The sequence below is a fragment of the Arachis hypogaea genome, chromosome 15, assembly GCF_003086295.3.
Source record: "Arachis hypogaea cultivar Tifrunner chromosome 15, arahy.Tifrunner.gnm2.J5K5, whole genome shotgun sequence".
NCBI lineage: Eukaryota > Viridiplantae > Streptophyta > Magnoliopsida > Fabales > Fabaceae > Arachis > Arachis hypogaea.
In genome coordinates, this window is record NC_092050.1 from 159,031,023 (window position 1) to 159,103,111 (window position 72,089).

General features: G+C 31.9%; 7 protein-coding genes across 19 annotated transcripts in view; 3 read left to right on the plus strand and 4 right to left on the minus strand.

Moving 5' to 3' along the window:
- Positions 1-2,201: 2,201 nt before the first annotated feature.
- LOC112751894 (PH, RCC1 and FYVE domains-containing protein 1) lies at positions 2,202-10,174 on the plus strand. Its single transcript, XM_025801193.3, has 9 exons — positions 2,202-2,781; positions 3,452-3,538; positions 4,201-4,290; positions 4,429-4,515; positions 4,615-4,734; positions 5,231-7,330; positions 7,725-7,871; positions 8,491-9,002; positions 9,571-10,174. Exons 1-9 carry the CDS (start codon positions 2,734-2,736, stop codon positions 9,728-9,730), a joined length of 3,351 nt encoding a protein of 1,116 aa, XP_025656978.1. The 5' UTR covers positions 2,202-2,733; the 3' UTR covers positions 9,731-10,174.
- A 2,646-nt stretch (positions 10,175-12,820) lies between these two features.
- Positions 12,821-17,877, plus strand: LOC112751895 (uncharacterized). The gene is made up of 8 exons (XM_072218163.1): positions 12,821-13,472; positions 13,619-13,731; positions 14,034-14,145; positions 14,256-14,276; positions 14,413-14,510; positions 15,378-15,531; positions 15,634-15,690; positions 16,097-17,877. Exons 1-5 carry the CDS (start codon positions 13,372-13,374, stop codon positions 14,492-14,494), a joined length of 429 nt encoding a protein of 142 aa, XP_072074264.1. The 5' UTR covers positions 12,821-13,371; the 3' UTR covers positions 14,495-14,510; positions 15,378-15,531; positions 15,634-15,690; positions 16,097-17,877.
- Positions 17,878-23,503: 5,626 nt separating this feature from the next.
- LOC112749440 (receptor-like protein EIX2) lies at positions 23,504-25,812 on the minus strand. The gene is made up of 2 exons (XM_025797689.1): positions 25,437-25,812; positions 23,504-25,374 (listed from the first exon to the last, which is right to left on the minus strand). Exons 1-2 carry the CDS (start codon positions 25,810-25,812, stop codon positions 23,504-23,506), a joined length of 2,247 nt encoding a protein of 748 aa, XP_025653474.1.
- Positions 25,813-25,900: 88 nt separating this feature from the next.
- Positions 25,901-29,982, minus strand: LOC112749442 (receptor-like protein EIX2). Its single transcript, XM_072218127.1, has 2 exons — positions 26,435-29,982; positions 25,901-26,296 (listed from the first exon to the last, which is right to left on the minus strand). Exon 1 carries the CDS (start codon positions 29,696-29,698, stop codon positions 27,371-27,373), a length of 2,328 nt encoding a protein of 775 aa, XP_072074228.1. The 5' UTR covers positions 29,699-29,982; the 3' UTR covers positions 25,901-26,296; positions 26,435-27,370.
- LOC112749441 (receptor-like protein EIX2) lies at positions 26,450-27,334 on the minus strand. The gene has a single exon (XM_025797690.1). The coding sequence runs from the start codon at positions 27,332-27,334 to the stop codon at positions 26,450-26,452; it is 885 nt and encodes a 294-aa protein (XP_025653475.1).
- Positions 29,983-51,435: 21,453 nt separating the features above from the next.
- LOC112751896 (U-box domain-containing protein 28) lies at positions 51,436-53,255 on the plus strand. Its single transcript, XM_025801194.3, has one exon. The coding sequence runs from the start codon at positions 51,815-51,817 to the stop codon at positions 53,066-53,068; it is 1,254 nt and encodes a 417-aa protein (XP_025656979.1). The 5' UTR covers positions 51,436-51,814; the 3' UTR covers positions 53,069-53,255.
- Positions 53,256-69,582: 16,327 nt separating this feature from the next.
- Positions 69,583-72,089, minus strand: part of LOC112751897 (GPN-loop GTPase QQT2) — a 4,125-nt gene continuing 1,618 nt past the window's right edge. For 5 of the 13 annotated variants that reach the window (XM_025801199.3, XM_025801196.3, XM_025801198.3 and 2 more), the window contains 7 exons: positions 71,993-72,049; positions 71,696-71,781; positions 71,298-71,446; positions 71,024-71,156; positions 70,688-70,914; positions 70,128-70,418; positions 69,583-69,808 (listed from right to left, as the gene is read on the minus strand). In XM_025801199.3, coding sequence (XP_025656984.1) covers positions 69,698-69,808; positions 70,128-70,418; positions 70,688-70,914; positions 71,024-71,156; positions 71,298-71,333 — 798 coding nt within the window. In that variant the 5' untranslated portion in view covers positions 71,334-71,446; positions 71,696-71,781; positions 71,993-72,049 and the 3' untranslated portion in view covers positions 69,583-69,697. Of the gene's footprint in view, positions 69,809-70,127; positions 70,419-70,687; positions 70,915-71,023; positions 71,157-71,297; positions 71,447-71,695; positions 71,828-71,980; positions 72,050-72,089 lie in introns of all 13 variants that reach the window. The other 8 variants (XM_072218135.1, XM_072218131.1, XM_072218132.1 and 5 more) reach the window with 3 other exon arrangements.

Genomic DNA, 72,089 nt, shown 5'->3' on the forward strand with positions numbered 1-72,089 from the left:
GAGAGAAAAGAAAGATTAGGATTTAGGATTTTTAATATATATATATATATATATATATATATATATATATATATATATATAACAAGAGTATTTTAGTTATTTTTTATAATAAAGATATTGTAATTATTTTTATAAAAAATATTAATTTAGATCGGTTTAAAGAATAGTTCATTGATTTTTTGGTCAAATTAATTAAATTGATCTAATTTTAACAAAAATAATATGATTTAATCAATTATATTTATTAAATTTTAATTATTAAAAAATATTTAAAAAAAGACGTTTTAAGTGTCTTTTTCTAAATGGTTCTAGACAAAAATAATGAAAAATGGTTTTTGTATAAGCTAAGGTTGGTTTAATTGATGATTCACATGTCTATATAAAACTAAAAGTTTCTCCAATTTATTATTATAATTTATATCATTGAATACAAAACTAATTAATTAATTTAAATAACTACTTATGTCTATATCTAATAACTAGCTAGAGGCCTTAGACTACTATTAACCAAGTATGTACTTATCACAAATGTATATTAGGAGGAGAATAATTTTTTTTCTTTGCATTAACTATTATAAAGGTTGTTTTAGTGCTTCTGTTTCAATTTTAATGTCTTATTATATTATATTACGGTTGGGTATTCAACTGGATTTCAAAAATATTTTTTCAGTCCAAATGCATTTTTTTTTGAAAAATATTGTTGGGGGATGAGATACTATAATCAAATTAATTATATTCTGTTAAATTCAGTTTGGATAATATTTACTCCCCAATAAATTAATTAAAAATACATTATAAATAATTGAGTGAAGCATCTATCCGATGGTATTTTATTTTAATTTTTATATTTGAAAATTTGACCATTGAAGTTCTTTGTAAATACTAAATACCATCTTCATCCGTTTTGAAAATTCTAACTGATTGAGAAACATGAAACTAATATTATTATCTTAAAATTAATAATATATATTATATAATTATCTACTGAAATTTCAAATTCACATTAACAATAAATTAAAATCAAAGACTCATTCAATATTTTAAATTTAAGAGGATGCACCGACTATTAATAATTATTTAACTTTTAATTTTTTAACATAATGTATAATTCTGAAAAGCTTTATTATTTTATATAGTATTTAGTTTAACATTTAGGCCCAGTTTGGGTAACCAACTTAATTAAACTCTTTTTGATAAAATAACTTAAACAATAAATGACTTTGTTAAAAGTAACTTATAAATAAGTTATTTTGTGTTTGGATTTTTAACTCTAAAAGTACTTATTTTATAGAAATGTGATGAAAAGTAGAAATATTATGAGAGAAGTCATTTTTTTTAACTTTTTTATAAACTCCTAAATAGCTTCTTAAAAGTTGCAATTTGATATTAAAAATTGCACCAAACATTAATACTACTACTTTTCATAAGTCAAAAATTAAAAAAAATTACTTCTAAAGTTTATTAGTCACTAACTATTAAAACATTTTAAAAAGTAGTAGCTGTTAAATGGGAAAAAGGAAAATTCAAGTAAAAAGAAAAATACTAGACAAAAGTTTCTGTCATAATATATAAAAGAGAGAGATTACACTTTTTTCAATAAGGAAAATCAAATGATACATGATAACATCTATAATCTATAAGAATTTCTATTTTCTTATTATTTCTTTATGTCAACAAAGGATGTAAAGAAATATCAATAATTTTACCTGCCCTGTCCCCCTTCATCAGATTACGAAAACATCCTCGTTTCTTCTACGTGCTTCCCTACATTACATAAAAATTATTAAAAAAAAAAAACCTCAAAATTATTAAACTACTTTTCTTTAATTATTAACTATTATCAAGTGAGAATTTTAAATAAAAAAAATCAGGTGTTGTGCTTTGAACATGTCTTCACATCTGTTTCCAACATAGGTCTCACCTCTCAGGTAAGTTTATTTTTACTTTTTCATGTTAACAAGTTATTATTTTTTCTGTAGAATATTATAAATATTGTTTTCTTTGAATTTACTAGTAAACTTTTAAAAAAGTATTTTCATTTTTAAAATGGTTAAAGTTTTTTGTTAAATAATAATGTAACAAATTAAGCAACATTTATAAAACAAAATTAATATTTTTTCATAGAGAGCAAAATAAAAGAGACTTGCATTTTTTTTTCAAAACAAAAACTTAATTAAATTATTTATTTTATATTTATATTTAATTTTCTTTTTCTTTCTTCGTCTTTGACTAGTTGTACTTTTTCACAGACTCCGTTTTTCTCTTTCTCAAGTCTCAAGTGTTTTTTTTTTTAATTTTCTCTTTCTCTCTCCTCTGCCGGAACCTGCATTTATCGCCGGAACTTTTCCTCGGAAACCGTCCTTCCGCTTCGAACCACCGCTACCCTTTTGAGAGACCGTTTCTTCCGCCTCGGAAAGCTCTGTTTTTTCCACAGTTCTGTGAGTTAAAGAAGAAGCTTTGTATGTGTGTTTGACTTGGAATCTTCTAATGGAGTTTCATGGAATAAGGGTAGATCAATGAAGTAGCTTTGCATTCTAAGCGAAAACAAGAAGTGGTGATTTGGTTTTCTGTTTTCGAAAGTGAGAGATGTTTTGGTTTTTGATGGTGTGAAAGGTGAATGGTGGTTGTGGAGGAGAGAGAAGAAGAAGAGGTTGGAGTTGTTGTTGATGATGAACGGAGCTCCGGCGAGCGATCGGAGAGGGTGGTGGCGCTTCGGTGAATCTCTCACATGGAATGGCAGATCTTGCTAGCATAGGGAATGCCGACCGTGACATCGACCAGGTTCCTTTATCTCTCTCTATGTTAGAGGGTTACCACTTACAAGTTTTGTGTGAAAGTTGCAATTTTTTCCATCAAATTTGATGCTTTCTTTCAGTGTTTTGTTGTAATGTGGAAGATAGTTGAAGGGTTTTTTGTTCCCCCTTTTCATTTTTGAGCTGGCTAAGAATGTATTTATGATTATTATGTATGTATATTTTCATTTGAGGTACATGAGAAGTTTGAGGGAGATAATAGTATGAGGGGAAGATATAGCCACTGAATTTTGTTCATTTTTGAGAATTGTAGAGATATTGGCATGCTTGTTTGTGTTTGAATGGGTGCAGAAGGATATGAGTTATGGGTAGTAACTTGGGTATTGAATTATTGGCTGCTAAGTCTTTAGATGTCTTCTAATGGCATATTGTAATGATTAAATGTTGATAGTTCATTTGCAAGCTTGATTTTGAACCTTACATCATGTTGTCTAATATCAAGAAAGAAGTGAGATATGATCCTAACTGAAACTGAATCAGTGTTGCATATTACTCTATTTCTTATGAAATCTGCCAGCATTTGTGATATAGCATGATTTAAATTACACTTCTTCGCCGTTAGCTGAATTTCTTCTATTTATTTTGTTCTCTCTGCTTGATCTTTCTTGTAGTTTATGATGTTACCTTTTATTCTGCAGGCATTGGTTGCTTTGAAAAGGGGTTCTCAATTACTTAAATATGGTCGTAAGGGAAAGCCCAAGTTTTGTCCATTTAGACTTTCCAATGTAAGCTGAATGAAAGCTTCTCCAAGATGAACTTCCTGCTTTTACAATACTCAAGTAGTTAACTGATTATATGCTCAATTCTTAGCATGAAAGATAGTTGCTTCTGCAATCTTGTTGATCTTTGATTACCTATATAGGACGAAAAAGACTCTTAAGTTGTATTTGCTTTTTCGATATTTTATATTTCCTTCTTAGGATAAATTACAATATATTACTCACATGATTCCAAATGCAATTGGAGTTGGAGTTTTTTAAGTAGATTCTCGTCTGGAAAGGTGTTGAGATTAATTTGTTTCAATTTCACCATAGGTAGTAAGTGTTGACTCCTAATGATTTTCATCCCCATTCTCTGTATCATTTTACTACATAGTTAGATTATTATAGCTAGATGTATTTTAACTTACTACTACACAGTATGTAAATTCACTTTGAAGCTAATATTAGTACTTTACCAAGTTGGCATAGGTATTTCTCTGGGTTCGTGACTGCCTTTTTAGTTGTAGGTTTTAGGTCTTCTTTTAGTATTGTTATTACCAGCCATGTCGGACATATACTTCCATGGTTGTAAACTATAAACTTGAACATTCACGTAGGGTAAACTTGAATTTTGACTTTTATTCAAGTTACTTCTATCCGTGCTCAATAACTCATGAAAACTGCAGGATGAATCAACTTTAATCTGGATTTCTAGTAGTGAAGAAAGACGTCTGAAGCTGTCTTCTGTCTCAAGAATTATTCCTGGGCAAAGAACTGTGAGATTTCGTAACTTATATTTGACAGTATACTTGGCTGTAACATCCTTTTTTGACGAACAAAGTGAATTCAGTAAATTGTTCCATGAACTTAATCTTTTATGTTCTGTGTTAACATTTCCTTAATATTTTTGGCAGGCTGTTTTTCAACGTTACCTGCGTCCTGTGAAGGACTATTTATCTTTTTCACTAATTTATAATAACGGAAAGCGGTCCCTTGATTTGGTTAGTGTTGAATTATGTGATTCCATATCATCATTTTTCTTTTACTTTCTGTATTCCTTTTGTTATAAAAATACATTATTTCTTTCGTTTGCTTTTCAGATTTGCAAAGATAAAGTTGAGGCAGAGGCGTGGATTGCTGGTCTTAAAGCACTGATAACTTCTGGTCGAGGTGGTCGATCCAAAATTGATGGATGGAGTGATGGTGGCCTCAATTTTGATGTAAGACATTCTAGTTATTTCATTTTAGTTGTTTGTGTTTATTGTACTACATATCTATGTATCTTTGATCTAGGAAACATAGTCACGGATACATGGTTTATTGCATTATTTTCTAAGTGCAAGTTTTGGATACATCTAGATAGAGACAGCTTATTCCTATCTACTTCATTATAAGATGATTGTTATTTTCTCTAAGGAAAGACAGTCTTTACTCTTTATTTTCTGTATTTGTAGCTCTTTGCCTGAAAGGATTTATAGTGCAGTTCTTTCAGAAACATACTGGCACTTTATACTCAGCCTATTCTCTAAAATGGTTTCGGAGTAATAAATTGTGGAGAATATCCTAATTTAAGCTTTTTATGTTATGAAGATGTGATGTTGGTAACAATACGAATTGATTACTATACTTCCTCTGATACCATTATGCTGCATGTAGCTTCCCCTGATGAAATACATAGTAAGTTGCTGATAATTCTTTTCAATCAATTACTTTCAGGATAGTAGAGATCTGACATCAAATAGTGCAAGTGAAAGTTCAGCGAGTACTTCCCTAGACATCAGTTCTCCTGACATTCCTGTGAGTCTTCTGAACACTTCACCAAAGACATTCCGACCTGACAATACCCTGAATTCTGAGAAATCACATGCACCATCAGACCCAATAAATATGCAAGTAAAAGGATCTAGTTCAGATACTTTTCGTGTTAGTGTTTCAAGTGCTCCTAGCACATCCAGTCATGGATCTGCACCAGATGACTATGAAGCTCTAGGGGATGTATACATATGGGGTGAGGTTATCTGTGAAAACGTTGTGAAAGTTGGTGCTGATAAAAGTATCAATTATTTCAGCCCGAGAGCAGATGTGCTTCTACCAAGACCACTTGAATCCAATGTAGTTTTAGATGTGCATCATATAGCATGTGGCGTTAGACATGCTTCTCTAGTCACCAGACAAGGTGAAGTTTTTACATGGGGAGAAGAATCAGGAGGACGCCTTGGCCATGGTGTTGGGAAGAACGTGGTTCAACCTCGCCTTGTCGAAGCGTTAGCTTCTACAACCATTGATTTTGTTGCCTGTGGAGAGTTCCATTCTTGTGCTGTAACAATGGCCGGGGAACTATATACATGGGGTGATGGTACTCATAATGCTGGGCTTCTTGGTCATGGCACTGATGTTAGTCATTGGATACCAAAGAGGATTGCTGGTCCATTAGAGGGACTTCAAGTTGCTTTCGTCGCTTGTGGTCCATGGCACACGGCCTTGATAACTTCTACTGGGCAACTCTTTACGTTTGGTGATGGAACATTCGGTGTGTTGGGCCATGGAGACAGGGAAAATGTTTCATATCCTAGAGAAGTAGACTCCTTATCAGGGTTGAGGACCATAGCTGTTGCATGTGGAGTGTGGCATACTGCAGCAGTTGTAGAGGTTATTGTGACACAATCCAGTTCGAGTATATCATCTGGTAAATTGTTTACTTGGGGTGATGGAGACAAAAATCGCCTCGGACATGGGGATAAGGAGGCACGACTTAAACCAACTTGTGTTTCTGCGCTTATCGACTACAATTTTCATAAAATTGCATGCGGGCACAGTTTGACTGTGGGTCTGACAACATCTGGACGTGTTTTTACGATGGGAAGCACTGTTTATGGTCAGCTTGGGAATCCCCAGTCTGATGGGAAGCTTCCATGCTTGGTCGAAGACAAGATTTCCGTGGAATCGATTGATGAAATTGCATGTGGTGCATATCATGTTGCCGTTTTAACATCAAAAAATGAAGTTTTTACTTGGGGGAAGGGTGCAAATGGGAGATTGGGTCATGGAGATGTCGAAGATCGAAAAATACCTACTTTGGTTGAAGCATTGAAGGATAGACATGTGAAATATATTGCATGTGGTTCAAACTACTCCGCTGCCATATGCCTTCATAAGTGGGTATCCGGTGCCGAGCAGTCTCAATGCTCGGCTTGTAGACAGGCATTTGGGTTCACTAGAAAGAGGCACAATTGTTATAATTGTGGACTTGTACATTGCCATTCATGCAGCTCACGGAAAGCATTAAGGGCGGCCTTGGCTCCAAATCCCGGCAAGCCTTATCGAGTTTGTGATTCTTGTTTTGCAAAACTGAACAAGGTTGCAGAAGCTAGCAACAGTAACCGGAGAAATACTCTGCCTCGTCTGTCAGGTGAAAACAAAGACAGGTTGGAAAAATCAGACCTGAAATTGTCAAAAGCACTGGTTCCTTCCAATATGGATTTGATAAAGCAGCTAGATAGTAAGGCAGCCAAACAAGGGAAGAAAGCAGATACGTTCTCGCTTGTTCGCACCTCACAAGCACCTTCATTGCTACAGTTGAAAGATGTTGTCTTGGCAACTGCTGTTGATCTGAAGCGTACAGCTCCTAGACCGGTGGTTGCACCTTCTGGAGTAAGTTCCAGGTCTGTGTCACCTTTCTCTAGAAGACCAAGCCCCCCTCGATCGGCTACACCTATTCCAACAACATCGGGACTTTCCTTCTCCAAGAGCATTGCTGATAGTTTGAAGAAAACAAATGAACTTTTAAATCAGGAAGTGCAAAAGTTACGTTCTCAGGTACATTTTCTTCACCCCATTCTCTCGTCTGTATGGAGTTTATATATATATATATATATATATGGAACTCCAAAATAAAAATCCTGTCTTAGTGCTTTTCCCACTTTTCCCATTAGTTAGGGACAGTAGGATCTGGAAAAAAAGGGGGAAAGGGAGAAGAAACCCTGAAAGAAAAGCAACATCCAAAATGTCCTACTTTAAGTTTAGACCAGATTCAACCATATTCCTCTATTTTTAATTACTTCCCTGCCATTCTATGTCTGACAAATGAACCTTGTGAAACACAAGATCACTTTGCTGAAATTTCCAGAAAAGTTAGTATAACATGTTTATGGATATATCGTATTTATTACATATTATGGTATCAAGCAAAGTCTAATATAGGTATCATTAGGTTGAAAGCCTGAAACAGAGATGTGAATTGCAAGAATTAGAGCTTCAGCGGTCAAACAAAAAGACTCAAGATGCTATGGCAATGGCTGCTGAGGAATCTGCTAAATGTAAAGCTGCAAAAGAAGTTATAAAGTCACTTACGGCACAGGTTATTTTCTGGTTCATTTTCTTTCTCTTGAAGCCGGATGAGTTCAAAAGGGTTTACTTTCATTCGATGCTTTATTCTCAGATTTTATTTCAGTTTCTCCTCATTTTCATGTATGTCGAGTTAGTTCGTGAGGATGATGGTTCTCATTCGCAATCTTCTTGCATGCTATTAAAGCATTGGATCAATTTATTCATTTTGGCTTTATTTCTTTTATTAGTTTCGCTGATATCTAAAATTATAGAAAATGTTGGTGTGGTACTTATTGTGGAAAACATGTGTAATCATGCCTTAGGTGGTTTAGGCGCATGTTTCGAGAAGTCGAAACCTCAGTAAGGAGAAAAGATGAGATGAATTTTAGTCCAATTGAACATAAAGAAAGAACTAATAAAACTACAGGTTAAACTAGAGGTTCAAATCTTAATAGTTTGAATGTAAACACGGTTTGCGACGAGGCATACATTGGCTAATCAATACAGGACATGCCACCTAGTATGGCAAAGTTTAGTTTTACCCTTGTCTTTTTGTGGTTAATTTCTCTATATTTTTCTTACTGCTTTCTTATTATACCAATAATATTGCTGTGCTATGCTTCCACTGATGGACATTCACATTGATTCAGCTCAAAGGTTTTGCTGAGAAGCTCCCACCTGGAGCTTACGATGCCGAGAACATCAAACCGGCTTACCTACCAAACAGTATTGAGCCAAATGGTATCCACCTTCCAGATTCAAATGGTGGGCACCACTCGAGGGCCGAATCAATCAGTGGCTCTAGTTTGGCCTCTACAGCATTCGAATCCTCTCTGCTCAATAGAACTGTGGGGAACTTTCCAGGAACCTATGGATCTACTCTGGACCAGCAAAACCGAGCCAGTGTGACGTCCAATGGTTCAGACAACTATCCAGATGCTAGATTGTCAAATGGTGGCGGCAGCATGTCTGATACTGTTGACGGGAGGGATTCGGGGAATTTCCATGATGACGAGAGTGGTTTAAGATCAAGGAATGCAGGACTGTCTACTAATAGCAATCAGATTGAGGCAGAATGGATTGAACAGTATGAACCTGGTGTCTATATAACACTTGTTGCGCTGCGCGACGGAACAAGAGATTTGAAGCGAGTTCGTTTCAGGTAACAAAAATAATTTCCACATTAACTGATTACATGTGCCCAGTTATAGTTCTATATTTGGTTGCAGCTAGGGTTTACAAACTATAATATATGGACTTGAACCATGATCTTTAGGGCAATTGCTTTTAATGCTATATCTTTAGGTGTCTCTTGTTGGATTTATCTTAAACTAGTCTAATATCTTTGGTCCTATATGAAGTATTTGGTCAAAGAAAACTACTCTTACCAACATTTTTAATTCTCCCAGTTTCCATTACTAACATTCATCTTTCATGTTCATGTCATTTGGAGTTGGTTTTTACTTTTTACCATAAAAAAAAAAAAAACCGGTGTTCCTTCTGAAAACCATCTACACTCACATTTTCAACATCTCTTTCCTAACTTCTTTTTTTTATGGAACTTCTAAAAATTATTTTTTAGGTGAGTACTATATTGTTACTTTTAAAACACTAAAATAAATATAATACACATCCTAGGTGTTTGCATCTCCTTGATTATTATCAGTGCTGTTTTAATTCATCATATTCTATATGTAATCGATGTGGCGGTGAATTAAATTGACTTTCAGCCGGAGAAGATTCGGAGAGCATCAAGCAGAGACTTGGTGGTCAGAGAACCGGGACAAGGTATACGAAAGGTACAATGTTCGTAGCGCAGACAAGTCTTCCAACCAACCGGGGGCGCCACATAGGACAGAAGGTGCTGGTTCTCTTGTTTCCCAATCATAGGAGAAGTAGATATGGAAGCAAAGTCCTGCATTAACTCTAGGATTGGAAATGAGTCGAGCTGTTCGACATGAGCTCATGGCTTGGCTAGCATTAGGCGCGACTCAGCCCGTGTACTAAATGAACTACGCTTAGGCTTTTTGAAAAGCTTGTTTAGCTAAACAGCTTGGGTCGTAGACCTCAAAAAAAGCCTATAAAGTCCAATAGGCTAGCTCGTTTAAGGTATATGTATAATATATTGGTATTATAATCATATTATGATATTATACAATTTTTTTTTATCCTTCTAAATGTCTGTCTTTAGCATCTTTTTACTGTTATATTTGTTTAGTGTTTAGGTTTTGGTTAATTGGCCAGTTTTAATTTTAGTTTGTGATTACTGAATGCAAATATTCTTAGTAGGATTACATTAATTTTGTTACATTAATTTAGTTTATGTTATGACTAGATTTGTGACTGATTTGGATATCACTGTATTTTAAGATATGATATTACGAATTATTTGGACAAAGTAAATAAAGATTTATGCGAAAATCTAAAGCATATAAAACTAAGTATATTTAGATAGCGTGATTTAAAAAATAATTGATTTTAAACTATATAAAATTAAGTGTGTAGTGCAAATAAGCACGATAAAGTAAATATAAAATTATGTTAAAATAAAGGTTTAATTACACTATTGGTTTTTATAGTTTTACCACATTTTAAATTAGGTTTTTATATTTTTTTCTTTCAATTAGGTCCCTACATTACTTTAATTTTGTAATTAAGTCCTTCCTAGTATAAAAAAATATTAGAGTTAATTGAGTATTTTTTCATAAATTGAAGGTATTTATAATTAAAATTTTAATTAAATTTTTGACTGCATGTGTTTTGATAAAAATATTATATTAATTTTAATATTTTTAACATTAAAAGGACGTAATTACAAAATTAAAAGTAGTGTAAGGACCTAATTAAAAGGAAAAAAAGTATAGGGACTTAATTAAAAATTTGGTGAAACTATAGGAACCAATAGAGTAATTAAACCTAAAATAAAAAAAACCTAAAATAAAATTGTCACTTGACCTCTAAGTTTGATAATAAATAGCTAGAGTAATGTAAGTTAGGAGCTGATATGTGCAGGACTAGTTAGTCGTGCTGATAATTATATTAGATGACACCTCAGCAAATTGGTTATTAGTTTGTTAGAAGGGTGTTGATTTAGTGCAGCTAAAGTGTAGTGTAGGTGCTGTATATATATGTATTTGCAACTCACCTGTAAAGTGTGATTCATCATTTTATGCAATCAGGTATTTTACAATTGTGCCTTTTTCTCTGTTTTCTCTCACAGAAAGTGCAGCTACTCATACTATGGTTGAAAATAAAATTATATAAAACTAGATAAGTGAACTTAAGGTAATACAAACTATTTAAGTGTACTGTAATACATTCAAGATAGTGTATTATCCAATGAACGTACCATGTAAGTATTCTATACATAATCGTTTCTTAATACCGATAGTGTACTATACAATGAGTATATTATAGATAATTTAGACAGAGTAAATAAAAATTCGTAGGAAGATTAGTTATACTTACATTCAATAATCTTTCTAAGGAATGTTCCTTTTTTCAATGTCTTAATTAATTTATTAACTTTCAACTTGAATATTCTACATAAGATGTGTGGCCTATCTTCTTCATGGAATTCTTGGGGTGTTATCTCTCTTTTTATCTCATTCCATTTTAGATTACATATCATAGTGACAAAGTAATTTGGATATCCAGCATATTTACATATTGTAAAAGCATCTTTATAATTATTGAACATGTATCTTGGACCACTGATAAAGCTCTTTAGGAGAATAATTCTTTAACTAGTGTTAATGACATTAGTTTCACCATGAACCGTACACTCATGCAATTGCTTAAATTTGCCAGCCTCAAGTTTGGTTGTTTAAATCGCAAGTATAAAAGCCGTTCTAACTCAACCATAGTACAGGCGTTTATTATGAATTGTTGCAGTAATCTTCTTGACCGCAAAAGAATTTGAGACTCGTTAGTCCTTTTTTGAAGTCTATATACAAAGAAGTCTTTAACTAGTGTTAATGACATTAGTTTCACCATGAACCATACACTCATGCAATTGCTTAAATTTGCCAGCCTCAAGTTTGGTTGTTTAAATCGCAAGTATAAAAGCCGTTCTGACTCAACCATAGTACAGGCGTTTATTATGAATTGTTGCAGTAATCTTCTTGACCGCAAAAGAATTTGAGACTCGTTAGTCCTTTTTTGAAGTCTATATACAAAGAAGTCTCTCATGCTTATTGTTAGTCTTTTCTCTGTTTTTTTTTTTTACATTTGGTCGAGAAGAAATAGCTATATGTAATTTGTAACCACTCTCATCATATGAAACAATAAAGAATATTGAAGAGTAAGGTATATTAGATGTACTACTTCTATCTTCTATAACATGCTTGACTTTGTCTCAATTATTATATTCCTATTAATCCTGCTCTCGTTAATATCTCTAATTATCAATTCAGATGTTGTTGGCAAATTATATGTCCTTGCATCAGTATTTCTTCTGATTATTAATCATAACTTAACATCAGCGAAACCATCAATTTAGTATCTATTATGGACTAAACGAAATAATAATATATTTCAAATACTAATTTGAGAATACTTCTGATATTTTTTCTATTAATTAGAAATATGACCTCTATATATTTTTTTTATCAAATGTATCTTGTGTTTTTAATCAGAATAATTTTTACTTTTTCAATTTAAACTTTGTATTATTGTTATTTTCCATTATGAATGAGTTGGTGATTCAAATGGTATAACTCCCGGTTGGAGCAAAGCGATATATATGTTATAGAGGAATGCTAGGGAGACAGTAACTTTGTGATTTGTAGCCATCAAATAGTCATCAATGATGATTTTAATGGTGTGAAATGGATATAAAATTTTATCCAATGGCTCATTTTTTTTTGCTGGTTATATGCTGGTCAAAATTTAATAAAGTTGCTGGCTCCCTAGACTTTTCCTATGTTAAAAACGAAATGAGTATTACATATATGTTTGAGGTCTTGAATTCTTGATAGTAAAATAAAGCATATATGAACAAGTTGAAGAAGTTAGTCATTCACTCATTCTCGTTCAAAAACGGAGAACCGTGAAATAAACGGGCCGGAAGAAAGGTCCCGTCCCGTGGAAATGACTAATATATATATATATATGAGTTCCGAGAAAACAAAACCCTAATCTTATGCCACTGCCGTCACTCCTCTTCCAAAATTCAAATCCTCCCTCACAATCAGCCCAGAAATTTGCACCTCTCTGTCTCTCTTCTCGCCGCCGTCCGACACCCTCCTCCTCTCTCCCCGCCACGCTCCTCTCCTCTTACCGCCACTGTCTCTCACTCTCACGATCTCACCGCAAAATCGTCGTCTCCCCGCGTCTGAGGGCTGAGGCAGAATCGTCGTTGCCTTCCCTCGTCGCAACCTGAACGTCGCCTCCTCCAGCCTGCTCTTCGTCGCCGCCTCCACCCCGGTCTTTTTCGCAGCTTCCAGTCCGGTATCCGTCACCGCCTCCAGCAAGATCTTGGCCGATTTTCATTGCTATTGCAGAAGCATCTTCGCCGATTTTCAAGGTTAATGGTAATTCTCACAACAATAACAACATCAACTCGACAACTCCTCTTCGGAGCTGAACAACAATGTTTATTCTTCATCTTCTTCCTCCACCTCACCCAAAGGTAAAAAAAAAAAATACAACTTCACCTCTCACTTTCTCTTTCTGTTCTGTCTTTTTTTCCCTCTCGCTCTTCCTTGATTTTTTTTTTGAATATTTTTTTTTATTTGTGTGTCTGAGTGTTGGTAACTGCTGCTGTTGTTGTGATAGGAGCGGAAGCTGCACTTTACAGGGAGCTATGGCATGCGTGTGTAGATCCTCTTGTTACAGTTCCAAGAGAAGGAGAAAGAGTTTTCTATTTCCCTCAGGGACACATAGAACAGGTAAATCACACAAAAAAAAAAATTCATGCTTTATATTCATAATTTCATTTCCATCTATGCTTTACTATGTTCGGTTTTGAAAAAATCCCAAAAAAAGTTTCAAAATTTTCTAGTGGTGCTTGAGCTCAGATTTGGTCAAAATTTGCAACTGTTTCACTTAAGTTTTCTTCAAGTTGAGCTCGATGGCTTCGATTTTTTTTTTAAAGAAATAAAAGAAAATTTGTTTTGGGGTTTTGGGATTTCTTTGAAGTATGTGTTTTTGGGGTTTTGTCAACTTATGATGGGTGTTTGTTTGTTTTTAGTGGCATATGAAATTAGGAGGAGGCATCAACAAATCAGGTGGCTGACCAACACATGCCTGTGTACGATCTTCCTTCCAAGATCCTTTGTCGAGTCATTAACGTGCAGCTCAAGGTAGTGGCTAATTATTTTGGTCCTTGTAAAGAAAAATAAATAAATAAATAAAGAATTCATGTGCTTTTTGAAGCTTGTGAGGAATGTCATGTTATGTTTGTTTGTTTCAGGCGGAGCCCGACACGGATGAGGTGCTTGCCCAGATTACCTTGCTTCCGGAGCAAAATGAATGTTTTCTCAGCTTTGTTGTTTAGTTTTGGAAAATTATGGAATATCGTTCCTGTGTTTTGCTTTTTTTGGTTTTGATTTTGAATGTTGTGATGGCAGCAAGATGAGAACGCGGTCGACAAAGAGCCTCCACTGCCACCACGGTGTCGTCTTCTCCCCTGCACTCTGTGTCTGCATCTAGATAAATGGAGCCTCAGGTAAATTAATTGCTGGTTCTTATTTCTTTTAATCTGGTGATTTGTTACTGGCTGATTTTTTGTTATGACGATCTGTTCTTGGCTCTGATGATATTTTTTGTTCTTGTTGATTTTTGTTTATTTGTTCTTGTTATTTTTTAATATGGAGAGTCGGCTTCCACTATCCTAGGCTTTTCGAAAAGCTTGTTTAGCTAAACAGCTTGGGTTGTAGACATCCAAGAAAGCTTATAAAGTCCAATAGGCATCTTTTTTACTGTTATATTTGTTTAGTGTTTAGGTTTTAGTTAATTGGCTAGTTTTAATTTTAGTTTGTGATTACTGAATGCAAATATTCTTAGTAGGATTACATTAATTTTGGTATATATTATTACACGTGGTTTGGACATTAAAATACCAGTGGATTTAGTTTATGTTATGACTAGATTTGTGACTGAATTATTATCTGCAACTAATAATTATATGTTATTTAATTTATCCTATGGATTTATTTTAATACCCTTCCAATTATAATTCAAATTGAAGAAGTGTTTATAATTATTCCCAATGAATGAGAAGTGTTGTGTTCAACAATTCTCTCTTTGGTACTATATTCAGATAAGATGCGTTCGTTGAGCAGGAATCTTCTTCCAAAAAATTTTTGAATTTCAAATTTTTCCTTTAAATATTTTTTTGCCCACATTTTGTTTGTTTCTCAATTCAATTCTCAGCTCATAGCTCATAGGTCACGACCAAAACAGAGAATTTGGTTATATGATCTGTTTATAGATGCCTTCAGAATACAATAATTTGACACAAATTTTTTTAATATATATAATGCTTTGCTGTAAACACAGCCTTTCAATTTTCTCATCTCTTTTCTTCTAACAGGTAACAATCAACAATGGCTTCAATGGCAGCGTTTCTTCTACACCATCCTTAAATTTTGCACAAAACCTAACAACAACAAAGCTTCCTTGTCACGATAATAATCATATCATGAAGACAACATCAATAAGAACAGCAACAGCAACTTGAACTGAAGGTACATTTTGTTTTTTTCTCTTTGCTAAAGATATGAAACTGTTGAATTTAATTACCCATTTTCTGAAATTTCTGAAGTTAAAATCATTTTACCATGTTGAAGGGAACTCATATTGAGAAGCAGTGAAATAGCAACAGTTGGTGCCATCTTCAATTTCAGGTAACCCCTTCTCTACGTTCTTTTTTCCCGTTTATCATTATCACCATTGAAAGTTGTTCAATTTTTTTATATTATAATTATTTTCATGCAAATTTGGAATATCTTAATTTAAGATTTTATGTTTTTCCTTATTGCAAATTTGTGCCGCAAAAAAAAAAAAAACTTGATTATCTTAGAGTGCAGAAAAATCCTCCATCTTTAGCTGTGTGTCCAGCCACTAAGAACTGCATATCAACATCTGTGAATGTCACTGGCAATCTTTTTTGGCAGATATATATTTACAAATATAAGACTATAAGCAATTTTACTTGCCTATGATGTGTTTTGGTAAAACTATAACCAAGATTCACATTATTATCTCAAATTGCTTGGGTTGTTGACGTCCATGTTGCAATTGGGGATTTAGATACCCGCCCAATCTGTAACCGGAAAGAAACCCCAACGCAATCTTCTTCCCCAGATGTCTTGAGCGCCGTTTCCTAGGGAGTGGGATGTCAAGGTTTTGGACCTAGTTCAGAGTTGGAGAGGAAGTGGAAGGAAATTGGGCAGCTCACCAAGGAAATTGGGCTTAGTTCACAACAGGCCCCATCACTGTTATTATTATTCTGCACATTCACAACACCCCTACTAATTCATACTTCTCCAGAGTCTAGACTTCTCTTGTTCTCCAAACTCAAGGTGATTGAGTTTATTTGTTATTATCTGTGTGATTGAGTTTCTCTGATGCATTGAACTGAATTTACTTATTGAAGTTTGCTTAGTTATATTTTGTTTTTAGTAACCATGATTGGAGAAGAAATTTTAAATTGGGTAAAGTATATTTTTTGACCGTGAAATTTGACAAAAATTTTAAAAATACTCTTAAATTTTATTTTGTTTCAATTTTATCCCAGAAGTTTTCGATTTGGATCAAATATATCCTCAACGGTTAAATTTTCAAAAAATTTAAGATTAATCTAACATTAATGCATGAAAATTATGTTTGATTTGCTTGTATTTAGGGTTATTCTTATGAAATTATTGTTAAATTGTTCTTAAATTTTTTGAAAAATTAGCCGTCATTGGTATGTTTTTAAAATTTTTGTCAAAACTTTAGGCACGAAAAATATACTTTACCATTTTAAATTTAATTTTGGACAAATAATTTGGAGGCATCCATACTCTTAATTATTTTATTAATGGTGAGCCCAAAAAGAATGTGGAAATACACACTTTTGAAGCTGCCATTAGCTTTTCGAATTTTAAAACAAAGTGTAAGGCGGTTAGAGTCTCTAACAACAACGATATAATAGAATGTATGCAGCAACATTTTGAATTGGCATTGAAATGTATTCTCTCTTCCGTTCAGTGTTTTAAAAACGAAAATTTTAGATATTTTTGTTCTAAGAATTATAAGAATAACATTCAAGTTTACATGACTATATGACACAAAGGATTAAGATGGATTTAAAAATATTTTTCGAATTTTGTAGTAGGATTGTTGAATTTTCATCAATCAGGTCAGATTCATGGTAATATAATGTTATTAGATCGAAACCAGTTATATTACTATGAATCTGGTTTGATTGGTGAAGATTCAAGAATCCTACTACAAAATCGCGAGAAGTTTTTTTAGTCCATCGTAATTCCTTGTGTCATATAGTCATATCAAATGTGAATGTTGTTGTCATATAATTCTTTGGAAGAAAAAATATCTAAAATTTTCATCTAGACTGAATAAGAGGGAGAATACATTTTTCCAAACCAACTCAAAACGTTGCTGCATGTGTCCCATTAGATTCTCGTTGTTGTTGGAGACTTTGACTGCCTTATACTTTATTTTAAGATTTGAAAAGCTGATGACAGCATCAAAAGTGTGTATTTCCACACTTTTTTTGGGCCCATCGTTAATGAAGTAATTAAAAGTATTGATGTTTTCGATTTGTTTGTCTAAAGATTAAATTTAAAATTTCTGGCATCATGGTTACAAATTCAGTACAAAATATAATCCGAAAAACTTCAATAAATAAATTCAGTTCAAAGCATCAGAGAAAATTCAATCATATAGATAAAAACTCAGTGCTTTTATATTGAACAAATATAAGCTAAATTAGTAAAAAATATGTTTTCAAGATAGCATAATTTCCATGAAAACAGTGTTTAGATATGTTTTGTACTGACAATATATATATAAGCCCCCTTTTTCTATTTTCTATGAACTAAAACAACACAATAATATATACACTTTAACTCCCCCTCTTTTTTAATTTAAAACATGTTAGTAATTGAAATTAATTTAAATTTTAAATATTAGAATTTTTCTAACTTCTTGCCCATTTCATAAAGTAGTTATTTTATCATTTCTTCATTCTCTCTCTAAGTTCTCTCCCTCTCCCTCTCTCGTGCTACTTCTCTGCCGTGAAGATACAAAAATCAATTGGATATTTAAAATTAATTCCTCGACTGTGATATATGAAACAATTTTAGAGTTTATTACAATCCTTGCAGTGGCTATAATTTCTTTTCAATTGTAATACATCTAAAATTATAAAATTTTATAGAAAATATTTTTGAAACACAAAAAAATTATAAATATAAAATTTAAATTTAAACATTAAAAAATAATTGTAACACATCTAAAATTATGAAGTGATATACAAAATATTTCCGAAACATCCAAAATTAGAAAATTTAAACCCTGCAATGGCCATAATTACCGATATCACAAGTGTTGACAATTTGAGGATTGTGATTCTTTAAGTTATTCTTCTACCTAAATCATTCTCCAATGCAAATTAGGATGATGTACATAACATGCAAAATCAATGTGATTGAATAATTAAACAGATACATATGTTTAACTATGAATCGCTTTCTCTTAAACACATCCAAAATACCTGAGGTCCACTGTCGGCGGCGCAGAAGAATTGGCGACGTTGATGAGGACGAACGCGACTAGGAATAGGACGAAGTGAGACTGCGGACTGAGCGGCGAGGAGGAAGGAGATGCCAAGGACGAGCGAGGCGGACTACGGACGGCGTTGGGGATGATGCGGCGGTGCTGAGGAGGGGCGACGAGGAGGAGGAAGGCGGCGCGGACCAAGAATCACACGAACGGCGTGTAGCTCTCTGAGGATGACGGCTGGATTGGGAGCTTGATGATCTTTTTTAGGGGTTTTCTGCTGTGTGGGTTAATTAAAACCCTTAAGGTTTACTTTTTGGATTTTAAAATTAAAATCTTTAATTTTGTTTTTTTTATGTGTATTTAAATGATAATTTATTAATAATTAAAAATAATAAAACTGAAAGAGAGTTTTATTTAGTTTGTATTTTGGATGTATATTTAATTTTAAAAAGACACTAAATCTATTTAAATGTGTTTGTTTACAATTTGTTTAAATTATTGTAATAAAAGACTAAATAAAAGATCACTTTTAAAGAATATTTAGTCGTATTATAATATAAATACAATCAAGAGAAATAAAAAAGAAAAAAAAAATCAAAGGCAGATAAAAAAAATCATGAGAACAGATTTCAAATGATAAAAAATCATAATAGATAAAAAAATATCTTATAACCCTAACATACCTATAATATATTGCACAAATTTGGAATCCTTAAAAAATTATAAGAACAGATTATAGAAATATAACCCGGCCCGGTCCCGAATACTTTAAGGACTAATTTGGTGTGATTTCATCGGGTTTAGGGTCGGGTACGGGTCTAAAAAATAGATCCGGTCATTATTTCGGGTCGGGTCCGGGCTATAGCTCGGGTCACCCGAAGTCGGCCCGGTCATCATACACAATTAATATTTTGTGTTATTAATGATGGATCATGACTATTCTTATGTGGAATTTAAGTATTGTAAACCTTAATATTTTGTGTTATTAGTCATTATAAGATTATAAGTTAATGTTTTATGTTTAGAATGCATAAGACTTTAGACTAATACATAAGACTGTGTTATTTGTATTGATTTAAATATTTGGTATTATTAGACAATATTAGTATTGATTGTGGTTATGCTTTAATTTTGAAGAAGGGTTGGTTCTTGTTATATTTTTCTAATTGAATTTTACCATGGTAACTACTGGTTGGAGTCTTGGAAATTTGAATATTTTTACATGCTAGCTTACAATAAGGTATCAACGTAATGTAATGTTAACGGCCTGGTTTTCACCCGATTTTTACCTGGTATAATTGTGGCCCGAAAGTGTATTGGTTTCATCGGGTCTAGGGTCGGGTTCGGGTCTAATAAATAGACCCGTTGTATATTTCGGGCCGGGTCTGGGTCACATCAAACTCGGCCCATGTGCACCCCTAGTCCTGACCCATCTGATATGGCCATTGGGCTACAGCATAAAAGATTGAGTCATTTTGATTGACTTAATTACAATTAACAAATACAAATACGCTATAAAATTATAATTTAATAGATATTATTATGTTAATTACTCCTAACAAAAAGAATATTAATTACTCAAATTACCTTGAGTTATTTAACTGCTTAGTTTATTCGTTCGCTTAAACAATGTTAATTGTGTTAGAAATTTAAATATTACCTTCTATATATAACAACTCATTGGCCAGCAACAGACCATTTAAATAGAACTCAGATCTACAGATTAATCTTTAGTATGTTGGACTGAAGATATGTAAAAAAATATTTTAATTACTCAATCTAGTCATTTATTTACTAGATATTTACATTAACAATTACTTGTAGATATTAGTATTTTTTTAAACCACATTGGTGATGAAAGAATCAACACTATACGTTAATTCTAAATATTCTGTGTCATGTTAGTTTTTGGGTAGGGCATATTTTCTTTCTTGTCAAAAGAATATTTATAATTAGAGATTTTATTCATCATATATATGAGAATTGTAATACACTCTTTCATATAAAAAAAAATCGTTTAAAGTGAAGAAAAAAAAAAATAGATGCACTTCTATATGAATTAGGTTTCTTTTAATCTCAATCCTAATACGTATTTCTTATTTAAATTTTTCATGTACTTTCATCTTGCTTTACTAGTGGAAATTGAATCCTTGTGTTTTGCCATGTAATGGGAAAGATTATTATGAAGGACAAAATTGAAAAAGAATTTTTTAGACATCAAAATATATTTTGTCGTTATATATTGTTATAGATATTACAATGATATATTTTTTCTTTTTTGTTGAATAATAATATTATTAAATCATATATAAATTACAAAATTAAATAAATGTCTTCTTCAATATTTTTTACAAGTTAACTTCTAAGTTTAATATTAATTTACATATGATCTAATATATCCCTAAATAATATATATATAGCATTTTACATTTATACTATATAATATAATAATTTAGTTATCTGCGTATTACTGGTCTTAATTACTGGTCTTAATCTGGTTTCATTACAAAGAAAGATTAGAAATTTTATGAATCCAAGAAAAATTGACATAAACCATTCATTCAACATCTCTAAGCAATGCAGTATAAATTCTATTGTCTGAAAATTCTGTCCATATATGATATCATACAAAGCAATGCATACCTAAAAGAGGGTTTGATGTAGATTAATCCTACTTCCCAAAAATCCATTGCATTTTCCAAACCACTCATGACAGTAGAATCCCCCTAACTAGTACTAGATTTGTTTTGTAAACAATCCAAACTATAAATTTAGAACTCCTCCCCTAAAACCTTGATGCATCATGATTTCTACATATCCTTTGGAATTGGAGGATATATAATCTGCCCTTAAAGCTAATGTGATCTTTAGCTTATGATCTATGAACTGTGGGAAACTTGGGCACACTTTGAATTCTTTGAAAGGCTCCTATATATCCCTTAAGATCAATGTTTACAGAGTCCACAAAATAAACCAGCTTTTGCACACACTTTAAAGGAAGTAAGTGAGTTGCTGCTTCTTCCTTGAACCTCCTCCATATAATTCATTCCATTATTTCAGCTCATTCATACCATTCCTTCGGATGCAAAACTAGCAGCCACCTGCATCGAAACGGATATTATTCATAAACTTATGTCCATGAATGAAGACATATTCCAAAACGTTAAGTAGCATGTTACAATGGTTTCGTTGGTTCGCCATTTACCCGACTCTTTGCCTGTCTCATGTCTTCCATGGTTAAAGACCTCAGAGTAATTTGATGATCTTCTTTATTCTCTGAAGCATCTTCAGAGCTTTGGCCTGCTGTCTCTTTTTTCTTCTTTTCTTGATACAATATATATGCATTGATATTAGTTACCTCTTCAGCTCATAAGTCATAATTTTTTGGAAAAGTCTAGGGGGCCAGCAACTTTTGTGTTTTCTGGCCAGCACTTAACCATCAAAACAAAAGTGAGTGATCTCCCACCATTAGATATAATCTCATACCATTAAAAACACTATTGATGACCAATTGATGGTTACAAAACACCAAAATTGCTGGTCCCCTAGCATTCCTCTAATTTTTTTTGCATGAGATAAAAGATGTTACCATATCCTTCTTTCTCTCCTGCTGTAATAACTCCCTAACTGGTTGATAAACCGCGGTGATGCACAAATTCTGTTCAAACAAATTAATCTCAGCATCAAATCACCACATTAATAAGGTATCTTATTAATGATAGATACCTTATTAAATTCTTGATAATTAACTAATGACAAACAATAAATTCTTGATGATCCTCTAACATTCCTCGACTTGGCCAATAAGGTATCTATCATCAAGGATCGTCCTGTAGTTCATCATCACTATCCTTACATAGCTATTATCTCTTTCATGGTTTGTTAGCGCGTCAATAAAGAGGTTTCACAATTTGAATGTGTATAGTAGGATGAATAGAACGCATTATATTCATGTTTTTGGAAGAACTAATAAGTTAGAAATATATTTTGTGGCTTTTAACGTATCTTAATAAATATTTTAATTTATTATTTTATTTATGTATAATCTTATAACACACACTAGTGACACTACACTAAGGGGTCCCCATCGATCATGAAGCTATTATTGAAGTAAACGAATGATAAGCAGTGAAGGCAAACAGAAAGCTAAGAACTTAAAATAGTAAAGAAGCAGCCGAATTTGAAGTGAAGTACATACAGCACGCAAATAAATTCAAATTGAGTTATTACAACCTCATCTATCATGTAAAGATATTTGAAGAGTAATATATAGATTATTCCAAAAACAACTTACAACGATGAAGAGGTACATACATCACTACATTACATTATTCTGATAACTAGAAATATAAAATACCATAAACTAAGTCTGACGACAAAAAGTGATAGATTTTACAAACTAAAAATCTTATTGAATATATAATCCAACAAACTCCTACACACTGCATGTATATTGGTACTAGCAGCAACTCCACAGTGAGTCCATCCCAGATTAGAAGTGAGGAGCGCATCTGCATCCGCAATGAAAATACCATAGCGACATAATTTATAAGGTGAATTCTAGTATGTCTATGTTTGTAGTAGCTATAATGGCTATGCAAGTATTGTTAAAATTAAGGATACATTTTTTTTATATTTTGATAATATTTTTAATAACATTTTTTTTTAAATTCTATAGTCACAGTGACTGCTATAAATATAGACATATTAGAATGACTAAATTTATATTCCATATAAATAATTATTTCTAAATTATTTAGTCTGGAGATGTTATCAGGAATCCAAAAAAAATCTTTAAATACACCACTTAAAAGTGCATAAAATCATTAAAAATATTGGCATATATGAGGAAGAAGTAATTAAGTAAAGAAAAGAAACTAAGAATTTGAGAGACAAACTATTCTGAGAATGTACCTGCCAATCTTCAAGTCAATTGTGGAACCTACGCATATTCAATGCCACCATTACATATATGTAGTCTGCTACTTTGTTCAAGAATCTGAGATAAGCAATTCTCCAACACCTCCAAAACAATAACGGCCCTAAAAGGCCCCAAAATCCAATGAAAAATCCAAAACCCAAGCTCATGTATAATGCTTCATAAAAATCTGAATTATCATCTGCCTCATCATTTGTTGTTGATTCTTGTGGCTTTGTTGGTGTCATGTCTTCCGGACAAGTTTTGTTGAGTTGCTCACCACAAAGATTAGGATTTCCTTCAAAGAAAGAGGCTTCAAAAGTATCCATGTGTCCCCCTGATGGGATTCTTCCAGAAAGATTGTTGTATGACAAGTCTAACACACCAATCCCATCAATTTGGGATAGACTTGAAGGAATTCTACCACACAAATCATTTCTTGATAGATCAAGAAAATCTAGAGAAGTTAGATTTCCAATTTCTGAAGGAATCTCTCCTTTTAGATTGTTTCTTGATAAATTCAGTTCATTTAATCCGACCAAATATCCAATCTCTTTTGGAATTTCACCGGTTAAATAATTACCAGAGAGATCAACGGCCTTAAGACTAAACTCTGGATCCTTGAACCAGTTTTCCACACCTTTCCACATTAAAGTTATGTTAACAATGTAGTGACCAAGACTACCATATCCGTAAATCCAAACTTGAGTTATGTTAATCCTCCTTTTGGATATTGCAGTGAAATTCTTGATGCAGGTTGGAATTCCATCTGATAGTTTGTTTCTGGAAAGATCCAGCACTTGTATGTGCTCTAAGTGACAGAGATGCATAGAAAGATTTCCAGAGAAGTGATTTTCTGACATGCTCAAGAGAATCAATTGTTGAAGGTTGTCACCAATCCAAAAGGGAATTGGCCCAGACAACAAATTTTTTGCCACGTCCAACACAAATAAATTGGTGCAATTCTTAAGACTTGAAGGTAGTTCTCCCATCAAGCTATTGTTTCTTAAGACCAAAGCTTCCAATTTGTTAAGGGAGCCCATGGATGGTGGGATCTTCCCTGACAAATTATTATTGCTTAGATCAAGAAACAATAATGTGTTTACAGATCCCCAACAATCTGGAAGTTGTCCATTTATTTGATTGTTTGTTAAATCTAGACTGACGAGCGAGCTTGTAGCAGTAGTGCTGTTGTCACACAACAGTGATGACACATCTGAAAATTTATTTTCAGAGAGAATCAACCACCATGCATGCTGCAAAAACGATGGAATTGTACCCTCAAATTGATTTGAACTCAAATCTATATATGCTCCGGGGACGGATAACCTTGGCGGTAAACTTGGAATAGCACCTATAAAATTGTTGTGGGACATATTCAAATGGTATCCTACAACTTGGAACTTATACCAAACCCACTCTGGTACAGTCCCATGAATCCCCGCATCAGAAATATCCAGATAACCTAAGTGATTTTGAGTGTGTAGCCAACTTGGAAAGTTAGGACCCAACTTGCAAGATGCTAGCCTCAAATATATTAACTGAAAAGGAGGAATCCATCTGGGGACAAACTTTAGAGATATTGAGTTGTAAGACAACACCAAGTGTTTTAATTTGGAAAAGCTTGTGAGATGTGATTCAATAATTTCACCCTTCAAAGAGTTCCCTTCTAGGGACAGATATTCCAACTCAGATAACACTCTGATGCTTTTAGGTATCACGCCAGTGATTTGATTGTAAGACAAAGATAGCTCCTGAAATATGTGTCTGTTGCACCATGATGAATTTTGAACGAATCTTGAAAAGTCTCCACTCAAGTTGTTATATGACAAGTATAGTGATTGTAGTGTGCAAATGTTTCCAAAGAAATGGGGAATCTCTCCTTGCAGATTGTTATCAGAGAGAGAGAGAGATATTCAAGAGATTTCATTGCTTTGTCAAAACCTAGTGGAATAGGACCTTCTAACAAGTTGTAACCAAGATAAAGGGTGTGAAGATTGGCTGTGAAGTTGAAGATCCAGTGAAATATGTTTGATGATGTCAACAGGTTAGAGTAGAGATCAAGGCTAACAAGAGAAGATGAAGAATTCACAATGGAAGTAGATGACACCAGAAAACTTGTATCTGTAAGACTGCAATTTGACAAATAAGATAAATCAAGGATGGTAAGAGGAGTAGTGGAAGAATAATTAGAATGAATATGAAATAAAAGTTGAACATCATTATCAGAAAGACTACAATCCGACAACCTCAGCTCTGTTAAGTTTGGAATATGCTTACCAATCATTTGAAGCCAGTGGTGAGAGTTGCCAAGACTCATTGACGTGAGGTCAAGAGTATTTAAAAAGGAGAGATTAGACACCCATTCTACACCTTTAGTTTCAAGATCAAAGTCACCACCGAGCTTAATTAAAAGTTAGTTCTTTATATTTTGTTATGAAATAATAATTACAACGCTTAAGAATGTTGTAGATTTTTTACAAAAATTTAATAGCAATAATTATCTAATCATAATTTCCTACTTACAACGAATAATTGATGGTACATACATCACCTTGTTCTGATGAAAGCTAAATTCAAACAAAAATTACTCATAGTTTAGATATTTTACACCATAATCCAAAATAGATATACTTGAAAATCCATTACATAATGAAATTATAGAACACCATAATAGTAAGTATTTAAAGAAAGTAATCTACAACCCATAAACTTCAATTACAAACCAAATATCTCAGTGCAAACACCTATAGTTATAGCAACCAATGATGTGTCCCTCATCTCAGTCTCAGTGTTGAGCATCTCTGCATAAGAATATAATTTATTTTTTAGACATTAACATGGAACAAAAGAAAACAAAAAATTACAGAGTAAAAGCTATTATTTCCCTGTTATATGTGATGAAACATTTTTTGATTGATTAGTTTAAAGATAGAAATTACCTTGCAGTCTTTGAGTCACTTGTAAAATTTTGCTACATATACTGCCACTGTAACATATATATAGTCTGCCACTTTGTTCAAGAATCTAAGATAAGCAATTCTCCAAGACCTCCAAAACAACAATGGTCCTAAAAGGCCCCAGAAGCCAGTGAAAAATCCAAAGCCTAAGCTCATGTGTAATGCTTCATAAAAGTCTGAATTATCATCTGCATCATCATGTCTTGTTGGTTCTTCAGGCTTTACTTCTGGCATGTCTCCAGGACAAGTTTTGTTAAGTTGTGTGCCACAAAGATTAGGATTTCCTTCAAAGCAAGATCCATCAAAGGTATCCATGTGTCTTCCAGGTGGGATTCTTCCATAAAGAGAGTTATTTGACAACTCTAACACGCCTAGATTATCAATCTGGGAAAGACTTGAAGGGATTGTGCCAGATATATGGTTTTTTGATAAGTCTAGGGATTCTAGTGAAGTTATGTTCCCTATTTCAGAAGGAATTTCTCCACTCAAATTGTTTCTTGAAAGATTCAAAGAAAATAATCCAACCAAGAACACAATTTCATTTGGGATTTCACCAATAAAATCATTGCTCGAGAGGTCAATGCTATTAAGACGCAACTCTGGACTCTTAAATCCACATTTAACACCTTTCCACATTACTGTTATGTTAAATGTATATCTAGAAATAGTAAAACCATAAGTCTCAATATAAGTATCGTTGTACCAATATATAAGACTTGCGGTTTCAGTTGAGTTGATGCTCTTTTTGGACATTGCAGTGAAATTCTTTAAGCATGTTGGAATTTCATTTGATAAGTTATTTCTTGAAAGATCCAACAGTTGAAGTTTCTTCAGGTAACAGAGATGCTTAGAAAGATTTCCAGAGAAACTATTTCCTGACATGCTCAAAACTATCAATTTGTGTAGACTCTCACCGATTCAAGAGGGTATTGGACCTGACAGCAAATTTTCACTGACATCCAACAAAAATAAAGTGGTGCAGTTCTTCAAACTAGAAGGTAGTTTGCCGATGAATCCATTGCTTCGTAAGACCAAAGCTTCCAATTTGACAAGGGAGCCCATGGATGGTGGAATCTTCCCTGTCAAATTATTATTACTTAGATCAAGAAACAATAAGGAGCTTACAGATTTCCAACAATTAGGCAATGAACCCTTCAATTGATTGTTTGATAAATCTAGAGTGCCCAAATTCCTACCAATGTTGTTCTCTTGACACAACAGTGATGATACATTTGAAAATTTGTTTTCAGAGAGAATCAACGATGAAGAATGTAGCAAAAAGGATGGAATTACACCCTCAAATTGATTTGAACTCAAATCTGTAGATATTCCGTGTTGGGACCTTAGTGGTAAATTTGGAATAGCACCTGTAAAATTATTGTGAGACATATTCAAATAAAACTCAAGAAATTGAATCTTATACCAAAACCACTCTGGTATATAGCCATGAATCCCCGCATCAGAAATATCCAGATAACTTAAGTGATTTTGAGTTTGTAGCCAACTTGGAAAGTTAGGACCCAACTTGCAAGATGCTAGCCTCAAATATATTAACTGAAAAGGAGGAATCCATCTGGGGACAAACTTTAGAGATAATGAGTTGTGAGACAAGATCAAGTATTTTAATTTGGAAAAGTTTGTGAGATGTGATTCAGTAATTTCACCCTTCAAAAAATTCCCTTCTAGGAACATATATTCCAACTCAGATAACACTCTGATGCTTTTAGGTATCACGCCAGTGATTTGATTGTAAGACAAAGATAGCTCCTGAAATATGTGTCTGTTGCACCATGATGAATTTTGAATGAATCTTGAAAAGTCCCCACTCAAGTTGTTATATGACAAGTCTAGTGACTGTAGTGTGCAAATATTTCCAAAGAAATGGGGAATCTCTCCTTGCAGATTGTTATGAGAGAGATCGAGATATTCAAGAGATTTCATTGCTTTGTCAAAACCTAGTGGAACAGGACCTTCTAACAAGTTGTAACCAAGAGAAAGGGTGTGAAGATTGGCTGTGAAGTTGAAGATCCAGTGAAATATGTTTGATGATGTCAACAGGTTAGAGTAGAGATCAACGCTAACAAGAGAAGATGAAGAATTCACAATGGAAGTAGATGACACCAGAAAACTTGTATCCGTAAGACTGCAATTTGACAAATAAAGCATTTCAAGGTGGGAGCCGAAGTTGAAATTTCCTTGAAACACTAATGAAGTGAGATTATTATAAGAAAGGTCAAGGCTCACTAGAGAAAGAAAGTTTGGGTAATGAGAATGTGACAAAACAATACTATTATGTGAAAGATAAAGCTCCCGAAGGTTATCGCTGAAGTTGGACAACAATTGAAATGTGGATGATGTCAATAAATTATTTGAGAAATCAAGGATGGTAAGGGAAGTAGTGGAAGAATAATTAGAATGAATATCAAATAAAAATTGAACATCATTATCAGAAAGACTACAATCCGACAACCTCAGCTCTGTTAAGTTTGGAATATGCTTACGAATCATTTGAAGCCACTGATGAGAGTTGCCAACACTCATTGACGTGAAGTCAAGAGTATTTAAAAAGGAGAGATTAGACACCCATTCTACACCTTTACTTTCGAGAACAAAGTCGCCATGGAGCTTGAGAGTGTGCAGCAATGGAAGATCACCACTTTGAAAAGGGATTGCTCCTGAAAGTTCAAGATACCCTTGAAGACAGAGATATTGTAGTTGTCTCAAGTGTTTGAGTTGATATGGGATAACTCCATCAAGATCATTGTAGCTGAGATCCAAATACTGTAAATGTGTAAGCTTGCCTAGTTGATAAGGAATACTCCCACCAAACTCGGAATATGACAGATTGAGATGTCGTAGCTTGGTCAACAAGCCAATGTGTTGTGAGATATTACTATCAAGAAAACTATTGGAACTGAGGTCTAAATGTTGAAGATTTTGCAAGTCAATCAAGGTGGAGATATTGGGTTGACCAGATAAAAAATGTGAATATGATCCACGGAGATGAAGGCGGAGTACATGACCAGTTTGGTTGCTGCATGTAATTCCCTGCCATTTGCAACAATCATCGTCCCTCCATGTTGACAGCATGTCCCAGGGATCAGCTATGCTTTGTTTGAAGCTGAGGAGTGCTTGCCTCTCATTCTCTAAGCATGTAACTTCCCCATGGATTAATCCTGCATCATACAACATAATAAGCACCACTAATAATGCATAATCCCATTTCAGAAAGTAATTGCTCATCATTTCTAGTTTCTTCCAAATAAGAATATAGAGAATTTTGTGTAATGTTCTCTACGCTTGCTCTCTTGGGAAACTCCAAGTCCCAAAATTCATATATAGTGTATGTATTGGAAATATAATAACATTGGTCCTTGTGATCTATTATATTATTACTACTGTAAGAAAACTAAACATCAATTAAAAATTACTACCTGTCTTCATCTTTAGGTAACTTCACGCTCTAAGAAAATGTAAACTTCCTTTGAAGGATGACTCTAGACTTTAGACTTTATATAATGATGATAACATGACTTTATAATACGTATCTGTGATTCATTTATATTTCGATCTTCTATGTTTTTGCTCTAAATTATTTATGTCAATATTTTCTCCAATAATAATTCTATAGTATCATTTTTTTACCTCGCATTCTCGCTCTTAATCATTTTTTTTATGTCTTTCAGTTCCTGCACATTCTCTTTGTGTAGGTACATATATACATGAAATAAAGAAAAAATAATACATATATCACTTTTTGTATGGTTTGATAGAGAGATAAGAAAAATGCTATTTGTACAATAAAATTTAACTTTTAGTTCGTCTTTAATATTATTTAATTATTTTTTAATTAAAATATATTTCTATTTTCTAGATACACATTTATAATTAAGATTAATTTAAATTTTAAAAACAAAAATTTCTCTAACTTCCTACCCACTTCATAATTAGTTATTGTTTCCTTCTTTAGTTTCTTCCCTCCTTGTAACACGATTTTCTTCTTTCTTCTATTCTTCTATTTCGTTCTTCGCTTCTTTCCTATAGTGGCCGTATTTTTCTTTTCAATTGTAACATATCTAAAATTATTAACTTATACAGAAAATATTTTTGAAACACATCCAAAATCATAAATCTAAATTTAAATTTAAACATTAAAAAATAATTGTAACACATATAAAATTATGAAGTGATATACAATATTGTTCATATCCTGGCCCAACGATTAAGGCCCAGGGTCCAAGTAAAAAGGCCCAACCCAAAGGGTTGACCTCACCTTTCACCAGATCAGCCACTACGAAGTCGGTACTCGTCTCGACTTGCTCTAAAGAAGTCGGGAATGAGGGTTAGCTGGCAGATAAGCACTCATTTGAATGAGTAACTGTCCCTAGAATCTCTCTAACCACTTCCACAAGTCATATCTTAACTTCCCTAAGATAAAGGGACGGTTAGCACCCTAGAAAAGTGGCACTACTCCAACGGTGGTTATTGGATCACCACTATAAATACACTGACACCCTTCAGGTATCTCTAAGTTCCAATACATTCTAAACCTGCTTAACCCTATGCTGACTTAGGCATCGGAGTGTCTTTGCAGGTACCACCCCCCATCTCTTGGAACACACAACTCGGAGGCGGCTCCCAGACGTAAACCAAGTCGGAGACCACACTCCTCTTGCACTTGGGCCTCACAAACAAGCCCAACCACCATCCGGTTCTAGGTAAGCCCCGGAACAAATATATTTCTAAAACACCTTCAAAATCATAAATAAAAAATTTAAACCTAATAGTGTTGACAATTTGAGGATTGTGATTCTTTAAATTGTTCTTCTACCTAAACCATTCTTTAAATTGTAGATGGCATGCAAAATCAATATGATTGAATAACTAAACAAATACATACGGTTAACTTTGAATCGCTTTCTCTTAAATACATCCAAAATACCTGAGGTCCAACGCAGAAGGATCAGCGACGCTGATGAGGACTAACGCAACGAGGAGTAGGACGAAACGAGGCTGCGGACTGAGCGACGAGGAGGAAGGCGGCGTGGACGAATAATCACACGGACGAATTAAAATCTTCAATTTTACTGAATTTATATTTTTGGAAGTGTATTTAAATGATAATTTGTTAATAATTAAAAATAATAAAACTTAAACAGAAATTAAAAATTAAAAATTTTAAATTTTAGTTTAATTTAATTTGTATTTTAGATGTATATTTAATTTTAAAAAAATATTATATTTATTTAAATGTGTTTATTTTATTTTTTTTAATTATTATAATAAAAAATTGAATATTATATAATTTTTAAAGAATAGCTAATTGAATAGAAATAATAAGTCACCTTAAAATAAAAAGTGGAGCCCAGTGCAAAGACTTAAAAAGATTAATTCTTAGTGTTTTATCACACACAAAAAAAAATATCTATCAAACACGCGGTGAAGACTCCTTTGTATTGTAGTCAATAGGTAAGTTTGCTAAAAAAAAATATATTATATAACATATAAAGACATTATTCATTTTTAGTTCTTATTATATATTTTCTACCCCATTTCATACGTTATAAAATTATGTAGATAAATAATGACAAATTAAAATGTTGAACCCCTTAATTTGATATGAAGACTTGGAAAAATTGTTACTTAGTTGTTGGTGTTTAGTGCTTACTCGCACAAAGTATATATCAATTATGTGTATGCGGTGAAGCTAAGCCCCCTTGTCTTTGTAATGCTAGTCTCTTTAGTCATTTTAGTTAGGCTTTTTCTAGTAAATTATGATCTATCTATATACGTACTTAATTTCTTTTTATTTCTCATATTTTCAATCCATTTAATCAGTTAGAAAATCATGCTGAAAAGTCACATCAAAATAAATTAAAAAGTTGAGTCTTGTGGAAAGACTTGGAATTATTAATGATTAGTCTATTAGTGTGTAATAATTTAGACTAATTTATATATTAGCGTGTGAAACTGTGAATCAACTTAATCTTATACAATTAAGTTTTCACGATAATTGATTGACTCATTTCAAGTATAATAATGCGAGAAACTATAGAGTTTAGATCTGATCATGTTAAATTATTTTTCTTTCAATTTCTTCATTATATATTTAATTCTTCGCACATGATGATTTTATATAATAAAGTTTCATCGTTTAAAAAAAAACTGTACAAACAAAATCGCTTATTTGCATTACATTATGATGAGTTGCAAGCAGAATCTTAATTTCATGTACATACAAAGAGATTTTATCACATAACTGAAGCTAGCTACCCAAAAATTAATTTGTAGTCTCAAGGCACCTTTATACAATATATTAGAAGTAAATGAAGTAGTTAAAACTTAAAAGGCACCTTTCAAAGACATATACATGTATTGACTATGTTATGTGTATACTAAAATCAGCTAACAAAGTCAGTCATCGGTATAAAATACATGTTGCAATACAAATATATATTGAAAATAAATTAAACCATTGGTAGTTGATATTTTGAAAGACAAAGGAGAATAAAAAGAAAATGAACCAAAACTTGCAAACATTTTCCAAAGAAATAAATCCCACGCACTATGGTTTCTCTTTGCCAAGTAATGAAATGCCATTGTGGTTCCTTGAAGGAGCTGAAGGTTTTAGTGACTTACTAAGTTTGTCTCAAGTTAAATTCTGTTTGTTTCCTTCTGCTTTTTTTTATTGTTCTTTACAAGCTTTTTCATTTTACTTTCTGCAAAGTTTACTTCATTTTATTTACATTGTCAAGTCCTTTTCTTTTAAATTTGACACCTTCGAAATTCTGAGGATTTTAATTGTGTTTTGGAACACTTTGAAATTCTATAAAGTGTATTTATTTATTACAAAGTTTATAATTAAATTCATTCACCATACATATTTTTATGATTCTGCAAACTTCTTCACTATCAATGAGAGATTTTGATGCATGGTTAGTTAAAACCGATATATCTAATGCAGGGATTAATGACTCTGTACCAGAGTAGTTTTGGTATAAGTTGCAACTTCTTGAAAATTATTTGAATGTCTAAATTTGTAGGTGTTATTTCAAATTTACAGCTAAGGTTTCCACTCGCTGAAGCAAGTACAGATTTGAGTTCAAATTAATTTGAAGGTGCAATTCCATTCTTTTTGCTACATGTTTCGTGGTTGATTCTCTCCGAAAATAAATTTTCAGATGTGTCATCACTATTAGGTGACATCACTTTCCAACTTCCAGAATGTTGGAAATATGTAAACACATTATTGTTTCTTGATCTAAGCAATAATAATCACTACTGAGGGACCAGTCTTCACACTTCATCTTATGCTCTCAACAGTTGCACATTACTTGACAAATTTGTTCATATACATTATCATGATGCATCAAAAATTTACTTTCTCTAATAGGGATGGTAATAGCACCCGAAGCCACGGATATCTATTCCGCCCCTACTCGTTCGGAACGGATTTTTAGCGGGCGAGTTTTTGGGAGGGGCGGGGCGGGATCGAGTTTAGGTAATACCTGCTCCTACCCACCCCGCTATATATATAATATATATAATTTTAATATATAATATGTATAATATATGTAAAATAATTAATAAATAATTAATAATATTGTATCATATTTAAATTTTTATTTTAATTTATGTTATATATGTGATGATGGTTATATAAATTTTGAAATTTAATTTTATTGATTAAATTTTAATAATTATAGGGGAGGGGCGAGGCGGGTTAGAGTTCAACGTTTTACTACCCGCAGGTAGAAGCGCGGCGGGTTCTATGCGAGTTGTTGTGCGGCAGAGCGGGGTCGGGTAGAGTAAAAACCCGTCCCTACCCACCCCGTTGCCACCCCTATTCTCTAATATACACTCCAAATTGCAATTTAAATTGAACCACACATCAAGAACCTTACTCAAAAGTTGAAAATAGAATTGCTACCAATTATGTAGCTTTACTCTTTTCCACCTGCATTACAATTTGCACAACGCTTAAAACCATGTACGATTATTCACTAAAAACAAGTAAAAAATTTTTTAATCAACTAAATGAATTCTAAGATAATTAGACAACAGCAACATCTACTTCCCCACAAAACCCTACCATATCCTTAGCATTCATCCTTTTAAGTGTCAACAATAGGTCCCTAACGTAACCTTGGCTTTCAATCTTCCTTTAACCATAGCTTTGAAAAAATGATTCATCAATAACTAATAGCAATTTAACGAAAACAAATTCCAAAAGCAAGAAAAAGAAAAAAGGCCAAATTTTTTAGAAAGAAAAAGACTATAAAAGACTTAAAAGGAGCAAAAGTGTATTTTTCTTTGTTCAATAAAGCCTATATAAATTATAATTAAATTGGTACCAAAAATTATGAAATTTAAAAACTATACGGAAACAAATTTGAATATTTGTCGGCCATATATCATTTTATGAAGGCCACTATAAAATTAAGAAAAGATCGAGACATCAACAAAGATAAAAAAAAAAAAAAAATCTAGCTCAAATTCCAAATACCTTGTGTAAAATTTTAACTTAAAACAAAAAAACTAAAAATTCAGAAAAATAAGTCATTAAAAAAATAAAAAAAAGAAGAGTCAAAGAAAGAGAAAGAAGAGTAAGTCACAAGTTAAATAGGTACATCACCTTCTTTCCTTAACTTATATGTTCTTATTAACTCATTTATTCTTGTTTGACTAAAATTTTTTTATACTTTTTAATTTCGTGAATAAAAAAAAATTATAACCTAAAAAATTGCAAAATGAATCAAATGATATACCAACAAAGTATCATGGTGTACTATACTCATGCTGTCCAAACCAATCTCACTTGACAAAAGATTAATAGTTTGAGTAACTATTGTATGTAAAAATAATGCATAACCATGTTTACAGGGAATCAAATATTTGTGCTGATGCGATGGCGAAGTTCGGACACACAATGAAAGAGGGGGTCACTGATTTTGGGCATCCTCCGCCGCAGCTGGTGTTACATCTTTTCGCGGATGTAAGGAGAGTAAAGTTCCAAAAAATAGTTGTGGTTTAGTTTTTTGGTTTGACCTTGGGCCTGTGGCCCCTTTCAATATAAAAAATATATATACATCTCATTAATGCTGTATAATCCGTTTATCATCATCAATATGCACAATCTTATTCAGCATAGCTTCTAAGCCCTCTACAAATATACACAATCTTACTATAATTGGGATAACCTAAAGAGTGTTACTATATAGATGACCACTAATCTTTTATCCAATTAAAGATATTTGGACAGTACAAATTTTTAATGATAGTCGGTGCCATTCTTTCCAAATTTTAAAAAAGTTAATCTTATATAAGTATAAATTGGAAGCGTAGTCACAAGCAATATACACATAGCAATAACAAATATCTCTCTCTATATATACTATAACATATAATTAGTAAATGAGAAAGTATGAGGAGACAATAGTTTTATTGTACAATGCATGCAATGAGAGTTTAATTGTAATTAAAATTAAATTATGGGTTATTATTTAATTTTGAATTCTTTCTAATTTGAAATTTGAATTAAATTAGGATTACCCTCAGTTATAGAATCAAATCTACAAATCCCTCTTTCAAGACGGCGTGACCTCCATTAACAACGAACTGCCGTCTGCATCTGTTTCAGCCGCACAGCACAGGTCACCGGCAAGCACTGCGTCCCGCTGTTCTATTTCCACCGCCCTCTCGGATCGCACAGTCTACCGCCCAGCACGGCCCTCTCGTCCGCACATTACGCAGCCGGTTTGCCTTCTTTGGAATGTCGACATCGCAAGACGAACGTGTTTCAAGCGAGGGTCTTCCTTCATGCACACCACCGAGCCAAAATTCATTAATGGAGTACGATATGGTTGAACCGCTAGTTTGTGTTCCGTCTGAGGTTGCAGAGAATTTATCAAACTAACAGGGAAACTTATCCGGCGATGTCGTCGTCCATGGTCAGAAGTCGAACAAGGTGAACAATGACGATCAACAATTTCTGCCATGGATGGTTATTTTTCGGTTAACTTATATTTTTAGTCACAATGAAAATGTGGTGTTTGTTAGTATGTTTAATGGAATATCCAAATGCGATAGATTAGTTGATATTCAACTAAATTTGTGATTGTTTTATAATGAATGGTATGATTATATTCATGGAGGATTTGCTGAAATTAATTAATAATTTCATGCTTATATGATTATATGCAGGAAGTATATTTTATGTATGTATTTGTAGATGAATGTATGCTGCCTTCATGTTATATGGCATTTTATATGCTAACCTTACATGATGGTCATTCAATGAATTAAAAAGCAACCATAGAGTGATGCATGACTGAAATCGTTGTCTGAATTAAAATGTATGCTTATTGTATTTGCAGCATGTTAATCATGAAATGCTTATATAAATGTTTTATAACGGCTAAAGTATCCTTATATGCTCCCTGCATGTGTGTTATTTATATGCTCATATGCTTTCTGCATATTATTTGGTATACCTACATGTCTCCTGCATATTATTTTATTATTTTTCATGCTTATGGGTTTATATGCTTATTTGTATGAGTGGTTTAAAATGACTTCAACATAAAAGAAGAAATAAAAACCACACATGATATGAAGGACCACATTCATAATTTAGTTGTGACCAATAGTATGTGTTGCTTCGGTCCTCATGGAAGTTGCATCAAGGTACTCAATTAATTTGCTTACTCAGCGATTACAAACAAGCTAATATGTGAGATTATAATATGGCATATCCCAAGATAAATGTAACTCACAAATAAATATCATGCTTGACATTTTTGTCGGATCTGCAATTTGTAATACTCTCTCTGGTGTACAATATCCATGACTTAAGTAGATAAATTTTTGCCTAAATTTGGAACAGATTTAGATACTTCACCAAATCATGAAAATTCTTTGCATGAGGCCCTTCCTGTTGCATACTAAACTACTTTATTTGCTATTTATTCAGGTTAAGTCATGGAATGGAGAATCTAAGTTGTTAAATTCTAATAAAAAAATGCTGATGTGGTTCATTTATATTTGTGTATCTTTCTCTATGGAGTTTAGAGAGGATTTCTGTGCATCTCATTTACTAATTGTTTATCTAATTAGTTTTCATGATTTTGTTTGGGTGTTTATTTCGTGATTATAGGCCATGCCACTATAGGATGTTACTGAGGTTGAAAGTGAAGAGATGGTTCTTGGTTACGAGGTTTGGATTCTAGTTTTATCCTGTATTCTAATGCTTGGAATAGTAACCAGCCTCCCGTGTACATTGAATTCTTCGAAAAGTCAAAATAATCCATATTTTTAAAATTAAAGCAACTAGTTTAAATTGATTTATGATCAAAGGATAAAATAATTGTTGTTTATAATTTACTGAATTGGGGTGAATAGGTGGTGTGACTTCATGTAAACATATAGGTTTTAAGATTGTATGCAGTTCCAAGAGTGAGATTGAGTAATTTACAGGAACCATTTAAATGTGACCGAAATGAACCCTTTTGCTTTATTTATTTGAATGAATCGAATGCATAATGAGTATACATGACGGTTATTCTTTAACTTTGGAGTAAGGTTATTAACTGTGTTACAAATAACTTCAGGTTATACTATATAGTCATTTGGTACGTAGTTTGTCGTTTTAGATAGTCAATACACAGTTATCTTCAAACAGACACGTGGGATGTTCATTTCTGTAGGTAATCGGATGTTCACTTTACTTATTAACACGGATGGTTATTAATGGCCGCCTAGTTCTTTGTGATAAATGCTACTTATGACTTAACTGACTATCGTGTTTTGAAAATATTTTTTTCCTTAACACGTTCATTTAGTGGGTATCTAGTCATGATAGGAATAAAAATGACGCTGCGGTATTTTCAGAGTCAAACTGGATGTTCATTTCTGCACCTAGTCTTTCCCACAGTTGGTAACCTTTCAGCCCGTCGTGTCAACGTTCTCGTGCTAGGTGTCGTGAACGGTGATTTCACTTCCTTCCGCTTGTATCGGGGTTGATTGTGGCGTACGAGGATAGCCTTGTCCTCCAATATTGGAAGCACCTTATCTACCAATGTATTATGCGGCCCACAGACAATATCCAACATCAACTCCGACCTGCTTTCTCTAAGCATATCCTGGAGGAAGATTTCCATAGCGAGTTAGAGGATACAATAGTAACATTACTTCATATTCAATCCTCCATTTGCCCATACAGTACGCATCTTAAATTAAAAGAAAAACTATAATGAAGCAAGCACTCAATCGACTATGATAACTAACCATCCGAATGCTTAATCAAGTAAGCCCCCAATTAAACCGGTAAAAATATCTATCACGAAGACCAACCCTTCAATACGTGTATAACACCCATAAACATAAAGGATTCCATCAGCACCAGTTTAATTGGTCCAATAGACCGGGTCAGTCAGTTTCCAACACAACAATCATTCATGTAAAATACTATCACTCGATTCAACAACATGGCAGCCCCATAAATCAATGTTTATAGCCAGGAACAGCACCGCGAATAGATATTAAATTAGCAACCAATTTCAGTTAAAATTGGTTTCTGGTATCTCATATCAAAAAACATTTTTCTTTTCATACATGAGTTAGTTTACTTAAAAAAACAAACCATGTAGGAAAAAACAACATAAAAAACAAACAACTGATTCAATACTCAAGTTGACCATATAGTAAGCATATTGAAATAAAATAAAAAAATTAATCAAGCATGGATAAATGCGACTATGAAAACCAAACATCTGATTACCTACTAAAGTATCCATCCAAATAAGGAGCAAAAAATATCTATCATGAACAGCGAACATCCAACACCCTACTAAAGTAACCCTCCAACTATGGTCAACAATAAAAAGCCAGTGGTTAGCTGGGTTACGTTACAATGCATCCAAAGGTCCACACGGGCTGGGAAAAAAATTACTATTTAAACTAGATTAACAAATTTATTTCACCTTTTTCGCGCAAAAGTTATATCAACTTCAAGGATCTCAGACTACAACTAATATCTCATGCTCAAACATACTAAAATCAATCAAATAAGCAACATATACTCTCTACGGAAGAAAATGCAAGTTGAATAATGTATCATGAAAGGAGGAAACTAACCCACTTAACGTGGATGCTCGACGATGATATAGTTCTGATGTTCGTGTTGGTCCCAGTGAAAAGTTCACGTCAAATGGTGAAGCTGTTTAATCAATTGCAACAACCTCAGTGAACATCTATTTTCTCATTCTCCAGAATAATAAAATTCGATTTATTGTTTTTTTACCATGTAGATTCAAAAAACTAAGCATCTTAAACACTCTAAATAACAAGTAGCAACTGCAATGAATAATGGTGAAAAGAAGAGAATAACGCACTCACCGTGGATGGTCGAAGAGGTTCTGGAACACGTCCGTTGGCGAAACAAGGATCAGATATGCAGCCGCCAACCGTGCACCGGTGATGCTTCCAGCGAGTGCGATCAAGTGCGGCGCTTGGGGGCAGCGACTCCGGTCGGCAGGGAGGACCGGCCGTGCGATCGCAACAATGTCAGCGACTGGGTCTGATCCCGAACAGATGGTCTCCAACGCAGACGTGTTCCCGGAGATGCTGCAGGATGCGATTTAGACGGCTACGCGGCGTTGTGGGGTTTGATGAACACCGAAGAGGAGGTGAATTGGGTAGGGTAACACGGTCACAGGAAGTGAATTGGGGGTAAACATCATTTAGGGATTGTAATTAGGTTAATTGGGTGTTTATTACTATTTTCAAATATAATTGGGCTAGATAAAAAGCCCATTGTACATATTGTATACAAATGTCATTGTCTCCCTAGCGGGACTCTTAGTAAATATATGAATCATCTCTATTATATTGAGATAATAATATTGGTGAATATTGATAGTAGAATTTTCTATTTATATTTTTTTTATTTTATATTTATTTTCTCTTTCTTATTTATTTATTCTACAATACGTTATCAGCACGAGACTATGATAAAAATTTAGGAAGACTAAGGTAATAAATTTTCATTATGTCAAAACTCTCTCATCTTGAATTTAATGCTCTTGATATATCTGGAAACAACTATTTATCATGGATACTAGATGTCGATTCAATGGATCTTGGAGATATCATTAAGACTGAAAATAATACATCCCAGAAAGATAAAGTCAAAGCCATGATCTTCCTTCATCGTCATCTTGACGAAAGATTGAAAAATGAATATCTCACATTAAAAGATCCTACAAATCTGTGAAAAAATCTTGAATAAAGGTTTACAAAACATATATTATAGTCAAGATAGAAAATACTTTTTAAAAGATACTACAATATGAACATCCAAACTACAAACAAGTACATCGCAAATTTTGAAAATGTTCTATAAGGTAAAAAAATATTAAAACAAACAATCAAATCAAATCGATAAATGATAAGTATTTAAAACAATTTTGACAAAAAATAATTCAAATGACTTGACATCTCAAACTTTCATTTCTTATATTTAATTTTTTTGATAGTTAAGATTTTTTCCATTTTCTCTTGTTGGTTTTCAATAACTTTTTACTATACAATTTAACTAAAATATTTTTCTATAAAAATTTTGAGGTGTCACTTTATATACAAAACATGAAAATTTAGGTCAAAGTTATTCGAACATATTGCATATAAAATCACAATGTATTTAGTATCAATAAAAGATACAACCTGACTATCTTTTTATCAGTGAACTTAGGTAGCGTTTGTTTTCGAAGACAGGACACGGAGACATGGACAACACTTGTTTAAAAAGTGTTTGAAAGCAGATACATGGACAGTGGACATATTGTCTCCGAGACAGTTTTTTATACTTTTGTGTCCACTCTTTCACGAAGGACAATGATGGACACGAGATTTGGAAGAGTGGACACGGACAATTTTATAAATTTTGTTTTCCTTTTTTTCCACTATTACCCCTTCTTATTTTTCCTATTGCGTTGTTCAGAGATACTTTTTTCTTTCCGTTCTTCCTCTATCTCTTTCTTTTCCATGTACTCTCTCCTTTCTGTAGAATTTTTTATTGGGGGTAGATAATTCTTTTCTTTTTATCGTTTTACTTCAATACCATTTTAACCTTATATTATATTATTTGATTTGTAATAAAAATAATAACAAAAATAATTAATCTTAAAACTTTTGAAAGATAAATATTAGCAAAAGTAAAATTGATCTTTTAAAATGCTAAAAAATAATTTATAAATTGTAATTGATTTTATATAATTTAAAGAAAAATCAGTTTTTTATAAAGAAAAATCAGTTTTTAGATAAAAAAATTAGTTTTTTTTTAAATAAAAATAGATTTTTATATGCAAAAACTAATTGTTTTTTCATGTAAAAATGGGTTTTTTTAAAATTAATTTTTTATTTAAAATTGATTTGGCTTATTAACTTAAACAAAATTTTTTATTAATCAAACTCAAATTTATTTTTTTTGTTAATCTTAACCATATGTATTCCTACATATTAATAATAAATTTTAAAATAAAATAATTATATTTATAAATTTTATTTTAATATAAATACTAATATATTTTTTTATTAAAATTTTTTGCCTCTTCAAATATTTTTTTCAAGTTCCGTCTGTACTCCTACGTACTCTCATTTTTTATTAAATTAATTTGTATTGATGTAGAAAATTTGGAATTATAAGGCTATTTTAGTTATTTCATATAATATTTTAGTCTTGTCCATGTGTATCCAAACATAATACTAGACGTTACATTAGTGTCTTGTCCATCGTATCCAAACACAATACACAAAAGATAATTTTTAGTGTCTCCATCCTATTGTCTCCGTTTCAGTGTCATGTTCTGTCCTGTCTCTAAAAACAAACGCATATTTCTGTAAAATTTAACTCTAGAAACATATTATCAAAATATCATGTACTTTTATGGTTAAAAATACATGTCAAAATATTATTGTTCGAGTTTTTTACGTCACTGCTTTTGTAACATAACAGCTCCTAGCTTTCATAAGATTGAATACCAAAGACAAGTTTGTAAAACTTAATAGAATAAAAATCTTTTTGTACCGCAATAAAAAAAAGTTGCGCACACCCATTGAATTCGATATATATGGATGGTGTTTTAGTAAATTCTTGAAATTATGAAATGAGAAGAAATCAAATAATATTAGACAAAAAGATTTTAACGTTATTACATACATTATAATATATATTTGACGAATTAATAATAATGCGATGTTATATTACCGTCTAAGAGTTAATAAAAACATTTGTCAAGATACCTAGCCGTTACATTAGAGGGGTTGGTTGTTAACAATTTAATTAAAAAATTTTGAGAAGAAAATGTTGTAATATTTTAAAAGAGAAGGTAAAAAAAAAAAAGATAAAACAGATCAAAATAATTTACCGTATTTTTTAATATTTTAAAAAGTGGACAAAAAATCTAAGATCAATAGAAAGGCTGAAAGGGTTTAATCCACGCAACAGTGGAGGGAATATGTCAAATCAAGTATTAGAAAATCAACTTTTGATTTTAAGTATGGTTGACATAATTGGTTCGATACTTTCTCTAAAATATCTATTGGTGTCTTTTGTTATTAAATTGTATCAAGTAACATGATCATGATGAGTGTTTGAATAATAAAGTTTTCACGATCATTTAATCTCGTTATATAAAATAAATTAAATAAAAAAATAACTATAAATAATAATAATAATAATAATAAATTATAACGTATTTAAAAAGAGTACCAGGGAGTACCGTAAAAAATACTATATAAAAATATATTTAAAAAAATAAAAAAAAAACAAACATATTTTAAAAAATAACATTATAATTAAATGTTATATTTTTTCTAGTAATTATCTATCTAAAAAATATTTTTAGATAAATAATTTTAAATTTCTCTTAAACTGTTTTAAATTGTCATCGAAAAAATTGGACGAAGGAATTCTTCCTATCATACAATATTTTAAAGACGAAAATTTTACATATTTTTGTTATAAGAACATTCACACTTTACATGAAAATGGAACAACAGATTACATAGAACTCAAGAGGACTTCTCGTAGATTTATATCAAGATTGGTGAATCTTCACCATTCAAGCCATACTCATGGTAATATTACTAATTACAATCTAGTAACAAGTAAGGGTAATATGGCGGAAACATTGGATGTCTAAGGAAACTTCAAAAAAAAATACTAAAGAGTACTAAAGAGAAAAATAATAATAATAGTAGTAGTAGCAAAAAATTATAACATATTTAAAAAGAGTACTAAAGAATACTAAAAAAAATACTATATAAAAATATACTAAAAAATCAAAAAAATTGAACATATTTAAAAAGATAATATTATAATTAAATGTTATATTTTTTTAGTAATTATCTATCTAAAAAATAATTTTAGATAAATAATTTTAAATTTCTCTTAAATTGTTTTAAATGTTCGTCGAAAAGATTGGACTAAGGAATTCTTCCTACTATTAAGTATTTTAAAGACCAAAATTTTGCATATTTTTGTTATAAGAGTTATGACGAGAGCATTCACACTTTATATGAGAATGGGACAATAGATTACGTAGGATTCAAATGAGCTTCTTGCGAATTTGTAAAAACTAACTATAAATAATAATAATAATAATAATAATAATAATAATAATAATGATGAAAATTATAGCATATTTAAAAAGAGTACTAAGGAGTACTACAAAAAAAATACTATATAAAAATATACTAAAACAATATCAAAAAAATTAAACATATTTAAAAGGATAACATTATATTAAATGTATATTATTTTAAGTAATTATCTATCTAAAAAATAATTTTAGATAAATAATTTTAAATCTCAAGTTATTATGAACCTCAAATAAAATTGAACTCCAAATAATTATCTATCTAAAATTATTTGAGGTTCAATTTTATTTGAAATGTAAAATTACTTAAGGTTCAACTTTAATTGAGGTTTAAAATTATACAAAATAACTTGATTTTTTTTGTTATATAAACAAGATTAATTTCAATTAATTAGGAAAGTTTTTATTGGCTCACATACGCACTTTAAAAATTCCAATCACATATATACATAGAAATAAAAATAATAATATATAAATTTGCAAAAAACAGAGATTCCATATCCACATTTTCACTTTTAAATTTAATTTTGGTAAATTACAATAAATTCAATCCCATTTTAAAATTAATTTGTGTAGATGATTATTAGAAATAAAAAGCATTTTACAAAAAAGGGTGTGCGCCATGCTTGGTCGCGCTCATACATACACTTGTAAAATATCTAAGTAAAGCAAAAAATTTCTAAAATTAGGAGATTAATAAAGTAATAAAGTGAGATTATTAAAGTTAGGAGACTGAATTTATAATTTCAATCATATATAAATTCTGTACTATCTTAATTTAAGATTATTTTCTTACTTTAACACTCATTACTTTAGAAGAATTTGGTATGTGAATAAATCATTATCTATACTATCATTGTTGAACCTTGATAATGGTTAGGGCGCTGCACGTATTCGATGATATTGTTAGCAATGCGACTTATATTTCATAAACACAGGAAATAAAGAAAAAATGGTATTATTTCACTTAATCGACTCATTTCAACTATAATAATGTGAGAAACTAGAGTTTAGATCTTATCATGTTAAATTATTTTTCTTTCAATTTTTTCATCATTAAAAAAAAAATTGTACAAACAAAAACGTGTATTTGCATTAACATTATGATGAGTTGCAAGCTGAATCTTAATTTCATGTACATACAATATCTTTGACGATAGGGATGATAGCTGAAACTCCCCACACTCACTCATCAAAATGCGTCATGTTAGAGAGAGGTATCCACACCCTTATAAGACATGCTTCGTTCCCCTCTCTAACCGATGTGGGACCTTACAATATACATGCATTGGCTTTAAATATGAGGATATGTGTTTGGAAGACAAAGGAGAATAGAAAGAAAATGAACCAAAACTTGCAAACATTTTCCAAAGAAATAAACCCCACGCACTATGGTTTCCCTTTCCCAAGTAATGAGCTATGTAATTCAATGCCATTGTGGTTCCTTGAAGGAGCTGAAGGTGGGAATGGCACAGCTTTTGGCAAGAATCCAAAGAGACTTTGAGGCAATAATGCATGTGGCTTTGCCTTACTATTAGGCTTCATTTTGAAAACTTGAGTTTGTCTAGAACCATAAGAGATCACAACCAAACATATCAACAAAACCAACAACATTATAAGTACATGATGAAGAACATGCCTTCTCCCCATTTCAGCAAATATATTATTGAAAGAGTAGTGTGTAGTAGAGAACTAATGCTACAAACTACAAGGGTGATATTATATTGCACTTTGCACACACAATTTATACTTTAATTTATTTATGAGGAAGGACCTTGGTGTGACAAAGAGGTGGCTTGTTTATGAAGGAAATAAGAGAAATGAAGAAATGTGAACTAGCAGACGTATGTGTGCGGAAACATAGGGAGATGTAATTGTGCAAGATCATGTGCTTTAAGATTTTGATGTTGGAATTCATATTTTTGTGTTTGACTTATGTTGCCTTGTTGCATTAAATGAGACAACATGGACCAATATTGTCACTAAATATTTATCAGTAAAATTAATTTTTGTTGTAATGTAAATTCTAAATTGTATATGTATTTTCAACTATTTTTCACATCTTTCACATACTATAAACTCACTTAAGGAGATAGACGTAAACGACAAATATATTAGGACAAGTAGTCTTATCTCTATATGTTTACATTGTATTTATTCAATTAGAATACATCAATATTTATTTCATATGTATATTATATAGTACTTTATGAGTAAAATATGGAGGTTGTAATTTGGTTAGGTGGGTTTGTGGGCCTCAATGTAAATAATGGCCGAGTAAGCAACCGAAAGTCTGAAACCGTGACGACTCTTGCATATCATCATGGTAATGTTTCCCTTCCCTTTCTATCTATATAGCTTGGGATGAAACGTTTAATTAATAATTATAGACGGGAACTTCTTGTTAAACAATATATGATAGGGTTTGCATTTCATATATATTATTATAAACCCATGACTACTTATGCCTATTCTAAATCATTTTTAGTACAATTATATATCCTTTAAATATTATTTTTTATTCAATTTTAAAAAAAATAAAAAAATTAAATATTTTTTTAATTTTTAACTAATTAATACATAAAATGATAAAAATAAATATTTAAATTAATTAAATAACACTAAATTCTTAAAAAGATTGAAAGTTAAAAGATAACTAGCATTTCTCATTTTAAATTGAAAGCTTCCAATTTTTTTTTTTTTTTTTTGGTCTGAGAAATTCGACAATCCTTAATTTTAGACATTATTACAATACCAATATACCACAACTCACTTATATTATACATTTACACATAAAATTTAAGGGTTTTATTTATTATATGATATTTGCTCAAATTTAAACTAGAATACAGCATGTTAAAAAAAGCACATCATTTATAACTTGAACTAAAAATTCAGCTGGAAAGTTTTTAAATTTACTTTTTTTTTTCTCTTTTTTCTTTTTGAAATTGGAACGGAACAAACAAATTGAAGGATAAAAATATATAACGAATTAGAGAGTAAAGTGTGATCTCTTATCATTGATTTCATAAGTGGGACCAAAAATAAATATGAAAAAGAAACTATTTAAAGGTAGAAGATCACACTTTACTCTTTAAAGTAAAATTTATAACTTTAGAGGATCCAAATCCTTTTGTTAATGTCCTTGAGTTGCACATTATCCAATTTTACTTTGGATCAATAGAAGGAATTGAAGTGTTGAACTGAATAATGATGGATGAATGAACCGTTCATGAGAGCATAGGCCGAAGATTTGGGGTTTTTGGTTTCATATTGTTGGAAGTTTTGGACTTTGTAGTTGGGGCCCATGAAAACCACCCAAACAAGAAGAGGCAGATGAAGTTGGACCCATTGTGTTGGGCAAAAAATAGTGACAGCAGACAGATATGAAATATGATTGATGATATGAGAGGGCAGATTGAATTGTATTCAGAGTTTGTTGGTTTTCATTAGAAGGAAACCTAAAATTTGATACCATGTGTGTTTGAGAAATTCATACTTTACAATTGATTTGACATACCATATAAAATCACTTCATTATTATTAGAGTTTTGTTTATATGTGTCTTAATTTTTTTTATTTTTAATTTACTTTTAAATTATTAAATATAGAAAATTATAAAAGTGAATATTTTTAGTGTCATCACAACTGTGGGCACATTTTAACAAATTCCGAATTATTATTCTAATAAAAATATTATGGTCTATATATGGGAGCTAGAGTGGAAACAAAATTGTACTAAAAGGTGACAATATTGATGCAGACTGAACGTGTGAACCTAGCTTGTAAGGATATCAATGTTGGAAGGTTATATAACCTGAGGGTCTTATATATTTATTAGGGTTTATTAGGGTTAGTAAAAAAAAATAAGCTTTAATAACATAGAATTCTAAAGTTTGATTATTTTATTTTCTGTCTATAAATCAAACAACTTTTTAATTGTTTGTGGGGAAAAAGATAAAAATTCTTTCAAACACTAACCATGTTGTATTTCCATCCTTTTATAAGGTAAAATTAAAATATATTATCTTAAGGGGCTGTCTAATAATAATAGTCTAACCTAATAAGAATTCCATATATCGCCAGATTCATTTCAGCTGTGTTACATGATCATGTTTAATCACTTGCAATAATGTTTACATATATAATTTTATATATATAAAAAATACTAACATAACAATAGTAGTGTGTGTTTTATTTAATTTCATTCTTTAATTTCCAAATATTTCAAAAAATAAAAACTCGTTTAAATTTAAAAAAAATTTGACCAGTTTCTTACAATGTTGTGCATTAAATTTAGCCATCATTTAACACCTCACAGACCATTATTTTTGCTTCTCTATCTTCATTTACGCCAAACCATGGCATCATCATATACATATTATTATTATTACTGTTATACTGTATCATCTTAATTGTTACATACATGCATGGATGACCATTCAAATTTCTGATGCTAGCAAGTGATCCACATGCTGCCAATTGCAGTACCATATTATTAGTAGTATTCATTACTGGATGGGTCCACAAATCTTGTGTGATCAATTAGTGTGATGAATGCATGGCGCAGGCACGGACCTACATGGAACCATGGGGGGGCACTTGCCCCCACTCTCATTTAATTTTTTTAAACAAAAAAAAATATATACATATATAATATGCCCCCATTTTAAATTTTAAATGATCCCATTACAAATAAATTAAACTAATTATTTAAAACCTTGAATCCATTTTATCTTGCTATCATTTTGATTATGAGTTAACCTAATTAAATTTAGTCTTCTCTCATTCTCAAATCCTAGTCGTCACTCATTTATTCTCTTAAACTCTCTTCTTAGTTTCATATTTTCAACATTTTTTTTCTATTCCTTGTTTAGTGGTCATCTTGTCTTCATCAACAGGTAAATTTTAAATTCTCTATTTTGTTTTATACAGCTCTCTATGATTTTATGTTTTTTTTCAATTTTATTGTTTCTCTTTTCATATTTTCGATTGCAAATTTTAATTCAAACAATTATAGTTTAGGTATTAATCTATTTTTTTATTCTCTTCATGAATTTATATATTTTATTTTATTTTTGATTTAGTGATCCTTATTATTTATTTGTTTATCTTTTATTCTATTCTATTATATATAATTATGTTGCATATAAATTTCTAAAGTGAATCGATCAATTTACTAATTTAGAATATATATTTTTTATTTTTAGAAATAATAATGGAAAAATATTTTAAAAGAAAGCTACCACTAGAATCTGAAGTCACTTCATTAGTCTCTTCTAATAAAAAAAAGTTTTTAAAATTCAATGTAAAAAGTTTCATAGTTGATCCTGAACAACGACCCAAAATTTTAAATTATGATATAAATGACAGAGATGAAATTAGACAAATTTATTTGTGAAAAGATCATTGTCAACCAAGAGAATATAATTTTCTACAAACATATTTTGGGACTTTTTTTGGTAAATTTAATGCTGATTGGTTTGATGAATTTAGCAATTAATTGGAATATAGTATTTCATAAGATGCTGTTTTTTATCTCTATTATTATCTTATGAAATCTGATAGTGCGAGTAGTAATGCTTTTATAAAAGAGCTCTTTTTAAATTTAAATTAATATATCTTTTGATAATAATGTGAATTATTTTTGCCCCCTTACCATAAATTTTCTGGGTCCGTCACTGGCATGGCGTATAATAAGATCCTTCTCTTGGACCGCTCCTTGCACCTATAAATCATGAATCATCAACTTAGCACAGTATTTATAAATAAATACATGGAAGGAGTAAATACTCACATGAAATCTCTCTATCGTAGCCATGCACTTGCTAGATTTAATTTAACGGTGAATAAATCAAAGGGCCATCCGTCAAATAAGTTCGTTTATTTAAACTAGATCCATTTGTGTTGATCTTAAATATATAAAATAGCAATTACCTTAAATATATATGTTATATAATATTAGGTTTTGTCTATTATCATTTTATCGAGGTAGTATGTACCATATACCATATATACAATAATTAAGGTGTGTAGAGTGTAGACATATATGTATCCATACATATTTTACCATTAGAATGGGCATGTGAGCAATTTTACACCAGGAACTAGGGCATGGTCATTTATATCTGACTTCAAATGGCCACAATATTTAAGTGGCCTGACTAAATGGACCAACATTTATTAATTGCTTCTCTGAATGGAATGGGGTTATCAGCCATGGAAAAAATGTTTTATTAAATTTTTTATTTAGACTTGTTAAATCAACATTTATATATATGATGATGTTAACAATTCAACAAAATAAAAGAATGGTGATGTTAACAATCAAATTAATTAGGCGTTAAATATTACGTTGTAAAGAATATTTATTTATTTATTTTTTGTAAATAGTAGTCTCAGATAGAATGCCTCTATTATTAATCACGACTACATGATGCTTCACTCATCAAATTGACATTGTCAAACCGAAGTAGGTGAATTCTTCGTTAGGAGTCTTGAGAGTGGTTGAAATTTTGGTAAGTAGTTTGTAGAAAACTTATTTGTGATTGTGATTTCTAGCCCGTTACTCAAAGTTTAATAACCTGTAGATAAGGGGAAAGAGACAACGTTTCTCACTGGTCAAACTTTATGAAATTCCACAAAGCTCAATGTTCTGGAATTCATTGACCACGCATTTTATGGCGTGCATCCCACCATTGCCATCACTTCCATGAACTTAGCTTGTTCTCATTGGATTTACGGAACCTAATCTTCTTCAACTACTTACATGCTCTCATTTTGGTTTATAATAATGTTCTAAGTAAAACGTAGCTATAATTTGACGCCTAATTAACTATACAACCTTCTTACATTATACTTCTACAATGTGTACAATAGGTTATATGAGTTATAAAATGAACATTTTCATACTATCTAGAATAACTATCCGAGTACTAGGGATAATAAACATCTTCCCAATGACCTTTCGGATCTAAAACTCTAATACCATGTCATGATACCACTTATCCCAAAAACTTCAGCTGATGAGAAAATATAACACTAATAATTATATCTCTAATACTCCATAAATCTTCATTATTCATATTGTACAAATATTCCATTGACCCCTCGTACTTTCCCTTTATTTATTCATGTTACATATTACTATATGTTAGTAGTCAACATTCCAATATTTCAAATTCAACAAAACTAATAAGCATTTATGTTTCCTTTGTCGTCTGCGTTAACATTTTGTAATCACACGAGCAAGCGATGCAACACTAATATAGAGCGGGTGTTTTGTGGTCATGCAAGTGAAACAAAAAAGTTAGTAAAGTCCAAAATCTCACCTCAATTTCTCTCAAAATATTATTATGGTTTTGATGGGTCAAACAAAGAAAGGTGTCGTTTTCATATTGAATATATAATACAATAAATATTGATATTATAGTCCCCTCCTCACCTCTGACACGTCTTCCAGCTAAGTAAACTTTGACCAAAGACCATATCATCAAAACCACTACCATTAGGCACTAGTCACCATATTCATAATATAATTGATGATTGATATCTTATTCTTAATTGAATTTTCTTCTGCTTTTAAACGTAACACTGCTCGTTATCTCTAGTGTGTGCGTGCGGGTTTTGGTGTTTGTGTGTGTGAAGAAAAACAAGAACAATAACAATAGAGAGTAAGAAGAGCGAAGAGAAGAAAAAGGAAGCAATGGCAAAGGTAAGGGATAAGCTATACGTCACTGTTCCGAGTTTATTCCGATGCCCAATTTCGATGGATGTGATGAGGTCTCCCGTAAGCTTATGCACCGGCGTCACATACGATCGGTCCAGCATCCAGCGCTGGCTCGAATCTGGTCATGACACGTGTCCTGCCACCATGCAGATCCTCCCTTCCAAGGACTTCATCCCAAACCTTACACTCCACCGCCTCATCCGCCTTTGGCTCCTCTCCGCTGCCGGAGAACCTTCATCGCCATCCGAGACACGGATATCCGCCGCAAGCGACCGCCTCCGCGCTCTCCTCGCCGGAATTCAAACCGACGCAGAGGATTTTGCCGCTTCGCTCTCTGAGCTCGCCGAATTTTCAAGATTTTCCGCCGAAAACCGCCGTGTCCTGGTGAGCTTCCCCGGATTCGATTCCGCCATCACTCGCGCCCTCGCCGGAAGCAGGTCGCGGATTGAAGCTTCGGAAAACGTGATCGCGGTTCTGGATTTGGTTCTCAGGGAGAACGGGAGTTCCGATTCCGGTGTCCTAGAGAGGATCCGACGGTCTATACTCGATTGTCGCGAAGATTGCTTAGCAGCGATCGCTTTTGCTCTTGAGAATGGATCTGCGAAATCGAAGGTCGCATCGGTTAGAGTTTTGGAATTTCTCGCCGGCGATTTTCAATCCAAGCGGTGGATCGCAGAAACGCGAGGCTTATTGTCACAGCTCGTAAAGCTTCTGTACGACGGAACTGAGGAGCTAAACGGCGCCGTTTTGTCGCTTTTGGCTTCGGTTTCGGTGACTCAGTCTGCGAAAGCCGAGCTTGTTCGTTCCGAAATCGTCAAGGCCTTGTCGAAGACGCTGCAGAGCGCCGCCTCCAGCGGTTCCATGGCGGAGAAGTGCCTGAAAATGCTGGCGGTGGTGGCGACGTGCGCTGATGGCAGGGCAGCGATGGGCGGAGATCTTTCATGCGCTGCGGGAGTGGTGGAGAGACTGGCAAAGGCAGGGAAGGCGGCGACGGAGGACGCGGTGGCGGTGCTGTGGAGCCTGTGCTGCCTTTGCGGTAACGAAAAGGTGAGGGATGAGGTGGCGAAGCGAAACGGCGTCGCAGTGGTGCTTTTGGTTATGCAGAGAGGATGTGAGGGTCACGTGAGGAGCATGTGCGTGGATTTGATTAAGGTTCTGAGGAAAAACGGGTTGCCATTACCACTAAAATTAAGCTATGACACTCAAACTACTCATATTAAACCTTGCTAAATGCTCTAATTACTTTTGTAATTAACGTGGATCCTAATTTAACCATCTTTTTGCATGAAAATCACAATATTTCATGTTGTCGTTGATGTATTTTTTTTTTTGAAATCTTAAAAAAAAAATAAAAAATAGAAAAATGTACATTTGTAGAAAAAACAATGTTGGAATCATATAATTCATTTTATATCAATAATTTGTTTCTTCAATTTGGGTTTGGCTTATCCAAGAGATAGGTTCATGCTAATCAGCAAAATTAAGGTCATCACAGTGAAGTTAATTTTAAAGATTTTGCTACTAACATTCTAAATTTTGTATGCAAAGAGAAAAGCCATAAATGTATTGGTATGCAGAGAGAAAAGCAATAAATGTATTGGTGGTATATACAGTAAAAATTCACATATAATTATTTTTATATAAAATTTATAGTTAAAAATTATTAAATTATAATTTAATTAAATTTATTAAATTATTTAACGACTTTTAATTATTAACTTTACATAAAAATAATTATACATAAATTTTGGTCTACAGCAATTTGTGACGAATATATTAAACCATCAAAATCAAATATCAATAATATTCCAGAAATCATACTAAGTTGATTTGACTCATTATATAATAATAGACCTAATTTGTTACCTCTAAAATCGGCCTAACCCAGCCAAGTTTGGAATAAAAAATCGTTATAAGAGATAAACCTCCGAAAATCTCTTCAACCAAACCATCAGAATTTTAAATATCGGAACATTAACAAAAGATTCCGTAAAACTAGCAACAACGATACGAATAACTACTTCAGAATAACTCAATATATACTAGTGAGCTACTAAGTCACAGGTACACAATTCATCCGTTTTACTCTGAATATTCTCACACTCTTACTTACTTGAGCGTTGGAGTCCTTTTAGAGGTGCCCAACGTCGCCTTTCTAACAAGCAGACGACGTTCCACGCTCTTGTTCCAAGGAAAGTCGGTTCGAGCGCCAGCGAGACGAGCTATACCTCGGAATATCCATATTCACACAGGAATATTTGGGGCCCACCGTGGGGCCGGTTTTTTTTAACCCCACAATTCTTTACTCTATGTACGAAATCTTTTTTGTAGGTCACAACACATGGCGAACAAACATAGCCACGCTCCCTCAAATCCTAGCACTGCTGAGCTTCTAGCAATCAATGAGACCCTCATGGCCAAAAATCAGAGAATGACCGAACTCTTACGCCAGAGGCAGCACAATCATAGCAAAGGAGGGGAGTACAAGAATGCTGAAGACAAAGACAACAATGATGAACACATATCGGAGGAAAAACACACCATACGTAATCCCCCGAAAATAATTACCAAAAGAACCAACCCCTTCACAGAGGAAATCATGGGCTTTGAAATGCCCAAAAACTTCACCCTACCAACGACTTTAAAACCCTACCTAGGAGTAGGCGACCCAAACATCCATGTCACAAAATTCCATACCATGATGTTCATGAACAAAGAATCCGACGCAATCCTATGCTGTACCTTCCCCACCTTCCTAGATGGAGCCGCCCTAATTTGGTTCTCCAACCTTCTTGAAGGTTCCATTTCCAACTTTGATGAGCTTGCCGACTAGTTTGTCAATCATTTTGCTACATCCAAAATATACGTCCACAATTCCGACTACCTGAGCACTATCAAGCAAGGGCCGAACGAAAGCCTGAAAGACTACATGACCAGGTTCGCTGAAGCAACCAATGAAATACCCAACCTAAACCCTGAAGTCCACCTACATGCTCTAAAAAGCGGCCTTCGCCCAGGAAAATTCCAAGAGACCATAGTCATAGCAAAGCCGAAGACCCTAGCCGAGTTCCGAGAAAAGGCAACAACCCAGATCGAGAAGGAAGAACTCCAAGCACTACGAAAGGCAGACAAGGCCACCTCGAACAGAGAAGACGAAAGGCGAAACAAGTACTCAAGTAGCAGGACAGACCAAAGGTCGTTCAGACTCACACCTAAATTCGACAGCTACACTCCGCTCAATACCAAGAGGGAAGACATTATCAAAGTCATCTTGCACTCAAAACTCATCAAACCTCCAAACAGGACTGGCACATACCAAGACCAGCGACATGTAGACAAGTCTAAATACTGTACTTTCCATAAAAAATACGGACATACCACAGATGACTGTGTAATAGTGAAAGATCTCCTCGAAAAGCTATCCCGCCAAGGCCTACTGGACAAATATATTGATAGCCGAGGACGAAAGCAAAACACAGAAGACCTCGGCCAACATTCTAAGACAATTGACAATCCCCGGGATAAATGAAAAAAGGTAGACGGTGATATTAATCCACCTCGCAGAATAATAAATTGCATTTTTGGTGGTTTTGCAGGTGGAGGATGTACAAACTCGGCCAGGAAGAGATCCTACCAAGCTATGATGACGGTGACAGCATCGACCTCGTCTCAACATGTCAACCCAGACAAACCGGAGATCTCATTTCTCCATAACGACTATAAGGCAATAGACCGCAACCTCGACGACCCCATAGTTATCTCTGCGTAGGTCGGAGAGCCATTGGTCAAGAAAATCCTGATGGACCCAGGGAGAAGCACAGACGTACTATTCTACTCAACATTTCAGAAAATGAAGTTAAGCGATAAAGCCCTACAACCATCATCCGGAGAACTGGTAGGTCTCTCAGGTGAGCGAGTTTGTATTTGAGGTTACATATGGCTATGGACCACACTTGGAAACTATCCTGAATATAAAACTATTGACATAAAATATATAGTAGTTGATTGCAAAAGTCCTTAGAATATAATTCTCGGCAGACCCTCTTTGAATGTATTCAACGCTATTATTTCCACTGTACATTTGTTTGTCAAGTTCCTCTCGCAGAATAACAAAGTAGTAACAATCTATGGAGACCAAAGGGAGGCCAGGAAGCACTATAATGCCATCCTGAAGAATGAATATTCAAGACAGTCCGAGCGGCAGTACGTTCAAGCAGCATACAATTTGGAACAATTACCCCCTGGCCGACTTAGAACCTCGGACCAACCATCAAGAACGACCAATGCCTACAGATGACCTCACAAAAGTTCAAATGACGGCCGAAGAAAGCAAATATACATACATCGGTAATGCACTAAAAAATGAAGAACGAGAACAACTGGCCGAACTATTAAGGCAAAATGTCGATCTATTCGCATGGACTCCAGCAAATATGCCCGGGATAGATCCCAACATCATCTGTCACAAATTAGCAGTCAATCCATCAATTCGACTTATAGCCCAGAAGAAAAGACACCTCGGCACAGATAAAAGGACAGCCTCCCTAGAGGAAACCTAAAAGCTTCTCAACGCTGGCTTCATCAAAGAGCTCAGATACTCCACTTGGTTAGCCAATGTGGTAATGGTAAGAAAGAACAACGGTAAATGGAGGATGTACGTGGACTACACAGACCTCAATAAGGCCTGTCCAAAGGATGCATACCCCCTCCCATGCATTGATAAACTAGTTGACAGCTCTTCTAGTTTCCAATATTTAAGTTTTATGGATGCCTATTTTGGCTATAACCAAATACTAATGTATTCAGCTGACCAGGATAAGACTGCTTTTATTACTGACAATGAAAATTTTTGTTACAAGGTTATGCTATTCAGGCTCAAAAATGCAAGTGCCACATACCAAAGACTCATAGACAAGGTCTTTTCAAACCAAATCGGTCGAAACGTAAAAGTCTACGACGATGACATGGTGGCAAAGACACCACACGCAACAAACCACACTAAGGACTTAAAAGAAATATTCCAACAACTTTGAATGTACAACATGAAACTCAATCCCGAGAAATGCGCCTTTGGAGTGCAAAGTGGGAATTCCTCGGCTTCATGCTCACCTGCCAAGGTATCGAGGCTAATCCCGAAAAATGCCAAGCAATTATGAACATGAGAAGTCCAAAGACAGTCAAAGAAGTTCAACAACTAACTGGTCGGCTAGTAGCACTGGCAAGATTTTTACCTCGTATAGCACATCGATCACACCACTTCTTCAAGACACTGAGAAAACAAGAAAGATTTGAGTGGACCAAGGAGTGCGAGGAAGCATTCACTGAGCTTAAGACAATACTATCAGAACTACCCATACTCCAAACACCAGAGACCGGTAAACCATTTTATCTATACTTATCTGTTACCAACCATGCTATCAGTTCTGTCTTGGTAACAGAAATAGGAAAGCAATAAAACCCAGTATATTTTGTCAGTAAATCCATCCAACACGCCGAGGTCAGATATCCAAAACTAGAAAAGCTTGCCCTGGCCTTAGTGACAACAGCCAGACGTTTGCGACACTACTTCCAAAATCATACCATCATCATCAGAACAGAATAACCCCTTCAGCAAATCCTGACGAAGCCCAAATTGGCTGGAAGACTGATTAAATGCTCAATTGAGCTATTTGAGTACGATATTCAGTACAAAAGTCGAGGAGTAATAAAATCTCAAGTGCTGGCCGATTTCATCGCATAACTCACCTTAGAAGAATCTAATCCCACAGAGAAGGTATGGACATTATACGTCGACGGAGCTTCAAACAACAAGGGCTCAGGAGCAGGAATCTTGCTTGAGGACAAACATGACATAGCTTTGGAACAGTCTCTACAATTCACTTTCCACGCAAGTAACAATCAAGCAGAGTATGAAGCACTCATAGCAGGACTGAAGCTAGCCCATACAATAGGCGTAACACAACTGCGCGTCAAATGTGACTCCTTACTTGTGGTACAACAGGTAATAGGTAATTTCCAAGTAAAAGACCCACTGTTAGAAAGGTATAATGCTATTGTTAATAATCTTGTCAACGGCTTCCACAAATTTGAAATTTTTCATATACCTCAGGAACAAAATGATAGAGCAGATATCCTCTCCAAAACCGGCCTAACCCAGCCAAGCTCGGAATCGAAAACCGTTATAAGAGATAAACCTCCAAAAATCTCTCCAACCAAACCATCAGAATCTTAAATATCGGAGCATTAACAAAAGACTCCGTAAAATTAGTAACAAGGATACAAATAACCACTTCAGAATAATTCAATATATACTAGTGAGCTACTAAGCCACAGGTACGCAATTCATTCTGTTTTACTCTAAATACTCTCACACTCTTACTTACTTGAGCACCGGAGTCCCTTTGCAGATGTCCAATGCCGCCTCTCCAACAAGCAGACCACGTTCTACGCTCTTGTTTCAAGGAAAGCCGGTTCGAGCACCAGCGAGACGAGCTATACTTCGGAATATCCATATTCATGCAGGAACAAGACTAATAATTAATAATTTCCGGATGACACATGAAACAGACAACAATGTTCAATCCTAACAATGTTAAACCGAAGGTACTGTTATTGGTCAATTAACTCATAATAAGTAGTAACAGCTCGCAATTAGACTATAATTCCAAGACGATAATACATATATAAAACAAAGAAAATTTTAAACAATGTAAATAATGGATATATCGAATGTTCATTTTGTTAGGAATGATTATTTTAATATTAAAATTTAGGTGAATAATTTAAAGGTATAGTGTGTTTAAATCAAATAATTAACTCGTCATATTTGGCATCAATATTCTAATATACTTTTTAAATTTATTTACCTTTCGTTATAGTAGTATAATTTAGATTTAGATTTACATCTTTTGTCAAACTTGTGAACGCCGTGATAGACTCAACATCTAATAACTCTGGTATTGTCGAATAATTTTGAGTTGGAAAATACGAAGTTTGACTCCACCGAATTGCCGGCTCTAATTTGTTAGGAAGAAAAGACACACAACTTTCAATTCCCATGTATGTTTAAGATAAGTAATTATTCGAATTCGAATAACCTTTATCTTATAGTACCTCTCTTAATAGTACTAGTATCGGAGTAATCTATCTTACTACTATAATATATGTCACGGAATAAATGATCTACACTTAATGGGATACAACACACAAGAAAAGAAACAAGTTTCTGCACAAGCTAGATGCCTTGTCCTTGTGCTGTTTTGCATGTCATCAGCATGTGTAAGATACTAAGATGTGAATCTAGACATCGCTTTTTTTTTTGTTTTTTTTTGGGTGGAATGGATTGGACGGCTCTCAATTCTAAGTATCACTCCATACTTACACTACACACTCATTCTTACAACATTAAAGAGTTTTTTTTCAATTTGGTACATACACCAAAATTCGAAGCCGCAGGCAGCGTATTAAGAGAAAAGCCCACCTTTGTCATGTTGAGTTTGTATTTAAAAAGAAAATTAAAAAAAAAAAGTGAAGTAGAAAATTAAAGATAAAGATAGATGTGGTTGTATCATTATAATTATATGTCATTAAACCTAATAAGAGATATAATTTATTTTTTTATTATTTTTATTAATTTTTTATAATTATATTTTTTTATTATTATATTTTTCTTTCTAAAATTTTTGTATAAAAAAAAGAGTAAATTATTTTTTTATAATTTATTTTAGTTTGTCACAAAATAAAATATAAGAATATTAATTTTTATATCTCTATTTATAGTATTTTATTTTCAATATTTTGTATTATCCTATTCTCATAATCAACCACAACCTTACATCTTACTGCAATATAGTAATAATCGGTTCATGTAATAATGTTATTTGTTAGTTACACACTTAAATTATAGGGTTAGTGATTTATGCTTTACACATAAATTTAAATCTTCTAAATTTTAAATTTTTATTTGAAAGAATAAAATATAATCTCTTATTTTTAAATATTTTTTTCTCATATTTTTTTTTTATTTCACTTATAAAATAAAAAGTGAAAAAGTATACTTAAATATCTAAAATAAAATTCAAAATTTAAAAAGTTTAAGTTTATTTTGCACATATCACTATTTTTCTTTATTTTTTTTCAATTTTATTGACGAACATACAAACATGGAAATGAACACATACACGAAAAAGCTGAAATACGATTCATTGTATATGGACTTTTAACTCGAGAAAGATGGCCTAACAAAAGTTCAAAGCCCAAAATCCTAATCTCAACTTTACTTCAAAATACCCACTACCGTTTGAAATAATACAGTCTACAATACCCAATCCGGATCAAAAAACAAAATGCACAAGTTTTGTAAAGCAAATTGTTTTGTGTGTTTTGTCCCAAAAAAAAAAAAACACGTTGTTTTGTATGTTCTAGATTTCATGTCATAGTTTGTAGGGATAATATAGATTTTTAATGAACTAATTAATATGTATTTGATCAAGTTATGAAATTTGTTGGTTATGCTACCTGGTCAAGTTATTTAAGTTGGTTTAATAATTTAAGAATTGACAACTAAAAATTTTAATTGAAAAGACGTAAAAAATGAAAAGAAATACAAAGAAATAAAAACGTAACTAGATTTAGTTACAAAAATAATTTATTCACTTAATCTTTTTTAAATTGTTTTGCGCCTAAGCTCACAAATTAATACTTAAGTCTAGTGTGCTTAATTTGAATTTAAATTTTTTATTCGATTGATCTCTTTTTTAAGTTTGTTTTGCATTGTTTATTGCATAAAAAATTGATGGATCAATTATAATTATAAGGTAATTTTTAATATTAGTTCTTTTAATTTTATCCCTTTGATTTAAGTTGTCAAGAATAGATTTTTTAAAAGTTTAACAAAAAAATATTTCCCGATAACTTAAGTTGCTAAACACATATTCTGTAAAGGTCTATTAGAAAATTAACTATCGAACTATTCCTTTATTCCTTATTTTTTGTTATTGTTTCTGTTGTGTCTTTTGTTACTTGTTCTATACTTCCTTTATTATTTAATATCAGTAACAGAAGTAGCAGATAAATTCTTATTTATCTACGCACGCTTAGATTTTCGTTTAATTTTTTTTTATCTTTTATTCTTATAATTTTTTTAACCGTATTAAGCAAAATAAAAAATCTCAAAAATTCAAAACAGAAAAAACACACAAAAAATTTTTTGAAAAAAATAAAAAAGAAAACGTAATATTCTTGAAAAGATCTGTACAAAAAAAAAAAAGAAAAAAAAATATCATACAATTAACATTTTCTCTTTCTCTTCTTTTTTGTATCTCACTCATTCTTTTACAGTTTTACCTATTCTATCTCTCTTATATATCATTATATACTAATAACTAACTATAAATTGACAATTAAAATGTGCAACATAATATTCTCTAATTATAGTTAAAAAATTAAAATTAAATTAAAACTAAAATATTGATATATAATTATATTAATTTAATAACTAAAATATATTACCTCATACTCTCATTAAAATTAAAATAAAATATTTTATCCAAAATTAATAATCTCTTTTTCTCCATCTTCTTATAATTTATATATTTATATTACTAATTTAACAAACCAAAATATGTCACGATATATTCTTTATTACAATTAAAATAAAATATTTTTTTTTAAAATTAAAAAATTCTCTCTCCTTCTTCTTTTTTTTATCTTTTTCTTTTTTTCTCTCTCATTGTCTATATCTCTCTGCATTTTTGTTTTACAAAAAATAAAATTAATTAAATAATATAATTTTAAATAAATTTATAAAATTATCAAGTGTACGCTAAATTTATGATAATATAATAAAAAATAATATTGTGATATTATTCACTTAAAAATATATTATTATTATTATTATTATTATTATTATTATTATTATAATATACATACTTTTTTTAGTATTTTTTATGTAATTTCAAATTTTTATTGTTTATTTTTTTATTTATATTTTTATTTATTTTTTTAAATATTTATTATATATAATTTGAAGAAAATACTAAATAATATTGTGATTAATAATTAAAATCAGTATTTAATTGTTTTAAAAAATAATTTTGAGTTAATTTAATAACTATTATTATAATTTTTTTATATTAATATTTAATTATATTTTTATATATATAAAAATATTATTTTAAATAACATGTATAAAATTAAGCAACAGAATTAATATATATAAAAATATACATATTAAATTTTTTTAAAGTTTAGATAATAAATATTAAAATTAATTATTTATAAAAAATTAAATTTTTTCACATAAAAATAATAATTAAAAAATTATTATTCAATAACTGATGGAAATTTTTATAAATTTGTCTCTTATAATTTTTTTATAAAATAATTTAATTTTATAAATTTTTTATCATAATTTATAATATTAAAATATTTTAAATTATTATTTATATATTAAAATTAATCATTAAATATTTATATTTAAATATATATAATTTAATTTATTTTTAATATATATTTTATATTTTAATATATATTTTATTTTAATAATTAATTTTAATAGGCACTTAATATAATCATCAGAACATGAAACAACAGATAAGTTTGGATAGGAAAATTTGGATTCTAAGCTAGGTGAATTGGAGGGAAGAATTTGATAACTAATTTTAATATATACTTAATATAATAAAAATAATCGATCGACGTGTCCCAAAAAGTATTTCCGTGGACCGTCCAGTATCTTCGATCCAATTGGGAGCTGGTCCATATCAATAACAATAAATAAAGTTTGGAAAAAAAAAAAACGTGTTGCTACATATTTATTAAATCAAATATTAAATCATGGAAGTTAGCTATTTTGAATGTGTTAAGAAATTTGATTCAACAAAAAGGATTAAAGGAGAAAAGTCGGGAGTTTTTTTTTTTTTTTTTTTTGTCGATAGATTGGACAACCCCTAATTTTAAGTTACACATTCACACACCCACTCACACACTAATCTAGTCGGGAGTTGGTTTTAGATAGGGGAGAAATCGGATTGAGTTCAGATTTTGGGTGGGTTGTCTTGTTGGACTTATAGTCCATGACAAAAAAAAAAATATATTTAGACTAGTTTAATAATTAATTTATTAAACTATTTAAATAAATATTAAAATTTTAAATTTTGCTTTAAATAAAATTTAAATTCGTAATAAATTAATATTTTATTTGTCAAATTAAAAAATATTTGTCAAAATAAAAAATATTAAATCAATTACCACGACAAAAGAAAAAAAAATCAAATATACAAATACTCGCCATCAATATCATCCATTCATCCTATCATCATAAAAGTATATAATCTTGAGTCAACAATATAATAGATGGGTGGTTGGGTAATAGATAGAGATAGCATACTGTTTACAGATTCATAGCGTTGCATGCCTTTTTTTTTTTTTTTTTGGGATCTCTTTCGGGGTTCTATCTATATTTCTGTCCATGTTAGCATAATAGCACAGAAAACACGTACCCTCTAAAAGGAAGAAGTAGGATGGCACCATTCTTTTTTCTTTTTGTTTAAAGAAATGTATGGCTCAGACTTAGATCAAGTTAATTTGGCTCTAGCTATTGTTAGACACTATTTCAGTATACTTTATACGTTTTTACCAAAATAGAAAAGAGCTCAGTATAAACATTATTGATTTATTGTATATATTGAAGTACACGTAATTTTGATCCCTGAAAAATGAGAAACAACAAACCTCAAGTCACTATGTATTTTAGCGAATTAATACTCAATTTGACTTCTCAGATTTAATATTAGACTCAAATGGATAAAACAAAATCATATCATTTTATATTAGTGTCCAATCTTCAATGAAATGATACAGTTTCACAAAAATAGAGATTAAAACGTATCTCTATTTTATGATCATCATTAATAAAAAAGAAATGTGTTCTAATTTAGTTCGTGCAAAAGGACATCATTTTGTTTAAGATAAAGAATTAATATAAAACAACGTTATTTTGTTTTATCCAATGTAGTAAATTAATTTGCCAACCATGGCCTCTAATTCATCATAACAGTATCATTGAAAGTAGAAACGACGCAGATCATCGCAATGACAATGGAGATGCAAAATAGAGGTGGCAAAAATGATGCATAATAGAAGCCACGGGAAGGAGAGGCAAAAATGATGCATAATAGAGGCCACATGAGGGAGGGAGGGGGAGAGATAGCTAGAGAGGGGATGATGGTCGCAATAAATTTGAAAGATTTGTTCTCATAAATAAGAGTCTAACAATTAACTAGAAGCGTTTAATAAGTGATTCTGTTAGTATATTTTGTATATATATAAAATGAATTATTTGATGTTGTAGCCATACAATAAATATCAAAGATCATGAAGTAAATTCACTAATATTATCGAGGCAAATTGTTTTGATTAGATTTTTAGGAAATTGTGTTTTTAATTTTATAATTTGTGCAAGTAATTTCGCAAATACCAAATTGTGGGATGATAATAAATACATATGAGACCATCTTAAAGAGGTATCTATTAGGACCACCATCAGCGTCTAAAACATCTAGATGGTGGATAAATTAATCCACATATATCACCTTGAATCCGCTTAAGAAATTCAGAAGATTTAAATCCAATTTTTAATGCTGATGGCCTTATAATTAGTTTTCGCTCAGAACATGTAGCATAACATAATTCATTGGATTGAAAAATCTTATGGTTCTTTAATGAATGTCTTTGTGAGTTTTTAATGATTCTTCGTATCATTGTTTTTCCAAGGTGACTTAATCAGTAATGTCAGATGGTAAATTCATTTAGCTTTGTAAACTTCTGATTTATTATAGTATGTGGTTCAATTGAACTAATATGATGAGTATAATATATACCAGAAAAAAATATAGACAATTTTTCTAATATGACTTTCTTATTTAAATCACAACTCGTAATACAGATGAACTCATTGTTATCCTCATTTATTGCCTCAATACAATATCTATTCTTATAGATATCTTTAAAATTCAGCAAGTTCTTTTGAGACTTTGTAAATAATAACACATTAATTATAATAATTTTTTTTTAGAAACAAAATAATAGCTCTTCCAAAATCATCAATCATTTTACTTGTACCAATAATGGTAGCAACACTTGCCTCTTTATGTATAAGGTTTGCAAAATAAATTTTACTTCGGAGAATAGTATGTGAACTTATACTATTCATAAGACAAATGTCTTCTCCTTATACTTTCATCATTTTCTTAAAAGTGTTCGTATTGATAACATGTTGTGAAAATATAATGAAAATAAATAAATAAAAAGCAGAGATTTATATATGAAAATATGAAAAAATTGTATCTTGATGATATCCTCATAATATAACACTTAGTAATTTATGAGAATAAATTTTTTATTACATAAGAATTTAACACAAGAATTAAGAAAATATAAACTTGTAAATTTGATGTATTTTAAAATATATTTTTAGAATCTATTTATAGATAAAAATTTTAAAATAAATAATAGTAGAATATTATTTACCTAATTCACTTGTTAATTAGTGAAAATACAATTTTAATGTATAAATAATATTTTTGTATTTTATAACAAAAGAAGCTTATATTGAATTATTTATGAGTTGATTCAAGTTGACAAATGGGGTTATAATGGACTTCTGAAAGCCTTTGGGTACAACAGCGTATAGTGATATGGTTCGGGAAGATAGCTGCTAGTTAAAGAAAGAAATTAAAGGAAGGTTACCATTATTGTATATTTCCCCCTCTATATATGTTGATATAAGGTCATAAGGAATACTTTAGCATATATACTTTCGTGTATTTTGTAAATAAATTTACGTGTATATTACATGTCAACATTTAATAGAAAAAACTAATTATAGAAGATTAAAATATTTCACTGTTAAATTTCACCATCAAAATTTAAAGAAAAATTTAATGAAGACTAAAGCAAAAAATATATATTTTATATAAAACAAGACACTTATTAGAATTAAAATTGAACGTAAACTTAATTAATTTAATTCCAAAAATTATATCATGAGATGAGTAAACATGTTTTTATATTTATATTTTTTTACGTTCAAGAATAATTCTCTGATGCATAAATAACATGTGATACCATATTATAATTATTAAGATTGAGTATGTGTCTAATTTAATTCTAAAAATTAATTCATTGAATGATGAGGTATATATCTCTCATATTATAAGTTATTTATAGATTTTATTTAAAAAATGTGAAATTTGTAATAAAACTATTTTATAATAAATATTTGCAAATTTCAAAATTATGTTTCGATACTAGTACAAATCCTACCTCAATTAAAGATGGTGAGTTTTATGGTGCCTTTGTTATGGTGTCTAAATTACTTAATTTTTTTTAAAGTAAAAAATAAAATATTTAAAATAAAAAATAAATTATGTAAAATTTATTAAATACTATTTATTTACTTTTTTAATAACTTACGTAAAAAATGATAGATACCATAACATTCACCGTTAAAGATATGTTCTTTGCTGTGTTTAATTTATAAATGAGTCAATATCCTAAGGAATAAAGAAAACGTTTATTGGGCACAAAAGATTATTAGTGATATAGTTTTGAATAGTCAAATAATAATACCTAAGGAAGCTATGCCTAAACCGTAGAAATTATGAAGCGAAATAACCACATATACAGACAAAAATGAATTATCATAATGCTTTCAATGCAGAGTACAAACCTGCAGTGTCTACTATTAAGTTGCAATGAATTTATTATGTACTAATGTATGTACCTACGCAAACCAGTAATTATATATTACTACGTCTAAGCTAACAAAAATGATAGACACGGCGACATATGCACGTTAAAATTCAGATGGATACAGAATTTTAGGGTTACGAATTAACTTCTAAAAAGCCTGTAAGGGAAGAAGCCTACACAAGATAGACAAGACTATTATGTTACACAGGAAATGTTAGATTTTTATGCTCTTATTATAGCATGTTTACTGTGAATTAGATTAGCCTTTATTTTTTAATTAATTAAGAAAAAAGCGCGTATAGAAAAAATATAATGCATTTCAATGCATCTAATCCTCCGAACTGTCACCAAAAAAAAAAATCCTCCGAACTAATTAAATTGATTTACTACGCAGAATTATAAGTAACATTTTGTTCATATATATTTTTTTCAATTTATAAAACCAAAATCCGAAGTCGTAATTTGCTAGTCAAATTGCATTAATACAAATTAACAAAAACGAGTACCAAGTTTTATGTATTTTCACACGAAATTCAATTTCCAACTAGTCAAGTAGTTCCGCTTATATAGATTAAAAGATACAAATTTTGAAAAACAATAAATATATTTTTTCTTTTATGCTTATACAAATTGTTCATACTTGGACTTTGAACAATTCAATCCAGATTCGACCCTATGATGCTTAGTCCTCAAATTGGGCCACCAACAACTCGGTCCAACAGGGACAAATTCAGTTTGTGTGGTTTCATTCACACGACTCGAACAAACTAAGATTGAAATTACATAACTCATGTCAGATTTGATTTGGAGAGTAAGTTAGATACTTCCCCATTGCACCTTAAGGTGATAATACCATTTTAAACATGGAATAAATTTTCTATTGTGTAAGAGTCTACCCATAATTATCTTATTCTCTAGGGATGACCTAGTCTCATCAACAATTCTATAAATACTCTAGTAGTTAAGTATTTTTCTTAGTCTAATTCTGTTTTAAGTTTATTAAAATTCTTACTAATTTAAGTATAAGAGTTTTTTAGTGGTATATTTATCACTACCATCCAAGCAAGGACGTAGGAGAAATCTCCATCCTGGTGAGAAAGTAAGAATTCTCACTGAAGACGTTTAGATTTCACGTCTAAGCCCAAAACACCATCTGATTTTAGGTAGCACCTTAAAACATTGACGTTTTTGTCGGAGATTTGAGAAAACACCCTTCATATAACGACCAACTTTTACCATATCATGACCAATGCCAATCATCAAGTTTACTAATTTGTAAACTTGCCTGTAGATTCTAGACACTTTATGTACTTTATTCATTTTTGAACTTGTAGCGTTGATCATGAATGTAAAAGTTATCGAAGAGTGATATTAGTTAAGTTTTGCGGGAATCCTTTAAGCAAATAAAGTACGTGAGCACATTCAGTAAGCATAGACAGAAAGTAAAATCATATATTTCTTTTAGTGTCGCTAGGGCTTCGTTTGTACATCAAAAGAGCAAAAATAACAACAGTCACACAAACCATAAGATGTAGCAACCCATACATAGACTCTCAATGTGTGTGTGTAAAGTCTCAAATCCGAGTTCATTTAGAAAGTTCCTAATCTGATACCCAAATTAGTAAAGTCTTACCCTTTTAAGAAAATACTAACAGGGAGAGGAAAAAATAATCTAGACTTTGTAGTTTCATATAGCGTTGGGTGTTTTCAAAATGCAAAACATACTTTAAATCTAAGTTGTGGCAAAAGGGTAGCACTATCTCTTCAATAATCATCACCGTCTTGGTTCCATCTATAAGAATAGTGAAACGAATGGATCAGAATCCATGGTTCCCAATAGGATAGCACTAAAGGAAAACAATTCTTATAGTGGTCTTAGCGTAAATCTCTATTGTTGGGACAATCATGGATGCGATTCTTTCAGCCCTAGGCTCTATAGTTTTGGATTTCTTTTATTCTGTTACAGTCTTAGTGTTAGTCTTAATTTCAATTAAGTATCATGAGCTCATATGTCGGTTAACTACTCGCAACCTGATAGTACCAAAAAATAAGTCTAAGATATAGTTTTCCATTGTGTCAGCCTATGTATACATGTCGAATGGTTAAGAATACTATCAATTCGTGATAATCGGCATTCATGACAAAATTTGAAGCCATAATATATGCACAATAAAAAATAGTGATTGGTAGTCAACAAGCATCCCCAAATTATTCAATCAAACCTCAGTGGGTGGGATAATAAAACTACAAGCCCTACATTCATACAATCCATGCACTTGGCAAGCGAGACGAGACCTTCGACCTTGTTAGGAGAACATTCAGTCATTCATCAGTCCTAAAATATTTACTCATCATCATTCTGTTATAAAGCTTTCATCACTACAAGATTTTTGTTTATTTGTGAAGGTTTTTTCTCCTATTTGTGGAGGTTTATAACCCCCACCAAATAGTTTGTGGGGGTTTCTAAAACCCCCAAAATTTGAGGTGCCACGAGGTCTTTTGTGGGGGTTTTTAAAAACCTCCACAATTCATTCAGTGGAGGTTTTGTGTGTGTTTAGTGGGGGTTTTATATTAGACTTTTGTGACAGTTTTAAATCACTTTTGTGACGGTTTAAAACCCCCACAATAATTTTTTAATTTAACAAAAAATAAACTAATTTGTGAGATTTTCAAACCTCCACAAACCCTGTAAATATTTATTTATTTTTACTTTCAAATCATTCATTAATCTCATCTTTTATAATTATTATTTTTTAATATCAAAATTTAAAAACTAAATCTTTTATAACACAATTCCTCAATATAAGGCATAACTCTATATATAAAAAAATTCGCAATGTCAATAGTTCCAAATATAATTGTTTTTCTTTAAAAAGTAAAATAAAACAACTTCTTAGAGGGACATTAATTGAAAGTCAGAAAATACTCAACAAGTTGTATATGAAGTTGTAATGAGATTTACTTAAATATTGGAATTGAAAAGAGTGGCATTGGGAATGTACTTGAGATATAAACAATAACATTTATAGCATACAGGAAAATGTACTTGAGATAAGCTATGGTAATCTGATTCTTGGATTCGTACAATATCAAAATTATCAAATCTCATAAAAAAAATGTGAATCTATGACAGTAACAACATACAAGCAAACCAAGTATTTCAATTTGGCAATTCAGGGAGAAAGTGTTCCAGAAAATCCTGTTGATGCCAAATTCCTGCAAGAAGCAACTAATGCATTGTCAAAACTCAAAACCAAATAAGAAAAAAAAAGGGAACACAAAATAAAAAAGAATATATATACAGATTGTGAACCTACAGAGATATAACATGTTTGTTGCTACAATCAACATTAGACCAACTATAGCAGGGGCTCAAAAAAAACTATTCCAATCTTTTGTGATTTTTCAATATGTTCTAGTGGTATCCACAACATCATTATAGATACAGCTCAATGTCATTATGTCTCCATCTTTATACTTTAGATGCAAATCAGTAAACAAAACAATAATAAGATTTTTCAAGAATAAAGAATACCTCCAAGGCAAATTCATGCTGAGCTACATCAACCTTGTTGAAAGCCAAGATAAGAGGTAACCTAGTCCTATAGAGGATACTACAAGCATAAAGCATGTTGCTCATGAAAGTGGTGGGATTTTCTGAACGAGGTGTATCAACAACATAGGTGACTACAGTGGGAAATGTGGAGGCAAATGCTTCTGTAATAATAGCACCAGAAGCAGACCAGGTGAATATCTCGATCTGCCCAGGCGTATCCACAAGAACATAGTCAAGTTGATCTGCTCGCCTCTCAATAACAGAGACTACCTGAAAACAACAAGCAAAAACATTTATTAAACTGCATTTAAGCACCATAGCTGGGAGCAAAACCAGCATAGTAAGATGAAAAGCACTCAAGAAAATCAACCCCAACCAAAAGTAAAAAAGAAAAAAAGAAGCAAGGAACCTACATTACTAAAATTATTATTTATCAGTGAACAGGATAGTATGAAGGACACTTAATTCAAAAGGGAGTAAATAGGGTAATAAGTAAGATTGAAACCAAAATGTTTCATGAACCAATAAGCAATTATTACCTCGTCAAACTTGGTAGCAAACAAGTTAAGGGAAGTCAAAATTCCACCATTAGGGCCAAGGTTGAACTGTTTCATGACTTCTTTGTACTTAACAGTATCTCTAATATCAATGTTTGCAGCAAACGGCAGGGTCATGATAGCTGGGTCGAGATTGACCACATAACCCCGAATATTCGACATTTGTGTGTGGCAAACCAACCTATGAAGAAATGTTGTTTTCCCAGTACCTAAGCACAAATTTAGTTTTAATTCTCAGTCATTGTTCAGTTCTTCTAACACCATTTTCTGTTACTTTAGCACAAGAGAGCAACTAAGCAAGAACCATTAAATATTTACCTGTCATTCCTACAACTATGATAATGACCGGTTTTCTTCTGAAGTTAGGTGATCCATTCCCAAATGATGATGATCCTTCAATATGCAATTTGTTCATATTCTCTGTGAGTTGCTCCTTCTCTTTATCTTTTGCCTTCAAAATCAAACCAACAAAAAAAGAATAAAGTATCCAACGATGCAAATTTTCAAAGTTAAAAACACCTAACTAACGTGGAAATAAAAAAGCAAAATTAAGGAACAGCAGAGTGAAGAGAGTGATGCTTGGAGTGATTACTTGAACTGCCGAAGAATTGGTGGAATCCATATGCATAGGGGCTGAGTGATGAGGAAGCGCGGCTGGAGGAGGAGGTGAGTGTAAACAACAAGAAGCAATTCCTCCATGTTATCAATCAGAAGCTTATAAAATAGCCTCTCATTCCTCTCCTGAAAAATAACATCAGTGCAATGTCACATGTAAAATGGTGAAAAAGAATGATTATTATAAATAAGAACCTTTTCATTAGTTCTTACAATATTATTACTGAATCTATTCATGAACACACTTTAAATTGATTATTTCAAGCAATTTAGTATCATACTAGTTATCAAAAACCTGCAGATAAATCACAAGTTTCAGTTACCCGGTTAACCTCCATATATGTTTATATGCTATAAAGAAAGTTGGTTAATTACCTGCGATTGAATTTGTATGGTGAGAGATGTCCAGATGCATCTCTTGCAGCCCAACCAAGGCAATCTTCTGAACTCATTGTTTTCTTCTGTTTCACCATAAATGCAATTACTTTTCAATTTTCATGAAGCTTCCTAAAAATGGATTTATAAGGCAAGTAATAAGTAGTTAATAAGAACCAATCTGGTTAATAAGTTTTCTTTGTTCTCTTAGCATTCACAAATTTCTTATGAGGCAAATTCATCAACGGTGTTTATATAGCATAGGATTAAGAAGTTGAATAGTACCAAAGCAAATACCTCATGATGACCAAAGTGCTACCTCATATATCTATGTACAGACATAGATCTAATGGTCTGCAGTGGCAAGAGAGGTAATTAACTAATGATTAACATA

What these genes read in the sequence shown, in the direction of transcription:
- LOC112751894 (XM_025801193.3), top strand. Translation starts at nt 2,734, where the DNA reads ATGGCAGATCTTGCTAGCATAGGGAATGCCGACCGTGACATCGACCAG. An exon ending in GTCCATTTAGACTTTCCAAT is followed by an intron (nt 3,539 to 4,200) that starts GTAAGCTGAATG and finishes TGAAAACTGCAG; the next exon opens with GATGAATCAACTTTAATCTG. An exon ending in GAAAGCGGTCCCTTGATTTG is followed by an intron (nt 4,516 to 4,614) that starts GTTAGTGTTGAA and finishes TTTGCTTTTCAG; the next exon opens with ATTTGCAAAGATAAAGTTGA.
- LOC112751895 (XM_072218163.1), top strand. Translation starts at nt 13,372, where the DNA reads ATGGTAATTCTCACAACAATAACAACATCAACTCGACAACTCCTCTTC. An exon ending in CTCAGGGACACATAGAACAG is followed by an intron (nt 13,732 to 14,033) that starts GTAAATCACACA and finishes GTTTGTTTTTAG; the next exon opens with TGGCATATGAAATTAGGAGG. An exon ending in TCATTAACGTGCAGCTCAAG is followed by an intron (nt 14,146 to 14,255) that starts GTAGTGGCTAAT and finishes TGTTTGTTTCAG; the next exon opens with GCGGAGCCCGACACGGATGA.
- LOC112749440 (XM_025797689.1), bottom strand. Translation starts at nt 25,812, where the DNA reads ATGAGTCTTGGCAACTCTCACCACTGGCTTCAAATGATTGGTAAGCAT. An exon ending in AGAAGGTCCTATTCCACTAG is followed by an intron (nt 25,375 to 25,436) that starts GTTTTGACAAAG and finishes ACAATCTGCAAG; the next exon opens with GAGAGATTCCCCATTTCTTT.
- LOC112749441 (XM_025797690.1), bottom strand. Translation starts at nt 27,334, where the DNA reads ATGTCAGGAAATAGTTTCTCTGGAAATCTTTCTAAGCATCTCTGTTAC.
- LOC112749442 (XM_072218127.1), bottom strand. Translation starts at nt 29,698, where the DNA reads ATGATGAGCAATTACTTTCTGAAATGGGATTATGCATTATTAGTGGTG.
- LOC112751896 (XM_025801194.3), top strand. Translation starts at nt 51,815, where the DNA reads ATGGCAAAGGTAAGGGATAAGCTATACGTCACTGTTCCGAGTTTATTC.